The sequence below is a fragment of the Myripristis murdjan genome, chromosome 7 (genome assembly GCF_902150065.1).
Source record: "Myripristis murdjan chromosome 7, fMyrMur1.1, whole genome shotgun sequence".
NCBI classification, from domain to species: Eukaryota; Metazoa; Chordata; class Actinopteri; order Holocentriformes; family Holocentridae; genus Myripristis; species Myripristis murdjan.
The window spans coordinates 1,445,037-1,517,125 of NC_043986.1; the positions used below are offsets into that span (position 1 = coordinate 1,445,037).

A 72,089-nucleotide genomic window follows, 5' to 3' on the forward strand; every position below is an offset into this window, starting at 1 on the left:
ATCTGACAGGACACACTGACACTCCTGCCTCTGTCAGGACGGTTAGACACCTGACCCCAGTGAAGACACGGCCTCCATGACTTGGATTCAGTCCCACAGCCAGAATTCTTTAATCAAAGCTTGTTTGTGGACAAAGTCTGAAATATATATAATGTATATACATCATATACATATTGGTATGGAATACAGGCATTGACTGTGATAAGAGAACAGTGAACAGTGAGGTAATGGTGCCCTCTAGTGGCTAAACACACTCAGAGTCAATGCACCTGTTGAATCACCCAATACACAATCAGTAGGACTAACATGTAATATGCCCTGAACGGCTTCACGTGTTCAAGGTTTCACAGACAGAGCTTCAAGAAACACTGACCGTGTTTAAGCATTCAGAAAAAAATAACACTTTCTAACTTTTCTAACATGCACAAAAATAACTATAATATTACTGCTACTAATTCTTTTTTGTAATTCAGGTTATTACTTTTTCCTTTGGTGTATGACAGATCAGTGAATCACATTGTGAGGCAGCTCTTGTTGCTTATAACATGACAGCATTAGCGCATTGTTGTTTTCAGAACCAGTAATGTGTGTGTGTGTGTGTGTGTGTGTGTGTGTGTGTGTGTGTGTGTGTTGATGTATCCATCACAGACGTTCCTCTTCTTCCAGCAGGGCGTTGTCTTCATCAGGTGATGACAAAGTCTGTTTGGAGGTGAAACACAGACAGATGTAATCAGTCAGGTTCCTGTCAGGAGCTGCCAGCCCTGCAGACAGACCTGAGGACAGCTCTAATGCAGGACAGATGCAGGACAGATGCAGGACAAACACATGCAGGACTTCATATCACTGCATGCAGGCCAGTTACAACAGATTGTACCAACAGTGTTAGAGGAAGCAGCTGTTAGTGCATCCTGTTACTTTTCCTTCTGGATGAAGCTCACATTCTGGATTTTGGGACATAAAAAATTCAACATCAATGTCAAACCACTCTGTGTTTTGGTAAAGTAACCCATGTGTCATCACATGACCTGTGTGTCGTTTTAGTGAACAGGTGATCAGGAATGGATGCATGCACTTACCTGTAATCGAATTGACTCGTCTTCATTTGGCAGCTCCTGTACAAAATAAATATATTTATTTCAGAAAATAAGCATAACCAAAACTCAGATCTTATCTAAAATGTTTTATCTGCCTCTGTGAGCCCATTGGTCCCTCTAAACTCCCTCAACATAAGAAGAAGAATTCTGTCAGGACGCCTCCTCCTGCCTGCTGTGTGAGGAAGTCTGTTGTTATTCTCAGCCTTTTAGGATGATGATGAGATCAGAGCAGAGCGGCTCAGGGTTAGGGTGGCGAGGCTCGAGCTGCGGTGGCCAGTCCATGTGTGAAATCAATATTTCACAGTTTGAGCCTAATGAATCCTGTCATTGTTATCTTGGAATATGCCCGTGCCATCAGGGAAGAAAACATCCCTTGATGTTAAAACCTGCTCATTTATATATTCAGGTAGTCAGCTGACCTCGTTTTTGGGCACGTCATGTTGCTGAGGCTCAATCTGACCACATGAAGCAGCCCCAGACCATCACACTGCCCCCTACAGGCTGCTACGGTCAGCACCAGGCCTGATGGGAGCATCACTTCATCTGCCTCCTCTCACCATGATGCTCCATCAGTCTGGAACAGGGTCACTCTGGACTCTGGACTCATCAGACCACATGACTGTTTTCCATCGCTCCAGAACCAATCACTCACCTCTCTGATGTGGGGTTTTCTTTAGGCTCCACAGCTGTTTAGTCCCAGTCCCTTGACTTCTCTTTGTACTGTGTGTGTGGAAATGCAGTTAACTTTCACTATTCTACTACTACTACTAGTTCTACTGATGTTTTTTTTTTCGATATGATGCAAAAAACTCAGTGCAAAAAACATCCGGTGTGGGCACTTTTTTTTTTTTTTTTTTTTTTAAATCTGACCATTCAGGCGTTCTTCCCACACTCAAAAACTTTAATTAAGATTGCAAAATTAGTGATCACAACTTCATATAATAGACATAACATGTTAGAACTACAAAACCTATGGCGCAGGACACCTCTGTGTGTTGCAACTCCGCACAAATTGTAGTTCTGGTACGCCTCTTCCGGGTTAGGGTAAAACCTTTGAATTTAGGTTTAAAAGCCATACATACGGTAGTTTTTCAACAGCAAAAGTATAACCTTAACATGTAGCCTATGTTTATATCACGAGTAAAGATGTGCTATGAAAAATGAAAAAAATATATAAATCTATTTTTGATGTGTTTCCACGGTTTTTCCACCCGCTCTGTTTCGCTGACTGAAAGGGTTGTGTTCAATGGCGTAACATATCAGCATATTATCAACTTTCATGCACTTCATTGACTTTATTGATGAAAGTTGTCAAATCAGACACGTCGCTGATAAAACACTAGGATTATGGGTAATGTAGTGCTTCTCCGTGATATGATATCGCAAAAAAAAACATGTTTTCTTAAAATAAAGTTGATATTATACGGGACTTGTGGACACATGCCATCGTTACACAACCTCATAGCTCGTGGTAAGTCTGCCTTGGATGGTTATAACGTTATGGCTAATAATCAGATCTTTTTTTCGGAATATCGATTAAATTTGCACTTCCGGTATCTATAAACCACCACCCACACCGTGATGTCTTTGAAGCCGAGAATCCGTGTCCACCAGGACAGGTATCCTAATTGACTTTCAGTGAACACTGTTTTCGTGGTGACCGCACGGAATTAAAACAGGTTACATGCGAGGAGCACGCAATGCGTTATTAAGAGGCCGTGCTCATTTCATGGATTTCTGTGAGATCAGGTTGGAAATGAAGCCGGTACGGCCCGGTCAATGTCTCGGGCTGTCAAATGTCTACAAGACTACCTGAAAAACACCGGGCAAACAGCTGATTTCTCAGCTTTAAGGAAAGAAGAGCTAAACAAGATAAAATGTGTTTTCAGGTCAATGTGACTGAGTGGAGAAATGAGCAAGTCATAAATGGTAAAAACATTCTTATTTTGTGTACCACTGTTTTGTGATTGAATAAATGACATTTCTTGTAAGGCAATCTCACTTTTTCATTGCTTAATAATCATAACATTTACCCTTACCAGACACAGCTTGTCAAAACAATGCAATTTACCGCTTTTTACAAAGAAATAAAATTAATGTTATGCGGAATTGAGTTCAGGTTTCATGTGGCCCCCTGGGAAAAATGATTGCCCACCCCTGGTCTAGAAGATGTTTCACCCCCCTTAAAACCAAGATTTAACCAGGACATCCGAGCCAAGATCAGGGAACGGAACATGGTTTTTCAGTCAGGAAATGAACCACAGTACAGGCTGGCCCGATACGCCCTGCTCAGATCAGTCAGAATTGCAAAAAAGTCATACGCAGAAAAACTGGAGAACTGCTACACTGGAAATGACTCCTGCAGGATGTGGCAGGGAATTCAGGCTGTCACAAATTACAAGGGGAACAAGCACACAGCTAGCACCTCAGACACCACCCTGCTGGACAAACTCAATTCCTTCTATGCCCGGTTTGATACCCACCAGCAGAACACCATGCAAGCATTACCACCAGGCCTGGGGGAAAGCAGCCTCCAGGTAACACGGGCACAGGTTCTAACCCCCCTGAAAGCTTCTGCAGCAGAGGTGTACACCGACATCTTCAACACTTCATAATCATACCGGTCCCCATGAAGCCACACACAACCTGCATGAATGATTTCTGTCCAGTGGCACTCACTTCAGTTGCCAAGAAGTGTCTGAAGAAACTGGTGCTGAAGCCCATGGACTCCATTATACCCATAACAACTGACCCTCTTCAATTCGCATACAGGAAAAATAGATCAGTGGATGACACTGTAGCACTAGCCCTGCACTCAGCCCTGGAGCATTTTGACAGCCCCAATACATATGTCCCAATGCTCTTTCTGGACTACAGTTCAGCCTTTAACACTGTACTGCCCACTAAGCTAGTGGCTAAACTGGCAAGCCTTGGGGCTGCCCTCTTCCACCTGCAGCTGGATACTCAACTTCCTGACAGAAAGACCACAGGTGGTTCGAGTTGGGAACAGGGTATCCACAGCCCTAACCATCAGCACTGGGACCCCCCAGCCCAGCTGCCTCAGCCCACACTATATACCAATGACTGTTTATCCTCTCACAAACTTTGTCATATTTACAAATTTGCAGATGACACATCAATCCTGGGACTCATCAAGGGCAGTGATGAGACGCAGGCAGCTGGTGGACAGCACGCTCGCCTATGGAGAGGAGAAGTGCCCTGTCCTGAACACTGACAAGACCAAGGAGCTAATTCTGGACTTCTGGAAGAAAGCTCCCCCCCTACAACCCCTGCTAATCAAAGGTGCTGCGGTGCAGTGTGTTGACACGTTCAAGTTTCTGGGCCTGCACATCACCAACACCCTCAGCTGGTCCAAGAAGCTGGCCACTGTGAAGAAGGCTCAGCAGAGGCTTTACTTCATCAGGTCCTTGAAAAAAGCCGGCCTCAGCGGTCAACCGCTCACCCAGGCCTACAGAGGTCTGGTGGAGAGTGTCCTCACATGGGGCATTCCTGTGTGGTATGGCAACACAACAGTAAAGGAGAGGAAGCCCCTTCAGAGGATCATTAAAACAGCACAGATAACATTTTAAATTAAATAAATTGAAAAATACATAATAAATGGGGAAATAAATGAATAGGAATTTAATACAAAGTCAGATGAATTCAGAATCAAACTGATATGGTAACACTTCAGCGATATCACACGAGCGGCAGTGCTGCTGTCCTGCTGATATTCAGTTTAACAGCGCGACCTCCAGACTGATGTTCACATCAAATAACAGAAATAAGACACATCATGTTTTACTCATTTCATCGATTTTTTGGCTTCATCTATACAGAAATTTGATCTGATAAAACCCACATTCTCAGCACCTTAACTACCCCCCCCACCCACGTACACACATACACACACACACACACTGCACTACTGCACACACATAAAGACGGGAGGGAAGGGGAGATCCCATAAGGCAGGATCAAGTGTGACAGTTCCTGAGACCCAGTCCGGGAGTCAGGTTCTGCCACTTGGTCTCATGGGTTGACACTAACCCTGAACCTCCGGAGTGTGTTGTTCCCCAGGTTTTGGGTTTTTTTTTTCTTCTGTGGTTTAAATTGTTCACAGAGTATTTTTCTCATTCCTTGTTTACAGTGTTTATATTGCTCATTCTTTGTTTACAGTGTTTATATTGCTCATTCCTTGTTTACAGTGTTTATATTGCTCATTCTTTGTTTACAGTGTTTATATTGCTCATTCCTTGTTTACAGTGTTTATATTGCTTGTTTACAGTGTTTATATTGCTCTTTGGTAGTGTTATCTGTATATTCTGTTTATTGTGTAAATTGTGCTTCGTATCTTGCTATCCACTTTGCTGCTGTGATGCGGGAAATTTCCCCACCGTGGGACTAATAAAGGAATATCTTATCTTATCTTATCTTATCTTAAACCCTGTTATGACATATGTGTTCAGATGCGAAGTGAAGTCGTGTGAATAGAGCCCCGAATTTTTCGTCCAGGATGAAAATTTTGAACAATCAAGTCTGCAGAGAGGATTATCGGGACTAACCTCCCCTCCATTCAGGACCTGTACCAGTCCAGGGTCAGGAACAGGGCCGGTATAGGATCTCTGCTGACCCCTCTCACCCCTCTCATTAAGAGAGAGCAAAGTTTACTGGGGTCAAATTCCTTGTATATTAATTCATACTTATAGCTGATTCTGATCATTTTCTTAAAAAATAAAATAAAATCAAGTCAAATCAAATATTTTCAGGTTTCAAAGGGTTACAAAACGATAATATTAGAGAACAGAATAGTGCGTCCTCCTGTGATGTGTTTAATGACCAAACAGGGGATCGCCATCTACAGCGCTGCCTCCTCTTCTGTCTCTTTGTATCAGCTGTTTTATTACGACCTTCTCCACCGCTGCCATGTTTGTTGTCAGAGACATTGGACACTGTGCTGCCCTCTAGTGGATTTATAGCTTAACAATGTAAAGGATGCTTGGAAGCATGTGGGCAGAGACGGTTACGTCGTTTGACATGGATGCATTTAGTTTCCTGTGTAAAGGAGTATAAAATTGTATATAAAATTTTCAATTCACTAAATGTCAGCAATCATGAACAGGCACCAAATAATTTACAGCAGAGTTACCTTACCTCCTCCTTGACACTTGCCTGCCAGTTGCCAATGCTCAGTAAGGGCTTACTTGTTTGCATCTTGTTTATCACATCATTTACTTTCTTTTAAGAGTGCTCCCCAAATGTTCAAAACTGCAGTTTATTTGTATTTTTCTTACAAATTTGTCAGTTTTACTGTATCTTCATTATGTAAGTCAGTAAGAATTGCCTGTGTATAAAATGCACTGCATAAATACAACTCCCTTGTCTTGCTCCAATTGTGTCGTTTTCTCCCCAAAATGAGATGCGTGGACAAACTCCATCTGCGAATCAGCATTCATGAGGGGTGTTTGTTGACAAAATAGAGTGAATTGTGGGCGTTCATGAGGTGGAGGTGCACGTGTGTATCAAAGGGAATTTCATACAGGTGTGCATACACATGATTTTATGAATCTGATTTTTTTCTTTTTTTTTGGCATGTGTACTTTTCCTGTTTTGTGCATATATAAGCGTTTTACTGTGGAATCCATGCACAGCATTATTAGTGAGGCCCCTGGGCGTTTTAAATGGATAATATAAATATGATGTTATATACGTTTTGTGTAGAGTCAAATGATGTCAATCACCCCATTTTATTGGAACACGCACAGCGCCTGAACGCCCTTCGTGTTCACAAAGAAAGTTGACGACCACCATCATGGTACCAGCTATCTCTGATTGTGAGTTTAGGTTTGTCGACCCAGCTCACACAAAGACGGGGTATGTTGAACCTAGTACAGCCCTCTGACATGAACAACCCTGTACAGAACATGAATCATTATCAGCGTCTCCTCACCGCTGTCCTCTGCTCGGTCCACACCCTCAACTCTGTGAAACGTCTCAGCCCAAAAACTACAGAGCAGCAGCTCTCAGCAGGACAAAGAGCCACAGACATCCAAAAGTCAACAAGGAGCCAAGACATGCAGATCGGTTCTTACCCTGCTGTCTGCTGCTGATCTCTTTGCTGAGTCTGTCGTCTGGTCATTCAGCAAACGACTGTCGTTGACAGTCGTTTCATCAATGATGAAACGACTGCAGCATCCAGCATCAGCATCCAGCCTGTTGCTTTTTTCACATGGTCCACATGGTTTCACATGGTCCTTCAGTTGATTTTCACACTCTTCCAAAATCAGTTCCTCAATCTCATGCTGTGTGTCACAGCATTCACACAGGTTTTTACAGCACTTACTGCATGATTGCAGACAGGTATAAATGCCTCTACCAAGAGCACCCAAACAGCAGATAACTAAGAGGATATATAAGCCGAACACCTGAAAAAGAAGCATTAAAGAACATGTTGCATTAACACACAATTATTATGCACTTCCAATAACACACATGAATCTACTTCATCAGTCGCACTGATGAGTAAAGGCAAGGCAAGGCAAGTTTATTTGTATAGCACATTTCAGCAACAAGGCAATTCAAAGTGCTTTACATAGAGCATAAAGGCATTAAAACAATATAAAAGCAACACAAGAAAACATACATCAAAGAAGCTAAAAGGAGAATAAGATGATAAAGCAGGACATTGAAAGTTACAGTGCAGCGTAGAATATTAACCCTTAATGTGGTTTAATGGAAGGCAGCGGCAAACAGAAAAGTCTTCAGCTGTGATTTAAAAGAACTGAGAGTCGCAGCAGATCTACAGTTTTCTGGGAGTTTGTTCCAGATATGTGGAGCATAAAAACTAAACGCTGCTTCTCCATGTTTAGTTTTGACTCTGGGGACAGAAAGCAGACCTGCCCCAGACGACCTCAGAGGTCTGGATGGTTCATAATTTAGCAGCAGATCAGAGATGTATTTTGGCCCTAAACCATTTAGTGCTTTATAAACCAACAGCAATATCTTGAAGTCAATTCTTTGACACACAGGAAGCCAGTGTAAAGATCTGAGAACTGGAGTGATATGATCCACTTTCTTGGTCTTAGTGAGGACTCGAGCAGCAGCATTCTGAATCAGCTGCAGCTGTCTGATGGATTTTTTAGGGAGACCTGTGAAGACAGCATTACAGTAGTCAAGTCTACTGAAGATAAATGCATGGACAAGTTTTTCCAAATCCTGCTGAGACATAAGTCCTTTAATTCTTGATATATTCTTAAGGTGATAGTAGGCTGACTTTGTAACTGTCTTAATGTGGCTGTTGAAATTCAGGTCTGAGTCCATGACTACACCAAGATTTCTGGCTTGGTTTGTGGTTTTTAACATTATTGACTGAAGCTGAGTGCTAACTTTTAATCGTTCTTCCTTGGCTCCAAAAAATTATTTCAGTTTTGTCTTTGTTTAACTGAAGAAAATTCTGGCACATCCAATTGTTGATTTGTTCAATGCACTTACTCAGTGCTTGTACTGGACCATAGTCCCCTGCACTCTTAGAAATAAGGGTTCCAAAAGGGTTCTTCACGGGGGGCTCAGGTTCTACCCAGAACCATTTGCTTCTGAAGAACCCTTTTTTGAAGAAAGGGTTTTTCAAGGGTTCTTTGTAACACTAAAGGTTCTGGTAAGAACCATTTTGATCCAGAGAACCCTTTTTGGAGGAAAGAGTTCTTCAAGTATTGTTGAAAGCATGGGTATAAGATCCTCACCCTACATCCTACATTAATGTAATTAAACTTGCTCAGTAAAGAGGCAAATAAACAAATATAATCATCCCAGGGAGAATTTTGCTGTTGAAAAGACACTTAAACAGGGTACCAGCACTGAGTCTTGAACCCTGCTCTCCCATGTAAAAGATAACTGTGATACCACTCATCCACCACTGCTATGTAATTAAACAATACATGTTGAATAGACCTCTATCCTGTCTTGAACCCTCAATCTTCAAAATAGCACTGCTATGCTGTTACCTACTGAGCCACCATGCTATATTGTTATGCTATGCAACTACAACCTCTGGAGGGAGGAGCTCATGAGCCATCAAAAGAAAAATAAGAAAAAAGAAAATGGTATTTTCTTTTTGGAACGTGGGCAGTTAACCATCCTCATCTATTTTTCCTTGAGTATGGATAGTGCAGGCGCTGGTGGGATGATGATGTCAGGACTTGAACCCCGATCTCCCAGAGGAAAGGCTGAGGTTCAGTGTGTCAGGCCAGGGAGCTGGCTGCCCTGCCAATGGCCATGTGGGAGCTAATAGCTGGTTTTAATGTGGATTGCGTCACATGGTCTGCCCTTCTCAGCAAAACAGGTGTGACACATCAATAGTGATTACTGTGGTGAAGTGACAGAAGATCAAAAACTTCAGAGAATTAAGGTAAGCTAAATATGATTTCTTATTTCAGCAAGCTTGACTCTAGCTAAGGACTTTTTATGGTGAAAGGTGGACTATTTTAATGCATGCATTTGTTTCTTGTTTCTTGTTTTGATTTTTTTTTTTTTTTTTTTTTTTTTTTGTAGAATGAGTTGCACAGCTTGAACAACAACTGAAGTGTGCCACTGGCTTGAGCAAGAGGGTTATAACTTAATAACTTGTATTCTTTTTTGTTTTGAAGAGAATGATATTGATGGAGCAACCCTCGAAATTCTCTCTGAGAGGATGTCAGAGAGATTAATCCCATCAATAAAAAAACAAGCACAATTCCTCAAGTATCTCGAGCAGTTGAAGTCATCATCATCATCGCCATCATCATCATCATTGTCAACAACAACAAGAAATTGGAACAGGTAAAATGCTGTCAAGATACTGTAATTCTGGTCATTTGTGGGGGAAACTTTATTTCTCTACTAGTTCCAGTCTTTTCATTACTATTTCACACAGCTCAGTCTAACATATTCTTGCATTTTTCCATATTACAAAGACCTCATGATGAGCAAACAGCTGGACCAGAGGCCTGTATCACGAAGCAAGCTTAGTTTTCGCTGGATTAGCCAGACCTGTCCGGATACACTAATCGAGATCATGGTGATCAGGGATAAGCGGTATCACGACGCTGGTTATCAACTTGCTCATTCGATCCAGGTTTGCCTCATCAGGAGCCGTGAACACGCACGTATAAGGGGCGGAGTCTGAGGCAGCCGACCAATCACAAACATGAGCGACAAGGAAAAAAGCACAGCGTATGTCACGGCGGAGGTGAGGCATATTATAGCCTACTGGAAAAGTATGAGGAGGAAAAACAACATCTACACACTAAATCGAACGCCGCGGCTGCCGCGAAGAGAAGGCAGAATGCTTGGCAACGAGTTGCCGACTAAATGCGCAAATTACACATCAGTGGCTTAAGTCCACATCTGACGCTGAAACCTATGAACTCACTGCACTGCACAGATGTGCTGCGTGTATGAGAGATATTTAATTCCTCCAGGTGTAATCCCTCAAAAAATCCCCCAAAACACAAGAATATCATTGCATTTTGTAAGTTTGCCATTTTATTATAGGCTACATTTATTTACTGCCATTTATTATACAGGCTATAATAAAATGAAGCGGACGCCAAAAATTAATCACGTCAGTCAGTGCATCAGGTTGACAGCCTGAATAAAATCAGATACTGAGCTGCGTTTGAACAGGAACAAAAGGCAACTATAAATGCCTACTCGCCCTCTTGAATGAAGGGTAGGGGAGAGTGGGGTAAGTAGTGCCAATTTTTACTTAAAGTGCCTTTAAAGCGAGGGGATTACAGTAATGCCTCCAACTAAAATATGCACATATAGTTTAGGATGTTGTGCATCCCTGGGAACAATCACTTTGGATCTTATATAAACTGTTTGAGAAATATAGCTTTTGAAAAAAAAGTGGTTTTGTGGCACAACTTGCCCCCAGTGCGGGGTAAATTGTGCCAGTAGAGAGAATACACTGGGGTAAATTGTGCCATTGATAATTGAAGTAAAACAGATCATTTTAATCTCACAAATGATAATTCTATATAAAAGCAAAACAAATTCAATACAAAATTATTTATTTAACATCTGTTTATTATTTTAACAAGATCACAGGCCACTTTTCTATAACGAGGCCGAGCGCCTCATGAACACATACCCAGAACAAAATAAAACTTCCAAAATGAGCACCTGCAAATCATCTTCATCTGAATAGTTTTAGTGATCAAAGGTAAGAAAATAATGTACAATAACAATAAAATACAAGAAAGTAATATATAGTATGTAATCACAAGTTGTGCCACTGGCACAACTTACCCCAAGGCCCTTTGGCACAAATTACCCCAAGCCCACCATTTTGAAAAAAATGCATCCCCCAGCTGTTTTGAGCTAACATCATGCTAACTGTATAGACTCATGGTGTAGCTTACTAAAGTACTAAAACCTGTGTGAACTGTTTTCAAAGTTTTCTATAATTGTTCAAACACAGCAATCAAAAAACCTTGATCATGGAAATTTTACTTTGGAGGGCAAAAAAATGTTTTTTGAACTGAAATGTGCTTTCCTCTCAAGCCATGTGTCTCCCTTCTTTGCAGGGTGAGTGAAATGGATGCCTCTTCAAAAATATGTGGTCACATGACCAACTTCTTCTATGGTTTTCTAGATAACAGAGGTGGCACTACTTGCCCCTTGGCACAAATTACCCCACTCTCCCCTACAAATGATCCTTTTTCATATTTGCATCAGCGAGCTGTCAATCAGGCCTATTCTCTCACCCAGGAATAATTTGCCCCCCAAAAATATTTAGAGCAAATTAATTGAGCCATTTTAAATGTCCCTAAAATGTTGTGAAATGCCTCTAAAAATACTTTTAATTATCAAATTTAAAAAAACAAAAAAAAACAAAAAAACGATTTCTCATTTCTGTTTTCCTCTCCCACAGAGTGTCAGCTCTGTACAGCAGGCAGCTGGTAGCCAGGCTGAAGCTGCTTCACATTAATATTACAGCCTCTCTCTCATACAGAGGGTTGTCGGCAAAATGTTACGGATATGGCCGGTCAAGGAAAATCCTTTAATGTCGTAATGCTCTCCTTATTTGGACTCGCTGTTCAATGGGATCGTCAATGATTGGTCCGGCCACGGTTTGGCAAACAGCTGATTGGCCAGGGGGCGGTGCTTTATGTAGGATTCAATCCTATCCTGAAAGTTAGCCTGCCCTGGAGCAGGCTAGCGTTCAGGATAGGATTAGGACAGGTTTTCTATCCCGATCAGAGGTGAACCAGCTTTGTGATACAGAAAATCTGGAGTTGAGCCTGAAGTTATCTCGCTAACCCCTTAATCCTGCTTCGTGATACAGGCCTCTGCTTCACTGGGTCAGTTTGCTTTCCTCAAAGGATTAAAAGATACACTTGAGGCAAAGGACCCAGAACTTTTGTCCCCTCGGAGAAATGATCTGTCACTGTATGACATCCTCAGCAGCCAAACAATGTAGGTTACTTTTATCATTATTATGGAAAACTACTGCACACTGTAGTTTTAAATTGAGATTATACTCCATATAATGGCACTTTAAGACAACATGTTCAACTTATTCTATTATTTCTCTCCCCAACCAAGGTATCCCTCAGCCAAACAATATACAGAGATTTTAAGCCTGTTCATACGCAGATGTCCCTTCATGCGGGAGAAAATTGGTTCAGGACATGTGAGTAAGCACAAAATGAGTCTGTTAATGTATGTTTGCATACCTTAATTGTATAGATATAGCTACTGTACATACTGTATCTCAATATATAATAAACAGAAAATGCATTCACCTAATGTTCACATTTGCCAAAAATGAGTATGTCTATCTTTTACTGTATAGGTGTATTTTACAAAATGGCTTGATGTTGACAAATCTGGACAATACTGAGGTCAACAATCATCTCATTTTCGACTGCACTATCCCCTTAAGTAAACAATTCCTCTCTTGGTTGTAGGATGATTTACATGAGTCTCTAACAAGTTCAAAAAGGAAAGGCGACCCCTTATTGGTGACTCAATGGTGCAACAAATGTGTCCAAACTTTTCTGTGGCAGGATCTGGAAAGAAGCGCCATACTCTGGGTCAACCAACCAGCTTTTCTACATAACCAGGCCCGCTGTAAGTCTTTGGAAACAACATATAACTTAAGCATACTTTTTAAAAAATTATCATGTACACCTCATCTTAGTGGTTACCTCTTACCATATTGTTGTGTCATTTTTCATGCATCATAGGCTCAGGAAGATGGAGACTTTGGAGAGGATGAAAGGACCATTCAAGCTCATATCCAAAATATGTCTACAGAGATGCTTAAAGTACACCCAGATGAGAAATCATTAAAGGAGGGAATGAGACGAACACGTGCTTACCGAAAAACCTTCATGGCAAATGCCAAGGCTGAGGAAATCATTGAAAAGTTTCCAGCACTGGGGCTTCCTAAAATAGTTGAATTGATCATATTTAATTTCATGTCTATTACTGCATTTATGATAATCAAGTATTTAGAGCTAATATATTTTTGTCCCTCCTTTCAGCTTCTGTGGAAGATGAAGGCACAATTCCTTGTTGAGGCTGATCACAAAATGGTCACACACCATTGCTGGAGATTACATGATGTGATTATGATGCATAATTACAGTATGATGCGTCTGGCCTGAGTCCTATCATCATGTTGCTGATTCCACAGGACCTATGCTCACTTTTGACTTGTTTTCCCCTCGGACCTACAAAGCCTCTCCTCTTCTGTTGGACTGTCCTCAGAGAGTCTACCCTCCTTATCCAACATTGTTCCAAGTTTTTTAAATAAAAGAAAATTTCTCATTAAAATTGTTTGAATGTGTCCTCAATCTCAACATTATAAACAACCACAATATAGTATAAGTAATGAAATAATTGTTTTGCCTGATCTGTAGAATACAGTATGGTTCTTCATAGAACCCTCAGAAAATGGTTATTGGTGAAACCCTTGAAATATGAAAGGGTTCTTGGTGAAACTCCCTGGATGGGTTCTAGATGAAACCTTATGAAGGTGGAATGGTTCTGGATGGAACCTCCACTAAGGGTTCTTTGTAGAACCTCTCATGTGGGGTTCTGGGTGGAACCTTTCACAGACGGTTCTAGGTATAACCCTCCAAAAGGGTTCCAGATGTAACCTTTATAAAAGGTTCTACCTGGCACCAAAAAGGGTTCTCCTATGGGGACAAGCCGAAGAACCTTATATGGTTCTAGTTAGCACCTTTATTTCTAAGAGTGTAGCGCTGTGCGCCATTGGTTGATATTCTCAAAGCTACAATCAGATTGGTTCATCAGCTTCAGTTGTCCTGCAACTTGCCTAAGCAGAGCGACAAACAAAAGTCAAGTTTGTCAAAATATATGATCAAACCAGAGCTGCCAACAAATTTTCCTAGACTCTATATAATTGTATCGTATCAACGGGGATCGATCAACAACACGAAAAATGCGTTCGGCCCACCGTCTACCTCCTGTTTCTTGAGAGCCTTGGTGGTGCTCATTAGCCGTGTATTAGCATTAGCATGCTTATGTCCGCTACTTTGAGTCCATGGCAGGGTGGTGTCGTTCCCACATAGTCCATTCACTTCCACATTCACCTCTAGCCGGTGAATTTTGTTTTCCAGCACTGTAATGTTCTGTAAAAGTTTGTGGTAATCATCTGTAGAGAAGGGAGGCATCTTGCTGCTAGTAGCTTTAGCTGCACCACAGGCTTGTGCTGCTAGTAGGCCTCACTCACGTCGCACTGAGGAGCTTATAAAAATGTTGAGATATGTTGAGATTTTTTTAGTATTTAAAGTATTCAGGAGCTGCTGCCCATATTTTATCTTGGAAAAAACCAAGAATATCAGCAGAAAAATGTAAGCAGAGGCGAGAGCACTCAGAAAAGCGTCTGCACTGTAAGAAAGCAGGAAGCGAAGGAAGGGATAAGACTTACCACTATGAATTCAGAAAACATGACAAACACTCACCTGTGACTGGCCTTTGAGCTCATTGATAATTTCTTCCTCGTCATATGTGTGGTTGTCCGTGTCCTTGTTTATCTTCTCATCTGACCGATCGTTCTTACAGCACACAAACCATTTTCCATCAATCAATACACAGATCACCCACAGAAGACCGATACAAGCCGCCTTGACTGTGTTCTTCAGTAAAACACAACCAAACTTGCTCCAAGACCGTCTACATGTATATGTCAGCGCTCTCTGACATGCTGCGTCCTTCCAGATTGTCACAAAAAATATTATAAAAAATGGCAGAGCCATGTAGACATCACACCGACCCTTCACTGAATTACAACTCTCATCACTGTGCTGTGGTGAGAACCACAGCACAGCAAAGGAAGAAACAATCACAACGATGGCGATGATGGTTGTTTTAGAAATGTAATCAGTAAACTTAAATAGAGCTCGTGAGTTCCCCATGTTGAGGCTCCTGTGTTCGCTCTCAGCTGCAGCTTCACACTCAACAGGAACTCAGAGCAGAGCAGCTGGGCTCATATGAAACCACACCCCTCTTGTTTTTGCAGGAAAGCATTTGCATGCTGATGTTGCACGATGTGGAGCTTTAGCCAAAGTTCAGTCAAGAGGACTGTCTTTAATAACTCATGCATAAGATCATAGCTATATGTCTCATTTTTATGCCATTTTCTTCCCTTATGCATACTCATTTATAACTTTCTCCTGTTTTTAAAGAAATGCATAAAGAAAATAATTAATAAATAATAAAATTAAATTCCAACTGCCGGCAAAAACATTAAGTATATAAACAGACAATAAATAAATAATTAAATGAATGAGTAAATTAATGAATTAATAAGAAAGTAAATAAATAAATAAATGGATAAATAAACTAAACTAGATAAGGGAAATGGCCCATGAGTGGAGACTGAGCAAGTACCAGGAACTCATGGAGGAATGCAGAAGCTGGAGCCGGTGAGCTCACTGCAATGCTGTTGAAGTGGCTGGAGCAGAACAGAGCGGAGCCATACATCCCATCATGGAAGCCACAGAAAAAGCCACATGGTGGCTTAGGATCAAGAGGGGAGACCCATGCCTTGTTGCTGCTGGGATGCAGGCCAGAACAGGATCAACCATAGCTGGGTCACCTGGGTGAGAGGGTCTGATGAAAGACACAAAAACCTGATGACTCCAGGAACATCACTGAAAACATGTCCCACCCCCATCATACAGATGTATCATGAAACCTCAGTTGTTTCCTGTCATTCGGGCCTGCACCCATGCTGAGGGGAAGCTTGTCACCATCTGCACAGAAAACTGCTAAGTACTTGGTGTTGTGCATGGCTCTGGCCCTGTTATGTTATGTTATGTTATGTGGGAACAGCACGGGTTACAGGAAACCCACTCACACATTCTAAACTGTCACTGCACTTTTGAACACTGTTTTGCTTCCTGTGTCTGTGGCTGTATATGTATGTGCTGCCCACACAGGAGCCCCCAACACTGTTTCTATTCACATCTTTCATGTTGCCCGGCGTGAATCTGCATCTTTTTTCATCTTTACGTTGACTTTGTATGTGATTATGTTTCCGTGATTGTTCTGAGCACGTCATTAGCCTGTCAGCTAATAACTGCATTGCTTTCATTTGCTTAGCAGATTGGACACAGCAACGTTAATGTACATCAACCTTTTTTAACATGAGGTGATGATTAATGCATCATTAACATCAATACACCATGTAAGTGATTAATTGTGATTAATTGTGTGTAAACCTATCACAAATATGTAGGTCATCTGCAAATAATTACTTAATTATGACATATTATCAATAAATAATTGGTAAATGTTTACCTAATTAGTTGTTGAGATATATTTTGAATGAGGTCTATTCCTCATCTGTTCTAAGGGATTCAGTAATACATTTTCACCTCATTTATAACATGTTTTTTTTTTGTTTTTGCACCCTCTGATTATATAGCTGATCATACATCAGAACAGCTGCCTGTTTGTAACTGAAACGATTAACGAGGAACTTTCTGCTGATTTAATTAGAGGAAAATGTTGCTATGAACCTTCCTCTCTGTGGTTCATGGGCTCTTCTGGGAAACAGAAAGTTGAGTTTCGTTTCACTTTCACTGTTCAGCCTGGTTTGGCAGTCTGACAGAGATCAGACTGATCAGACTGTGTGTGTGTGTGTGTGTGTGTGTGTGTGTGTGTGTGTGTGCAGGGCAGATGTTGCTCTTTTTACTCTTGAGATGATGAATCACTGGATTTCTGGATGTTGTTCATCCAGATCTTGTTCAGGAGAATCTGTTTGGAAAAAGATAGATAGATAGTGTATTGTGTGTTTGTGTGTGTGTGTGTGTGTGTGTGTGTGTGTGTGTGTGTGTGTGTGTGTGTGTGTGTGTGTGAGAGAGAGAGAGAGAGAGAGAGAGAGAGAGAGAGAGAGAGAGAGTTTCTGCACTCTTCTTGAAACCAGTTTCTGTGTCAGGGACGCGGTGTGTGAACTGTCCCCGGCGTCCCACAGCGAGACACTCCTGCCTCTGTCAGGACGGTTAGACACCTGACCCCAGTGAAGACAAGGCCTCCATGACTTGGATTCAGTCCCACAGCCAGAATTCTTTAATCAAAGCTTGTTTGTGGACAAAGTCTGAAATATATATAATGTATATACATCATATACATATTGGTATGGAATACAGGCATTGGCTGTGAAAGAGAACAGTGCACAGTGAGGTAATGGTGCCCTCTAGTGGTTAAACACACTCAGAGTCAATGCACCTGTTGAATCACACAATACACAATCAGTAGGACTAACTTGTAATATGCCCTGAACGGCTTCACGTGTTCAAGGTTTCACAGACAGAGCTTCAAGAAACACTGACAGTGTTTAAGCATTCAGAAAAAAATAACTCTTTTCTAACACGCACAAAAATAACTATTCTATTACTGCTACTAATTCTTATTCTTTTTTTGTAATTCACGTTTTTATTACTTTTTTCTTTGGTGTATGACAGACAAACATACAAAACAATATCAATAATATGATGGACATGTCAATAACAATAACATAACTAGAAAAAGCATCAGAGTGATATATGATAATGTTGAATACAAATCAAAGACATTGATCATAGTGCAGTTTAAGTGACATAAGTCCAATAAAGATCCCAATGTGGAGGTTTGTTTTTGTTTTGGTTGTTTACCTTGTTAAGCATAACCTCATATGAAGCTGTTATTATCATGACGTTTCTTTCAGCTCTGGAGATTTGGCTGTTTTCCTTTATCTTAGTATTGTGCCAGCAGCCACAGTTATTGCTGATTATCATTCTCATTCTTAAAATTTCATGAATAGAAATCAGTGAACTGGCTCAAGTTCATTAAACTGAGAGGATGAGTTCTATCTTGTGACCATAAATCAGTAAATCATGCCCTTTAAATAGTTTCTTTCATCTGTTTCCTCTCTCTTTTTTTTTTTTTTTTTTTTTGCACATTTTGGGCTGACTACTAAGTGTGTATTTCAAAGCTGAAGGCTGAGAACAGAAAGTAAAAAAATAAACATTTTTCCCTCTGATGTGCTGAGACTGTAGTTTCTTTAATGCCACTGGTACAGCATGGCAAGCCTGTGACTGTGCATTGTTGTTTTCAGCTTTTTAGGAGGAGTCATATTTCTGTAGTGTTTTGTTTCTGTCTGTCTCTGTGTGTTTGCCTCCTCCCTGCCTGCCCTGCAGCAGCAGCCAGTGCCTGCTGGCTGGTTTTGCCTCCACACAGTTTGTTGGGGGCTTTTCACACCTGAGAGTCCAAACCATCGACATTGAATGGGTAAAACCAGTGTGAGCCTTTGGTTCACAGGAAATCACAGCTGCTGCCACACACACACACACACATACACCCACCCTTCTCTAGATGCCTCACCCGGCACATCTTCATCACCTGCACACATGGTTTGTGTAAATTATCTAGAAATCTAATGCAAGTCTATTTTCTGGACATAAAGCCAGTGACAGCTCTTGTGTGATCATTAGACTTCATATCCTCATCATTAGGCCTGATCATAATGCAGCCCAAGATCAACAGAGCAAAACTGACATAAATAAATCATTTGTGTTACTGTATTTTTTAATTTCAGTAAAAATGTCAGTGGAGTGTTTTTAGTCTGTGGGACTACTATTTTTTTTTCTTCATCAGATGATTTGAGAAGTTTTCCCACCACAGAAGATTTCCCAGCACAGTCACAATAGAGAAATACGTTTCCTTGCATGGTATGAAGTTTATTTGCACGACAACAAAACATAGGAAGTGTGATTAAAACTGATCAACACATTTTCATAATAAAATATACAGACAAGAAAAATTAAATTTGAGCAAACTAAAAATCAGGAGGTGTGACAACATTTTCCTCTAGACAGGATCTCCTGCCACACCGACTTTACATGCTGATCAAAAGCTATTTTTTTTTTTTTTTTTAAGTTATTCTACTTATGATTATATTGACATTACAGCACATGTGAAAGTTGCGGCTGATTTATTTGTACAGCACTTCATCAGAAGCCTGAGCCCACCTGGATCCAACTAATCAACCAATCACAGAACAGAACAATCCAACACAAACAGCAGGCAGCAAAACACAGAGCAAGAACCAGCAGAACCAGCAGTTCCAGCAGAACCAGCAGAACCAGCAGAACCAGCAGCCTGACTCCCTCACAGCAAACAGGTCAAACTGTGCTCATTAAAGTACCACAATGATTTTCTTATGATTTAAATGTCATCAGTAGAAAAATGAATCAAACTTTACAGTTTTGATGAAGGCTGTTTCTCCTGCCACATCTTCACATTCACTGATCATACTGATCAATACCCAATCTGTTTTGGTGAACCAGTAATGTGTGTGTTTGTGTGTGTGTGTGTGTGTGTGTGTGTGTGTGTTGATGTATCCATCACAGACGTTCCTCTTCTTCCAGCAGGGCGTTGTCTTCATCAGGTGATGGCGGAGTCTGTTTGGAGGTGAAACACAGTGAGTTGTAATCAGTAAGATTCCTGTGAGGAGCTGCCAGCCCTGCAGACAGACCTGAGTACAGCTCTAATGCAGGACAGATGCAGGACACACACATGCAGGACTTCATATCACTGCATGCAGGCCAGTAACAACAGATTGTACCAACAGTGTTAGAGGAAGCAGCTGTTAGTGCATCCTGTTACTTTTCCTTCTGGATGAAGCTCACATTCTGGATTTTGGTACATAAAAAATTCAACATCAATGTCAAACCACACTGTGTTTTGGTAAAGTAACCCATGTGTCATCACATGACCTGTGTGTCGTTTTAGTGAACAGGTGATCAGGAATGGACGGATGACTTACCAGTAACGGACGTGACTCGTCTTCATTTTGCAGCTTCTGTACAAAATAAATATATTTATTTCAGAAAATAAGCATAACCAAAACTCAGATCTTATCTAAAATGTTTTATCTGCCTCTGTGAGCCCATTGGTCCCTCTAAACTCCCTCAACATAAGAAGAAGAATTCTGTCAGGACGCCTCCTCCTGCCTGCTGTGTGAGGAAGTCTGTTGTTATTCTCAGCCTTTTAGGATGATGATGAGATCAGAGCAGAGCGGCTCAGGGTTAGGGTGGTGAGGCTCGAGCTGCGGTGGCCAGTCCATGTGTGAAATCAATATTTCACAGTTTGAGCCTAATGAATCCTGTCATTGTTGTGTTGGAATATGCCCCGTGCCATCAGGGAAGAAAACATCCCTTGATGTTAAAACCTGCTCATTTATATATTCAGGTAGTCAGCTGACCTCGTTTTTGGGCACGTCATGTTGCTGAGGCTCGACCTGACCACATGAAGCAGCCCCAGACCATCACACTGCCCCCTACAGGCTGCTACGGTCGGCACCAGGCCTGATGGAAGCATCACTTCATCTGCCTCTTTGCCACTCTGGACTCATCAGACCACATGACTGTTTTCCATCGCTCCAGAACCAACCTTTAGCCTCACTGATGTGTGGTTTTCTTTAGGCTCCACACCTGTTTAGTCCCAGTCCCTTGACCTCTCTTTGTACTGTGTGTGTGGAAATGCTGTTAACTTTCATTATTACACTCACTGTATTGTAAGTGGATACACACATGGGCGCACGCGCGCGCGCGCACACACACACACACACACACACACACAGCTTTGCAGGCTCATACTATCTGCTCTGGTGACTGATCATTCTCACATCACACAAACCAGTCTTCATCAATGTACACAGATGCCACCCATGGAAGACCCATACAAACTGCCTTGAATGTGTTCTTCACTAAAACAAAATGAAACACACTCAAATGTTGTCTACATGTATATCTCAGCGCTCTGTAACATGTTTTATGCGACTAGAATATCACTAAAAATATTATAAAAAATAGCACAATCATGTAGAGGTCACACCATCTCCTCCCTGGTTTACAAGTGCACGGTAAGTCCAGATGCAGCACAACATGGTAAGAAAAATCAGAATGATGGAGACGTAGTATGAAATATATTAGTTAATGGAAACAAACTGGGGGGGGGAAGCATTGGGAAATTAAAACATAAATAAATACATTTTTAAAATACATTATTTTAAAAAATACATGAATAAAATGGGATAATTAAATCAGAAAGTAAATGAATAAATTAGGGAATTAATAAAAATAAAATTTATATAGTTGTTAAATGACCATGGCATTTGTGAAAGAGTGTGAAATGGTGTCCATGGGTTTGAGGAACAATAATGTCACTTTGAATTATATTTAGTGAGCCCACAATAAAATGACACAATTTACAACACAGTTAAAGTTGATCAACAACACAGAGTATTTACAATGGTTTATGTAGCTAGGCTACTAGGTTTTACATTAACATTAGCTAACTTAAGCTGGATGTAAACTAGCAACACCAGTTTTTATGTTGGTCAGTTGTTCATTTTAGGCAATAACTAAGAGATAAAATTGATGTATGTTTAAATTTATAGTCATCTAAACTTTAGACAGCAAAAGGATTTAGTTACCATGCCAGAAAGTAACTTTGATATCTCAAAATCGTTATATTTTCTTGCAACGCTCCTGCTACTTCTCCTTCTCCGCATCGTACTGAGCATGTACATAGCAGGTGTCATTACTGTCGTGTTTTGTAAATAAGTGGGTTTATAGTAGGTTTATCTTGAGTGGGTTTATCTCGAATTAAATGTTTAGAATCCATTTGACACTCAAAACCCATAGCTTAAATATGGCAGATCAATATTTCATGGTTAAGGAGTCATTTTACTCAAACCTAATATATTCAGCACCCTTAAAACCCCTAGTTAGACATCTCTGGGGTCCCTCTGGTCACCCCAACTTTGACTGGCTCTCCAGATGTTTCCCCGAGGATATGGCTGTGGATAAATTAGGAGGTGTTACTAGACACCTATAGGAACACGTGGTAAAAAAAAAAAAAAAGCGATTGGTAAGAAATTTTTTGGTAGATTGGCAAAAAAAATACCTAACTTTCCCTCGGCACATGGAGGCCATGTATGTTTTTTTTTAATTCCTTAAAACTTCTTTTCTTGTATTTGTTTTTTTTTTTTTACATTTTTGATGTAATACTTTTAAGGTGACTCTCTTGTAATTTTGTCCTTTTTATTTAATTATTTATTTAGGTTATTTTTTACAAGTTTGTCAGTAATGTTTTGGAAATTTATTTTAACAATTTTTGCAGGGTAATGTTGTGATCATTTTATTAAAGAAAATGATCAAAGAAATCAATAAATCAAGTCAAATCAAATATTTTCAACGGGTCACAAAGCAATATTAAAGCTGCAAGCAGCGTTGGACGGGCCCTCGCACCCGTGCCCCGCGTTCCCCTCGTGCCCGTCGAGAACGGTCCATTCACGGTGCCATTCACTCAATCACACTCACACACACACACACACACACACACACAGAGACTCACGCACACACACACACACACACACACAGTTCTGGCCCAGTTGCTAGCGGCGCTCCTCCAGCAGATGTCGCCCTAAGCTTGCGTTTGAGTTTGAGAGTTGTTTCTAAGGCCTGTCAGTCTTGACCATGGGGCTGAGTGGGGGGAGGGGCAGTGGAAGCAGAGAGAAGAGCAGAGAAAAAAACCCCAGAATCCAAACCTGTTAAACTAGTCTTCACCGCGGCCACAAACTTTTTCCAATCCACAGCAAGACCTCCTATTTTTGTAGGAGAATTAGTCCTCTTTCCATCTGCATAGGTTTGGAAGCTGTCAGACTTTTACTTTGGACTTCTGGGGCCTAATTAGTGCCCATGGTGACGGCAAGTGCATGTTAATTCACAGCAGGCACACCAGGGTCCATGGGAAAAAGTGGAGGCGCTGGTTGTGAACACTCTGACTTTGAGGGCTTCTGAAATCCAAACGGTTTGAAATACCAAGCCCATTTTTGCACTGGGGGGTTCCGATTTTTGATTTTATCGAATTTTTTGCCAGACCTGATGTGCGTGCCGAATTTGGTGAGTTTTTGAGCATGTTTAGGGGGTCAAATTAGGCGTCAAAGTGGCGTAATAATAATAATAAGAAAAAACGAAGCAAAAACAATAGGGCTTCGCACTGGGACAGTGCTCGGGCCCTAAATATTAGAGAACAGAATAGTGCGTCCTCCTGTGGTGATGTGTTTAATGACAAACAGGCCATTGCCATCTACGACCTCCTTCACTGCCGCCATGTTTGTTGTCAGAGACTTTGGACTCTGCACTGCCCTCTAGTGGATTTACTGCTGAGTATCCATGCCAACGTTTAGAAGCGTGTTGGCAGAGACGGTTACATCGTCAAATGATGTCAATCACCCCATTTTATTGGAACACGCACAGCATCTGAACGCCCTTCGTGTCAACAAAGAAAGCTGACAACAATCATCATGGTACCAGCTACACTATATTACCAAAAGTATTCGCTCACCCATTCAAATGATCAGAATCAGGTGTCCTAATCACTTGGCCTGGCCACAGGTGTATAAAATCAAGCACTCAGGCATGCAGACTGTGAAACAAGACATTTGTGAAAGAATGGGCCGCTCTCAGGAGCTCAGTGAATTCCAGCGTGGAACTGTCATAGGATGCCACCTGTGCAACAAATCCAGTCGTGAAATTTCCTCGCTCCTAAATATTCCACAGTCAACTGTCAGCTCTATTATAACAAAATGGAAGCGTTTGGGAACAACAGCAACTCAGCCACGAAGTGGTAGGCCACGTAAAGTGACGGAGAGGGGTCAGCGGATGCTGAAGCGCATAGTGCAAAGAGGTCGCCGACTTTCTGCACAGTCAATTGCTACAGAGCTACAAACTTCATGTGACCTTCAGATTAGCCCAAGTACAGTACGCAGAGAGCTTCATGGAATGGGTTTCCATGGCCGAGCAGCTGCAGCCAAGCCACACATCACCAAGTGCAATGCAAAGCGTCGGATGCAATGGTGTAAAGCACGCCGCCACTGGCCTCTAGAGCAGTGGAGACGCGTTCTCTGGAGTGATGAATCACGCTTTTCCATCTGGCAATCTGATGGATGAGTCTGGGTTTGGAGGTTGCCAGGAGAACGGTACATTTCAGACTGCATTGTGCCGACTGTGAAATTTGGTGGAGGAGGAATTATGGTGTGGGGTTGTTTTTCAGGAGCTGGGCTTGGCCCCTTAGTTCCAGTGAAAGGAACTTTGAATGCTTCAGGATACCAAAACATTTTGGACAATTCCATGCTCCCAACCTTGTGGGAACAGTTTGGAGCGGGCCCCTTCCTCTTCCAACATGACTGTGCACCAGTGCACAAAGCAAGGTCCATAAAGACATGGATGACAGAGTCTGGTGTGGATGAACTTGACTGGCCTGCACAGAGTCCTGACCTGAACCCGATAGAACACCTTTGGGATGAATTAGAGCGGAGACTGAGAGCCAGGCCTTCTCGACCAACATCAGTGTGTGACCTCACCAATGCGCTTTTGGAAGAATGGTCAAAAATTCCTATAAACACTCTCCTCAACCTTGTGGACAGTCTTCCCAGAAGAGTTGAAGCTGTAATAGCTGCAAAAGGTGGACCGACATCATATTGAACTCTATGGGTTAGGAATGGGATGGCACTTCAGTTCATAGTATGAGTAAAGGCAGGTGAGCGAATACTTTTGGTAATATAGTGTATCTCTGATTGTGAGTTTAGGTTTGTCGACCCAGCTCACACAAAGACGGGGTATGTTGAACCTAGTACAGCCCTCTGACATGAACAACCCTGTACAGAACATGAATCATTATCAGTGTCTCCTCACCGCTGTCCTCTGCTCGGTCCACACCCTCAACTCTGTGAAACGTCTCAGCCCAAAAACTACAGAGCAGCAGCTCTCAGCAGGACAACGAGCCACAGACATCCAAAAGTCAATAAGGAGCCAAGACATGCAGATCGGTTCTTACCCCGCTGTCTGCTGCTGGTTCATCATCTGAACTTTGCCCACCTGGTCCAGGCTGTGGTGGTGGTGGTGGAGTTTGCTTATCATCTTGTTTTGGTGGTGGTGGAGTTTGCTCATCATCTTGTTGTTGTTGTTGTTGTTGTTGTATTTGCCCATCTTGTTGTGGTTCAGGGAAAATCAGTAGTTTTGGATCTCTGATAATTTCATCAACATAGTCAACACATGTTACCCCATTTGTTCCCCAGTCTGTTTCGAGTTTGCTGGTCAGCGTCCTGCCTGTTGCTTCTTTCACACAGTCCCTCAGGTGATTTTCCCACTCTTCCAGAATCAGTTCATTAAGTTCATGCTGTGTGTTACAGCATCCACTACAGCAGTTCTTCAGTTTTTGAAAACATCCACAGCATGATGATAGACAGGAGTAAATGCCGCTACTAAACGCAGCCAAAATGCAGATACCTAAGAGTACATATAAGCCCAGCTCCTGAAAAAGAAGCATTAAAGAACATGTTGCATTAACACTGTTATGCATTATTGTGCACTTCCAATAACACATTGTTGTTTGCACTGTTGAGTAAAGGGAAAACAACACTATGACTTCAGAAAACATGAGAAACACTCACCAGTGATGTGTTTTTTATGTCAGTGATAATTTCCTTTTCCTCAGGTGTGAGGTTGCTCTTGTTCTTGGCTTTGCAGGGTAGTACTATCTGCTCTGCTGTCTGATTGCTCTTACAGCACAAAAACCAGTCTCCATCCATGTACACAGATGAAACCCACAGAAGACCGATACAAGCTGCCTTGAGGATGTTCTTCACTAAAACACAACAAAATGTGCCTGAACATGTTTTACATGTATATCTCAGTGCTCTCTGACATGCTGTGTTTGTCCAGAGTATCACCAAAAATAATATAAAACATGGTATGACCATGTAGACATCACACTGGCTCCCTCCTGGTTTACAGGTACACTGAAAGTCAAACTTCAGCACAACATGGTAACAAAAAATCACAATGATGGAGACGTAGATGTTGGCTGTGTTAGAAATATGATCAATAAACTTTTCCAGTGCAGTTTTTAAGCTCTCCATGTTCAGCTCAAGTCCCTGTGTCTGTCCACTCCTGCAGCTTCACACTGAACATGCACTGACAGGTAAGTATATTTTCTGTTTTACACACGAGCGGTCTACTGATCTATCTGATTACAGGCTCTTGTCAGCTTTTGCATATGAAACCACACCCCTCTTGTTTTTGGAGGAAAGGATCTGGACGCCTGTTATTGCACGATATGGAGCTTTAGCCAAACTACCATCAAGAGAACTATATTAAATCATGCATGGGACCATAGCTATATTTATAATTTCTGATTTTTATGCCATTTAGTTCCCTCATGTGTGCTCATGCGTAACTTTCTCTTGTTGTAAAAGAAATGCATAAAGAAAATAATGCAGAAATAAATATTTAAGGGAAATACATGGGGGGAAATGCATTGGGAAATTAAAGCATAAACATTAAGAAAAAACATATAAAATGGGTAAATTAAATAGGAAGGAAAATAAGTAGGGAAATTAATACAAAGGAAATTTTTATTTCTGGTAAGTTCTCAGAGCACATCACCCATACCACCCTCTGCCTCAACATGGTCATCTTCTCAGACCCCACCAAACATGTGATCATGTGGGAACTCACAGTACCTTGGGAAGAACATATGGAGGAGGCCCATGAGTGGAGACTGAGCAAGTACCAGGAACTCATGGAGGAATGCAGAAGCTGGAGCCAGTGAGCTCACTGCAATGCTGTTGAAGTGGCTGGAGCAGAACAGAGCGGAGCCATACATCCCATCACAGAAGCCACAGAAAAAGCCACATGGTGGCTTATCATCAAGAGGGGAGACCCATGCCTTGTTGCTGCTGGGATGCAGGCCAGAACAGGATCAACCATGGCTGGGTCACCTGGGTGAGAGGGTCTGATGAAAGACACGAAGCCCCCGATGACTACAGGAACATCACTGAAAACATGTCCCACCCCCATCATACAGATGTATCATGAAACCTCAGTTGTTTACCGTCATTCGGGCCTGCACCCATGCTGAGGGGAAGCTTGTCACCATCTGCACAGAAAACTGCTAAGTACTTGGTGTTGTGCATGGCTCTGACCCTGTGGGAACAGCACGGGCTACAGGACTACACGGGCTGCAGGAAAACCACTCACATATTCTAAATTGCCACTGCACCTTTGAAAACTGTGTTGCTTCCTGTGTCTGTGGCTGTATATGTATGTGCTGCCCACACAGGAGCCACCGAAACTGTCTCTCAGGGTAATGCCAGCACTGATGCTGCTGAAGCTGCAGCAACTTCTACATCCCCTGTGACCGATTCTACACTTTTGGTGACACTCTCTCTCCTCTCACCATCCAGGATGCTGCTGTCCTGCAACAATCTGCCTCCACAGCTGAGGCTTAACTATGGATACGTAAAGGCACATTTGACACCTCCTCCTGCCTGTTTGTTGCTGAACTTGGAACAGCATCCACCAACTTGGATGGTGGATGCTGTAAATAAGATGTGTTTTGCACCAGGATTTCCTCTGTATGATGAACTTTTTCGTAAAAAATGTTATTTGCAGTTTGGAGCTTTAGCCAAAGTTCAGTCAAGAGGACTATCTTTAATAACACATGCATAAGATCACAGCTGTATATTTCTAATTTCAAATTTTTATGCCATGTAGCCCCTTTTACATGCTCATTCTGAACTTAATCTTATTGTCAAAGAAATGCATAAGGAAAGTAATGCAGGAATAAATTAGTTAAAGAAAATAAATTTGGAGAAAATGCATTGGGAGATCAATACAGAAAAAATAAATACATTTTAAGTTAAATAAATTGAAAAATACACAAATAAACGTGGAAATTAAATAGGAAAATAAATAAATAGGTTTAATACAATGTCAGATAAATTCAGAATCAAACTGATATGGTAACACTTCAGCGATATCACACGAGCGGCAGTGCTGCTGTCCTGCTGATATTCAGTGTAACAGCACGACCTCCAGACTCATGTTCACATCAAATAACAGAAATAAGACACATCATGTTTTACTCATTTCATCGATTTTTTGGCTTCATCTGTACAGAAATTTGATCTGATAAAACCCTTAAACCCTGTTATGGTGTTTTCAGAGGCAAAGTGAAGTCGTGTGAATACAGCCCCGAATTTTTCACCCAGGTTGAAAAACCTGAGCTCACACAAATATGCGAATAATGTGGATTTCATGTTTTCACAACATTCACATCTTTCACGTTGCCTGGCGTGAATTAGTATCATTTTGCACCTTTATGTTGACTTTTTGTGTGATTATGTTGCTGTGATTGTTCGGAACATGTCATTAGCCTCACTCTCTGGGGGCGATTTGTCAGGAAGACTCATCTCTTTTCCTTGGCCTTCCCTTCATGATGTGCATGTTTTTATCCCAACAGGATTTTTGTTCCCCATGTTTTATCTTTTTATCTTTTTTTTTTATTTTTTATCTTTTATCTTTTGTATCTTGATTTTTATTTTTGACTTGAAATGATTCTGTTCTTAGTATATTTTATTTTAGCATATTTTACTAATTCTGTACTCTGTGAAGCACTTTGGTCAACCTTTGTTGTTTTTAAATTTGCTATATAAATAAGGCTTCACTTGACTTGACTTGAATTTAATCAGAGGAAAATGTTGCTGTGAACCTTCTTCTTTGTGCCTCATGGGCTCTTCTGGGAAACAGAAAGTTGAGTTTCGTTTCACTTTCAACTTCTGTTCAGCCTGTTTGACCGTCTGACAAAGATCTTTTCATACCTGCACTGGATAATTTCCATAGCAGTAGACAATGAAGTATTGACTTCTTATAGTGTTTTCACTCCTGTGTGTGTGTGTGTGTGTGTGTGTGTGTGTGAGAGAGAGAGAGAGAGAGAGAGAGAGAGAGAGGGAGAGAGATTTGATTTTTAAAATAACATTTATTTGTCTGTACTGTCCAAAAACATAATACACTGCAAACAAATTCCAAAAACATTACATCAGCACATGTGTAAAGACTAGCTGCCCCTGTGCTACAGAGCAGAGCGCCTCCCCATAACCCCACATCTGCTGGAAGCTGCCCACATCACCAGCAGCTCTGTAGAAGCTGAACTCCACCAGCAGTCTGGACTTCACCATTTTCACAAAAACAGGAACTACATCAACATTCAGTCCCTCCTCCACCTTTTTCCTCCTGCTCACATACACCGCCATCTTTGCCTGACCCAAAATAAAGTTTAGCAACTGGCATTTGTGCCTCTGCTGGCGAGTGTATTTAAAGCCACAAATAAAAACCTCTTTGGAAAAAACCTGTCCACATTTGCTGAAAATAATTTTCAAGACAACAAAAAGAGCAGTGAGACGGGTGCACTCTGAAAAACAGTGAAATACAGTCTCTCTCTGTCCACAAAAGGGACATTTATCCTCCACAGCAGAGTTAATAACAGAAACAAAAGAATTCACAGCTACAATACCATGTAGGATTCTCCACTGCAGGTCTGCATGTTTCTTTGTTAAAGGAGGTTTGTACAAAGACCTCCACGCTGGTTTGACATCAGTGTTCCAGTTCAGATATGTCCTCCATGGGGTGTCACTGCGTCCGTTCAGTTTGCTCTGATTCAGAGTCTTTACCATTAGTTTGTACAGGGTTTTCCCTGAGGCTCCCTCCAGAGGAACACCTGCAGGGCTGGCAGGCTGCAACAGAGGACCACAACAGTTTTTAAAATCAGGAAACAGGCTGATGGTCGGACACAGGTCCGAACAGACTGGCAACAGTGCACCATCACAATAGTCAATTTAAAGTGAACATTCATGTCCTGACAGTTTGTGTCTCCAGTGTTTCAACAGCTGGTTTATGACTCGGGTGAATCTTACTCCCAGCCGAGCAACCAGTCTGACAGGATCCTCCAGCCGAGGTCCAGCCAGCTCCACCACCTGGCCGAGAGTAGAAACACCTGCAGTGTGAAACCGTCCAGACAGACTGGGTCCAGCCCAGCTGGGCCAGTCCAAACGGCCTCCAAAGAGCACGGGCTCCTGGAGGAGCCAGTGCAGAGAGTCAGTCCGGTCCTGCCTCTGCTTCCTCAGCAAAGTCCACACAGAAAACACACTCCTGTAAAACCCTGGCAGAGATGAGGTGCTCAACTTCTTAGAGTCCATTAAAAACAAAGACATGTCCAGTCCCAGACCACCAAGCCGCTTCAGGATGCTGCAAGATAAAAGTTCTCCACACCAGGGGCCTCATTTATCAACCATGCATACGCACAGATGTGTGCGTAATGGGTGCGTAAGAACATTCCCACGCAAAGTATGGGATTTATCAACTTGTACTTTTGCGTAGGAACATGTGTAAATTTAAGTACAACTCTTACCATGCGTACACACAAAACCTAGTGGTAGAACGGTGAAACCACAAATAGAACGCACGAAGAGAGTCACAGTGTTCAGCAACTTCACACGTTCCCTGTTTCCTCTAATTCATACAAAAAATCTCAATTAGTATTTTAGCAGACAATTTCAGTAATTGAGTTAACAAGTTATAAAAGACAGCTGTGGCAGGACAACCTGAAAAGAAAACTTGAAATGCAAGTGCCATGGCTTATCTTGCACTATTGGAGGATTTGGAGAACTGTTTTCAAAGAGCGTGCTGACAGTGAGAGCACAGAGTGGCATCTCAGCAGGTACCGCTTCCCCAAAAACATACTGATGAATTCATGCCGTGATTTACAACCAATTTTGAAGTGAGAGACAAAACGCACCAAAGCCATCCCAGTGCGCATCCAGCTCCTGTCCACCCTGGGATTTTTGGCCACCGGAACATTTCAGCTAGAGTTTGGAGACATATGCGGCATTTCGCAGCCGACACTAAGCAGAATCATGCCGGCAGTGTTGGATGCAATAATTTCTCTGGCCCCAACTTATATTCAGTTCTCATACAGACATCACCAACAAGCCGAAATTCAACGAGGATTTCACGCCGTCGCCGGATTCCCAAACATAATTGGAGCAATAGATTGCACCCACATCGCAATAAAAACACCACCACACAATCCAGTTTCATTCAATCAATGCACAAATAATCTGCGATGCAAATATGTCTCTGTTAAACGTTGTTGCCCAGTAGCTTGGAGGAACGCACGACTCATTCATTCTGCAGAACAGCTCTGTGGGTGTGCGCCTCCAAGCAGGAGCTGTTGAGGATGGCTGGCTTATTAGTGAGTGTTACAACGTTTTGAAATTAATTTCTGGGCTTCGTATGGTTTATTATAACGGCTCTATAGGTAATCGGGGATAACCACTGAAGCCATGGTTAATGACCCCCGGAGCCAACCCGAGGACCCCGCAGGAGCAGCGCTACAACCGGGCTCATGCTCGTTCAAGAACCATCATTGAGCGCGCAATAGGCCTGCTAAAAAGCTGAGGAAAAAAAATCCATTCATGCGCTCTTAAAGGGATTGTTGCTACCATATATGGTCAATTGGAGGCGTTTCTGAATGCAAATGAGCCTAACCATGCACGAGCATGGCAGTTTAGCTTACTGCTTACTGGTGTGCGTACGACCGCTGTCCGCACATTTGATAAATATGGATTTTTTTGTACTTACACACATTCTAAGTTTCACTCCTACATTTCATTCCTACAAAAGAATTTAGAACCTTTTCTACGCACAGGTTGATAAATGAGGCCCCAGGGGCTGCTACCATATATGGTAGCAACAATCCCTTTAAGAGCGCATGAATGGATTTTTTTTCCTCGGCTTTTTAGCAGGCCTATCGCGCGCTCAATGATGGTTCTTGAACGAGCATGAGCCCGGTTGTAGCGCTGCTCCTGCGGGGTCCTCGGGTTGGCTCCGGGGGTCATTAACCATGGCTTCAGTGGTTATCCCCGATTACCTATAGAGCCGTTATAATAAACCATACGAAGCCCAGAAAATAATTTCAAAACGTTGTAACACTCACTAATAAGCCAGCCATCCTCAACAGCTCCTGCTTGGAGGCGCACACCCACAGAGCTGTTCTGCAGAATGAATGAGTCGTGCGTTCCTCCAAGCTACCGGGCAACAACGTTTAACATAGACATATTTGCATCGCAGATTATTTGTGCATTGATTGAATGAAACTGGATTGTGTGGTGGTGTTTTTATTGCGATGTGGGTGCAATCTATTGCTCCAATTATGTTTGGGAATCCGGCGACGGCGTGAAATCCTCGTTTAATTTCGGCTTGTTGGTGATGTCTGTATGAGAACTGAATATAAGTTGGGGCCAGAGAAATTATTGCATCCAACACTGCCGGCATGATTCTGCTTAGTGTCGGCTGCGAAATGCCGCATATGTCTCCAAACTCTAGCTGAAATGTTCCGGTGGCCAAAAGTCCCAGGGTGGACAGGAGCTGGATGCGCACTGGGATGGCTTTGGTGCGTTTTGTCTCTCACTTCAAAATTGGTTGTAAATCACGGCATAAATCCATCAGTATGTTTTTGAGGAAGCGGTACCTGCTGAGATGTCACTCTGTGCTCTCACTGTCAGCACGCTCTTTGAAAACAGTTCTCCAAATCCTCCAATAGTGCAAGATAAGCCATGGCACTTGCATTTCAAGTTTTCTTTTCAGGTTGTCCTGCCACAGCTGTCTTTTATAACTTGTTACATCAATTACTGAAATTGTCTGCTAAAATACTAATTGAGATTTTTTTTATGAATTAGAGGAAACAGGGAACGTGTGAAGTTGCTGAACACTGTGACTCTCTTCGTGCGTTCTATTTGTGGTTTCACCGTTCTACCACTAGGTTTTGTGTGTACGCATGGTAAGAGTTGTACTTAAATTTACACATGTTCCTACGCAAAAGTACAAGTTGATAAATCCCATACTTTGCGTGGGAATGTTCTTACACACCCATTACGCACACATCTGTGCGTATGCACGGTTGATAAATGAGGCCCCAGGTCTCTGGGCCCAGAGAGCAGTCTCTGCACAAACTGAAGGCGGAACGTGGCGCCCCTACTGGCCAGATGGACCAAACCCTGTCCGCCCTCCTCCTTTGGAAGAAACAGGACACTCTGTGAAACCCAATGCAACCTGTCCCAAAAGAAATCAATTAAAACCCTTTGGATCTGAGACAGAAGAGAAGTTGGGCGATCAACACAGGCCAACCGGTGCCACAGAGCAGATGACACCAAATTATTAATAACAAGGACACGGCCTCTGTAAGACATTTTAGGTAAAAGCCATTTCCACTTCATTAGCCTACCTTTAACTTTATCCAAAACACCATCCCAATTTTTCTGAACAAACATTTCATTTCCAAGAAAAACTCCCAAATATTGAAGTCCTCCTTTTTTCCAGAGCAAACCTCCAGGTAATTTGAGCTGATCTCCCAGTCTGTCTCCCACAATTATAGCCTCACTCTTCCTCCAGTTAACTCTTGCAGAGGATATACAACCAAACAAATTTACAGTTTTTACTAGAACATCAATATCTCTCTGCGTATTTACAAGAACAATGACATCATCAGCATACGCCGACAGTTTAAAATGGACATCACTGCCAGGAAAACAAACACCACTCAGATCAGTTCTTAATTTATGGAGTAGAGGCTCGATGGCCAGAGAGCAGAGCATGCCTGAGACGGGGCAGCCCTGTCTGACCCCCCTCTGAACACTGAAAGGAGCACTCAGACCTCCGTTAATTTTCAGAACACTCGCAATGTCACTGTGCAGAACCCGGATCTTGGCTACGAAGCCTGGGCTGAACCCAAAAGCAGCTGGAGTTTGCCATAGATACTGGTGTTCAACCCGGTCGAAAGCCTTTTCCTGGTCTATAGAAATCAGACCAGTGTCTACAGCCAATGAGCTAGAGACCTCCAAAGCATCCCGAATCAGAGTGACGTGGTCTCTTATCAGCCTGCTGGGCACACAGTAAGTCTGGTCAGTGTGGATGACAGACTCCATCACCTCTCTGAGTCTGGTGGCCAGGACCTTGGACAGGATCTTATAGTCCGTGCAGAGCAGAGAAACTGGCCTCCAGTTCTTCAGTTCCTGCAGGTCTCCCTTCTTGGGCAGCAGAGTGATGACGGCCCTCCTGCAGCTCAGAGGAAGCCGACCTGTATCCAAACTGTCTGAGATGACCTCCAACAGGTCCCCACCCAACACAGACCAGAAGGCATTGGCCTCAGCATCCACCTGAGGAAGACCAGTGAGAAAGCTGCTGCTCACATCTGGGATTTCTGTCCACTCATTTTTAAACAGTTCACTGTAGAAACACACTGCAAGTTTCCTAATCTCAGAGGAATCTGAGATTGTCGAGCCGCTGGTAGACCGCAGAGAGTGAACAATTTTCCTCTGACCATTTTTGCTCTCCAGACCAAAGAGGAACTGAGAGGGGGCATCCATCTGCGTGATGTCAATAAAACGCAACCTGACCAGAGCTCCCTGTGCTGTAACGCCCAGCAGGTTGGCTAAAGCCGACTTTTTAGCTTTGAGGGAATCTAAAAGCCCTCGATCTCCTGTAGATTCTGCTAAACTCTGCAGCTCTACCACCCGAATCTCCAGGTCCCTCATAGATCGAGTTATGTCTCTAGTGACATTGCGAGTGAACTGTTGACACAGTTGTTTTATTTGCGATTTACCAAAATCCCACCACTGTTGGATACAGGCAAAATTAAATTTACACTGTCTATGGGCCAGCCAAAAACATTCAAAAGCAGCTCTAAAGTTTTTGTCTGAGAGCAGTACAGTGTTAAAATGCCAATATGCACTCTGTAAACGGACATTTCTAATAAAAACAGAACAAGAAACAAGACAATGATCAGAAAAGCCCACTGGAGTAATGTGACAGCTCTTAAAAATGTTCACATGATGTTTAAAGGTGTACATGCGGTCCAGCCTAGCCAAAGATAACATATTGTCTTTACAGTGACTCCAGGTGTATTGTTTATGATGTTTGTGTAGACTTCTCCACACATCTACCAGCTCATGTGCTTCAGTTAACTGCCTGAACCTGCGTGATGAAGCAGGATGAGGCTCCAGGTGATTTCTGTCCAACAGTGGGTTTTCAGTACAGTTAAAATCACCTCCTAACAACAAATACTCATCACTGCTGCAGTTCCTGATGGTGTCACATAAAACATTCAACACTAATATTCTATCCACCCCATTTGTGGGAGCATACATATTAAGAAAAACTATATTTACATTTTCATACTTAGCTCTAACCTTCAATAAACAGCCTTTAATTATTTCCTCTACCTCATAGGAAACAGGCAAGAAACTCCTGGAGAACACAATGCCCACTCCACCACTACAGCTGGACTTATGGCTCAAAATCACATCACCATTAAATCCCTTCCTCCAGTCACTTTCATTTTCTGTATTACTGTGTGTTTCCTGGATTAACATTACATCAATTTTTTTCAGCTCTATCAGTTTAAAAAAAGCAGCTCTTTTGTTTTCATCTCTGGCCCCATTTAAGTTCAAAGTGCCTGTTTTAAAGTCACACATGGAGAGAGAGGAGCTCAAGAACAAGAGGACAGCAAGACAGGAACAAAGAAACAGCAAGAAAAAGGAACCCAAGCTCCTTGGTTTAAACATTATCATCATCATCACCATCAGCTCTTATTTGTGCTTTTACTTTTGGTATCAGTTTCTTCAGACGATAAACTTCTTTATCTGTCAGCACATCATCCCCAGAGTTAACTGAACTTTTTGTCAGGCGCCTCGCTGAATCAACAAACCTTTTTAAACCAGAGAAGTAATCCTCTACCTTCACAAGCCTGGCTCCCTTAGTTCCCTGCAGAAACCTCTTGATTTCAGCAGGAGAGTACAGGTTCTGCTGGTCTTCCTGGCTCAGAGACAGATCACTCTCACACTCTGCCTGCACTTCTCCTGCTTTTGTCACTTTAGTGACTTTAAAGGCCTTTGCACCGCTTTGCACTGGTTCTGAACTTTTTCTTTTCTGTGACATTGTAAACCAATCATCATCAGACATATCTTCATCTTCCAAAAAATCCGCACCGCCTGACAAATTATCATTTGTTTCTACTTTTTCATGAGTTTCAGTCACAGCTTTCTGCAGGTTTATTCTGTTCAACGTTGTTGTTTTTTGACTCTTTCTCATTTATTTCATCAGTTCGTTTGTTGACTGTTTTCTGTCTCTGATCCTTGCTTTTTCCTGGTATTTCTCTAACATCATTCTTCAGGGGAGCGCTGCCCGGGAGAGCGCTGCCCGTGGGAGAGCCGCTGTCGGCGGTCACATCACCCGCGGCTGCGTCCTCTCCGCGGCTGGTCGCGGGGTCGGTCGGCTCCAATCCTGGAGCCGGCCGGAGCGTCCGGAGCGAATCAAGTGCCCCTCCACACCACATCCAAAACATTTCATTGTGTCTGATGAAGCAAAAACCATGTAATTAAACCCATCAATTTAGGACAGATTGAGTTCGTCCGTGCTGTCTTTCAGGACCATGAAAACCTGTCTACGGTGACACACCACATGTTTAAGCAAAGGGGATTTGCAGCCCAGAGAAACCATTTTTATCGGGGAGACGAGCTGTCCGAACCGGGACAGTTCCTTGGCCAGGACTTCATTTTTAATGAACGGGGGAGCATTAGAAATGGTGATTTTACGGGCCGGATTAACAAGCGGGAGAACAGGAGTGAAAGTATCCTGAATGACAACACCTGATTCAACCATATCACTGACTTTGTCCGTGCTGTCCAAAAAAAATGACAATCGCCCCATTCATGCGGGAGGCAGACTTCACGCTGCCGTAACCCACCACCTCTCCCACCGCCAGGCCGGCCTCCTCCACCGAGCAGTTCACTGCCGGCACCAGTTTGACGGCATGACGGCGAGTCAGCCTCTCAAACTCCGCACCGGCCTCCACCACGGGCATACTGCCCAACCGAGCCGGCAGCCCCGCTACCAAACCAAACTACACCTGCACCTACACACACCTGTCAGTGACCCAAATACAGAGAAATAAAGAAAATACACGCATAGAACAGCAAAAAGAGAAAAAAAACTCACTCACGCTGAAGCCACGCTACCACTCCACACTCCACTCACTCCGCCATTCACTCAGAGAGAGAGAGAGAGAGAGAGAGAGAGAGAGAGAGAGAGAGAGAGAGAGAGAGAGCTTAGTCATTTTTAATTTTGCTCTTTTAGTTTGCACTCTTCTTGAAACCAGTTTCTGTGTCGGGGACGGACTGACTGGGGAGCATACACATTAAGGTGTGTGAACTGTCCCCGGCGTCCCACAGCGAGACACTCCTGCCTCTGTCAGGACGGTTAGACACCTGACCCCAGTGAAGACACGGCCTCCACGACTTGGATTCAGTCCCACAGCAAGAATTCTTTAATCAAAGCTTGTTTGTGGACAAAGTCTGAAATATATATAATGTATATACATCATATACATATTGGTATTGAATACAGGCATTGACTGTGATAAGAGAACAGTGCACAGTGAGGTAATGGTGCCCTCTAGTGGCTAAACACACTCAGAGTCAATGCATCTGTTGAATCACCCAATACACAATCAGTAGGACTAACTTGTAATATGCCCTGAACGGCTTCACGTGTTCAAGGTTTCACAGACAGAGCTTCAAGAAACACTGACAGTGTTTAAGCATTCTAACACGCACAAAAATAACTATTCTATTACTACTACTAATTCTTTTTTTGTAATTCAGGTTATTACTTTTTTCTTTGATGTATGACAGATCAGTGAATCACATTGTGAGGGAGTTCTTGTTGCTTATAGCATGACAACATTAGCATAAGAAAAATAATCATACAAAACAATATCAATAATATGATGGACATGTCAATAACAATAACATAACTAGAAAAAGCATCAGAGTGATATATGATAATGTTGAATACAAATCAAAGACACTGGTCATAGTGCAGTTTAAGTGACATAAGTCCAATAGAGATCCCAATGTGGAGGTTTTGTTTTGTTTTGGTTGTTTACCTTGTTAAGCATAACCTCATATGAAGCTGTTTTTATCATGACGTTTCTTTCAGCTCTGGAGATTTGTCTGTTTTCCTTTATCTTAGTGTTGTGCTAGCAGCCACAGTTATCGCTAATTATCATTCTTATTCTCATTCTTTAAATTTCATGAAGAGAAATCAGTGAACTGGCTCTGAATAATGAGAACAAGTTCATTAAACTGAGAGGACGAGTTCTATCTCGTGGCCACAAATCAGTAAATCATGGCCTCTAAATAAATTTCTTTCCTGTCTGTTTTTTTTTTTTTTTTTTTTTTTTTTCTGACGGCTAAGTGAAGGCTCAGTCCAGGTGACTCGGTCTCGCTAGCGCCCCCTACATTCACTTTGGCTGCATGTCTTGGGCTCCAAACATGGAGTTCTTCTGTCCACATGTCATCCAGGTCCCCTCATCCACTGAGGGCTCCATTGCCCCCTTGTGGCACCAACCTGTCAGTCACCAGCATCTACAGAACAGCTGAGCCTGTGCTGATGCCTTCTGCCGACCCCAGCCAGCCTGCCTCCTCAAACCCTGTGCTGTTTGTTTGTTAAATGTCACACTGCTGAAAAATACGTCAAGATTGATGACGTCTAACGAGACTGACTTTCTCTCTGATCGCTGAGTCACGGCTGAGGCCAGGTGACTTGGTCCCTGAGTCGACTGATTTGAAACAGCCGAGTTGTGCTTCTCTGGTCTGACGTTTATTTGCGTGATACAACATCATGTGATGCAAACTTGTGATACAAAAGAGAAAAAATACATTTGAAAATTTACATTTACACAAAAACTGCAATCTGATGAAAGTAAAAAATGAAAATCATTTCTATATCATATAATCATATCAGACTACTAAGCGTGTATTTCAAAGCTGAAGGCTGAGAACAGAAAGTAAAAGAATAAACATTTTTCCCACTGATGTGCTGAGACTGTAATTTCTTTAATGCCACTGGTAAAGCATGGTAAGCCTGTGTGTGTGTGTGTGTGTGTGTGTGTGTGTGTGTGTGTGTGTGGTGTAGGGCAGACGTTCCTCTTTTTACTCTTGAGATGATGAATCACTGGATGTTTGGATGTTGTTCATCCAGATCTTGTTCAGGAAAATCTGTTTGGAAAAACATAGATAGATAGATAGATAGATAGATAGATAGATAGATAGATAGATAGATAGATAGATAGATAGATATTAATCAGACAAATGTCTTGTTCTTGTATCTGTGCTATACATATTGAAAATGTTGTGATAAGGCTTTGAGTTTTAACTTGTATTGTTCGGGCTTTATCCTGATGAATAATCTTATGTCATCATAATCTGCTTTTTAAAAAACATGATTGATACCAGTTGATACCAATAAATACCAAAATTACATCTCCAGTTGCTCAGTGTCTGTAAACACCAGCATTCCCAGATTAAAATAAAATAAATCTAAAATAAAAGTCTCTGCCCGAACCCAACTGGTCCCAACCTCGGGCTTGGACAGAGCGACTTTTTTTTTTTTTTTTAATTATATTTATTCATTCATTCATTCATTTGTCCATTTTCTAAACTGCTTATCCTTGCAGGGGTCACACAGTACAGGGGTAGCGTGTGGTGTCCTGATGTGTGAGTGCTCTCTTTAATGATTGACTTTAAAGATCAGAGCGGCTGCTGTCAGTAACTGTAATCATCTCCATGTGCACAGTGAGGTCACTGCAGCAGATATGGTGGGACATTAAAGCGGCGAAACTAAAAACTGGCATTATGAACTTGACAGGACAGAGGAAACTCTCCAGGAGAAGCAGAGTTCAGCGTTAAGCTTCTGAAAGAGTTTTTACACAGCTGTGATGGAGCTCAGGATTTATCAGGAGGACAGCTGCTTTACTCCAAAATACACACAGCCTATCTGTCAGTGGGGAGATGCACTTATTGTTTCTCCTGCAGAGGATCGCTGCAACTATTTAGTGTCTTTACACCAAACCACTATTCATCAAAATCAAACTTTTATGACCTGGCTCACCTAATCCGTGGAGTATCCTTGGTGCTCGTGGATAAAACTCTCACTCTCACACAGTGTGAGCCACTACTACTACTAACACACACACACACAATTACTTTTACACTGTAGGCCTATTGGGCTGTATGTGCAATGTAGGTTACTATAGCTTTTAATAAACCTTTTCATATTTTTGGGCTTAGGCTTTAATTTTGGGCCTGATCAAAACTCTAGTTTCTATGAAGGATTTTACACATTATTTTACTTTACACATTATTTAATTTGTTGTTTGTGGTGGTGGTGGTAGTTGAATTTTCTCACCTTCCTGTGGTTGTCGTTCTTGTTGTTGTGGTGGTTGAGTTTGTTCATCATCCTCTTCTTGTCGTTGTGGTGGTGTTGGCGGTTGTTGTTGTTGTTGTGGTCGTGATTGTTGTTGTTGTTCTGGTGGTGGTGGTAGTTGAATTTTCTCACCTTCCTGTTGTTGTGGTGATGGTGGTAGTGGTAGTTTTTCTTGTTGTTGTGGTCGTTGAATTTGCTCACCATCTTGTTGTTGTTGTGGTTGTTGTTCTTGTTGTGGTGGTTGAGTTTGCTTATCATCCTCGTCTTGTCGTTGTTGTAGTGGTGGCTGTTGTTGTTGTTGTTGTTGTGGTTGTTGTTGTTGTTGTTGTTGTTGTCGTGGTTGTTGTTGCTGTTGTGGTTGTTGTTCTTGTTGTCGTGGTGGTTGTTGTTGCTGTTGTGGTTGTTGTTCTTGTTGTTGTGGTGGTTCAGTTTGCTCATCATCTTCTTTGTTTTTGTTTGTTCGTTGTGGTTCAGTAAAAAGCAGCAGTTTTGAATCCTTGATGGTTTCATCAACATAGTCAAAACATTTCCTCCCTTCTTCTTCCCAGACCTCTGTGAGTCTGCTGGTCAGCGTCCTGTCTGTTGCTTCTTTCACACGGTCCCTCAGTGTGAAAATCAGTAGTTTTGGATCTCTGATAATTTCATCAACATAGTCAACACATGTTACCCCATTTGTTCCCCAATCTGTTTCGAGTTTGCTGGTCAGCGTCCTGCCTGTTGCTTCTTTCACACGGTCCCTCAGGTGATTTTCCCACTCTTCCAGAATCAGCTCATTAACCTCATGATGTGTGTGACAGCATCCACTGCAGCAGTTCTTCAGTTTTTGAGAACATTCACTGCATGATGACAGACAGGAGTAAATGCCTCTACCAAAAGCCCCCAAACCGCAGATAACTAAGATGACAGATACACCCCACACCTGAAAAAGAAGCATTAAAGAACATGTTGCATTAACACAGTATTATTGTGCACTTCCAATAACACACATGAATCTACTTCATCAGTCGCACTGTTGAGTAAAGGGATAACACTTACACTATGACTTCAGAAAACATGACAAACACTCACCAGTGATTTGCCTTTGAGCTCAGTGATAATATCTTGGTCATGAGATGTGATGTTGTCCTTGGCTTTGCAGGCTAGTTCTATCTGCTCTGTTGTCTGATTGTTCTTGCAGCACACAAACCAGTCTCCATCAATTAACACAGATGAAACCCACAGAAGACCTACACAAGCTGCCATAATTATATTCTTAATGACAACACAAATAAACTCACACCGAAACCATCTGCATGTATATCTCAGCGCTCTCTGACATGCTGCGTTTGTCCAGATTATCATGAAAACATGACAAAAAAAGGCAAAACCATGTAGGCATCACACTGACTCCCTCCTGGTTTACAAGTGCACCGCATGTCAAACTGAAACACAGCATGGTAGCAAAAAATCACAATGATGGAGACGTAGATGCTGGCTGTTTTAAAAATATGCTCACTAAACTTGGTAAATATGATTTTTAAGCTCTCCATATTTAGCTGAGGTTCCTCTGTCTGTTCTCTGCTGCAGCTTCACACTGAATATATACTGAGATGAAACCACCCTTTTCCTTTTTTTTCCCAAGAAATTATTTTCAGTTTTGTCTGCGGGAGGAAGGCAGCACCCCACCCCACACAGTGTAGACAAAAACATGAAACAAGACATAAAACACTCACACACCACTAAAGGGAACACAACATTATCATATACATTACATGAGAAAAAAATGAAGAACTGCTCTGACCTTGTGATGCATACTGTGTGCCATGCACTGCCAATTCAGCAGCCTCATCGAATGTGAAACGAAGGAATTTGTCTATGTGGTCGGGCAGCTGCTCAGAATTTAGCAGGTGCCCATGGTGGCTGAAACCAGATTTCCAGAGTTTCTCAAGGAGCAAATAAAGAAGAACAGAGATTCAACCACAGAACAAAATATACTTTACATAATGCAAATGTCTGGTTTCATTAGACACCACTGTCAGATAGATTGGAGAGTTATGAGGTGTTGCAGGTGTGCAGGAAAGGCAGTGATATTACAAGCACTGTGAACATATTATGACAATGAGGGTTTGTTTGTTTGTTTGTTTGTTTGTTTTGTTTATTCCGAATATGCAAATAGTACAAATAATACAAGGCTTCCTGGTTGCTACTAAACAAATTCTTTGCACAACGTAATATAGAAATGAAAATTGAGGAAGCAAAATACTAATAAAAGAAAATACAGAAAATAAATGACATATTCGAAAAGGAGTGGCTGTGTTCGTTAACCGGGCCAACAAGAAAAGCATACTTAGCCTATTAAACGAGTTAGGATGGATGGAATTTCTGTGATTTGCTCAGCGGTTCCGCCAGAGAGGAATTCAGGATCTAACGGAAAATGTGGAAGAGGACACCGTGAAGGAAGCAGGATGGAGATTACTGGCTGACCTTGTATTGAAATTATGGATCTGGTAAATGAACTGATATTAATTTTGAAAACAGACCGGGAGTAAGTTGTGAATAGATTAAAAAAGAAAAAAGCAGATCTGACAAAGGTCTAAATCAAAGACGGAGGGGATACATAGAGATTGGAACAAAGGAGTGGAACTGGTAAACCTGTTGGAGAACGTTCTTCTGATAAAATGTTTCTGCAAAGTGAAAATACTGTTGAACCAGCCTTTAAATGTGCCTGCCCATTCATTTCAATGTGAAATGTAAGGACTGATTACTGTACACGTTGAGGGGGATTTTCTAGACATCAGATGTCACATTTTTCTTATGGCTCCAATATTTCGCTGTCTTGTCAGAAACACTGTTTTTTCTAATATTTTTCTAAGTGAGGTTTTCATCTATAAGAATTCCAAGAAACTTAGTGACTGTAACCTGTAAGTAATTTGCTTATAGGAACTTTATTTTTGAGGTGCTTTTGCAAAACACTGATCCTAGAAGAGAACGCGTGGTATATCTCTGATCACATAAACAAGAAGGGTGACAGCAGCAGACCAGACACAGGGTGTAATAAACTTTTTTTTTTAATAACAATGTTGTCTTCCTGATTTCACCATGAAATACACAGGGCTGCGTATTTAACTAAGCATCGCAAAGCTGCATTACAGTGGCCCTCGTTAATCGCGGGAGTTACTTTCTAAAAATAACCCGCAATAGGCGAAATCCGCGAAGTAGTCGGCTTTATTTATTTATTTATTTATTACAATTATTCTAGATGTTTTAAGGCTGTAAAACCCCTCACTACACACTTTATACACTTTTCTCAGACAGGCATTAACATTTTCTCACTTTTCTCTCTTGTTTAAACTCTCAAAGTTCAAACCTTCGTAGAAAAATAAGTCCAATATTATAGAATGAAACCAATCAAAACCTGTTTTCAGGCCCAAACATTTGTTTGAGAAATAAAAATATAAACGTTTTCCTATAAATAATTATGATGGCTTTTAGAACTAACGAATTTAATTTTAACGATCAACCTACGAAGTTGGACACATAAGAAATTATTAATAGTGACTCACGAGTATTTCACAGTTCCTAATTAAATAAAAATCCGCGAAACTGCGAGGCCGCGAAAGGTGAACCGCGTTATAGCGAGGGACAGCTGCACTGTAAACAATTGTCATGTAGATTAACAGTAAAATACTGGCAGCAGGGTTGCCAGTATTTTACTGTTAATTTAACAGTTCTGCTACTGTAATCAACTCAACAGTATGTTACTGTAATAATACCACACACTGAATTACAGTACATTGCTGTATTTTCCTGATTTACAGTAAACTACTGGCAGCAAGGTTGCCAGTAAATTACCATTTTTGCTAGTTTGCTTACTGTAAACTTATTTACAGTTTATTACTGTTATAGTGTCATGTACTAAAACACAGTATAGCGCTGATTTTTGTTGAATTTACAGTATACTTGTGGCAGGGTCTACAGTATTGTTTTTTGTTTTTTTCAAATTAGCAATGGAATTTCACCATAATACCAAATACAGTGCTATGTAGTCATTTTTCTAAAAAGAGCATATTACTGGCAGTATTGATGACAGACAATCACTATGAAGTAAGCACTGTCTTTACAGTAACCTTGATTAGCAATTTCAATGTGATATGTGCAATATATAATGAATGACTTAGTTAACTAAAAAAAAAAGACCTATTCAAAAGAAGAGACTTACAAAATATGACTAACGATGTAACCCATGATTTATTTAAAAAGGCAGCAGGGTGAAATGCAATTATCCACCAGAAACCAATGGTAATGAAGAACTGTTGAGCATTCATTATCTTGGTTAAAACGGACTGTCAGTGTCAATCCACAGTGGGCAAACATCAAACACAACAATCAAACAACAATCGCAGCTCACCATCATAAAGGAATACACTAGCTCATTGAAATGTGAAACATCAGTAGGGTTTGTGACAAGCCAACTTTGCATGCTCTGATTGGAAAAATACAAGAGGAGACAGGGAAAAGGTAAATACAGGGCCAAAGGTGAAAAGAGGACAAAATATGGATACGAGGAGATTGTATGAGGAGTGGCAGCAAAAGATAAAACAAGAGACACTGAATTAAAAAAAAGGAAAGTATTACCCTGACAAAAGAACAACAAAAATATTTTTTCCAATTCCAAAAATCTGACCCTATCAGTCTTTTAGACTCAAGAAGGTGGCAAAACAGGGCCCAGGTTGAAAAATACTGGGATTATCATTTAAGTATGCCTTTATTAACTAATCTTCTCATTTCCCGCATCTGAAACTGAAGAGCGAGATGAAGGTCTCTGTGTTGTCACGGGGCAGATTTGGGACCACCATCACCTCTGTTGCAGATATAAATGGAGACAGTCTCCGAGATGTAGCCGTCGGTGCACCACTGTAGGATAATAAAAAGGGGGCTGTGTGCATTTACCTTGGTGACAAACACGCAGGGATACGCAACACTTACAGCCAAGTGAGACAGTGTTCAGGAAGATGCAGGCCCTATTTCTATCAGTGAGGCTTTTTACGTCTGTCTCAAGGAGAGCCGCAGAGTAGCTGGCTGGTTACATCTGCAGGGGAAGCACTCTGTAAAATCTGCACTAAAACCCGCCTCACCCTTCCACCAGGAGCTCCTTCCTCCTTGCTGCAAAATAATGGAACTGGAAGGGGCTTCAGTAGCGTTTTGGTCTTAAATATGCCAAATAGTAGTTCTACAGCATAAATACACAAATTTTTGAAGTGAAATATAGCAAATTTAGCAGACAGGCAAACAAGAACACATAACTTAAGACAAACAGTGTGAAAAAATCGTGGCTGCGTTGATGTAGAGAGATTTCACTGACCTATATGAAATTCCACTCAAAGTCTATATAAGCCTTTAAAAGTGTCTCAGGTGCAAGGTTCAAAGGGCATTCCTGAGGAGCAGGAACTGCGCACTGGTCTCACACTGAGATATGTTACTCCATAGGTCAAGACCTTTCAAACGATGTCTTCATTGTTGTTCTGTGACAAAGTTTGATTTTCATCATGCTCCAAGCCAAGGCTATCTCAGGTGTACATCTGCAGACCTCTTTTAGGGCCAAGCTTGATAAAATCAGTCAAACTTCTTTAAGGGGGTATTTAATGGCCAAATTTATTTATAATATTGATGTTAGTCTTAAACACAGTCATACTTTTCAATTTGGACCATTTCAAAGCTTATTTTCCCCTTAAAATACTCAGTGTTTCATATTTCATATTTTCCCATTGACTTAATATGGCCACTTGAGACACTTTTAAAGGCTTACAGTGCAGCAACAAAAAATGGCACAGACATGGGGTCAACATTTTTGGAAAGCTCTTGACCTCTACTATCATGCCCGATGGCAAACCAATAGGGGGCGCCACTGACTAGTGTCAAAACATGGAAAAAACATGATTTCACTATCTTAAGAAAAAAATAAAGAAAATCTGACCAAACAGGCGTTCTTCCCACACCCAAAAACTATAATGAAGATTGCAAAATTAGTGATCACAACATCACATAATAGACATAACATATTAGAACTACAAAACCTATGGCACAGGACACCTCTGTGTGTTGCAACTCCGCGCAGATTGTAGTTCTGGTACGCCTCTTCCGGGTTAGGGGAAAAGTTTTGAAATTAGGTTTAAAAAACATACATACGGTAGTTTTTCAACACCAAAACTATAACCTTAACATGTAGCCTATGTTTATATCACGAATAAAGATGTGTTATGAAAAATAAAAAGTATATATATAAATCGTTAGTGCTATTTTGACGTGTTTCCGCGGTTTTTCCACCCGCTCTGTTTCGCTGACTGAAAGGGTTGTGTTCAATGGCGTAACATATCAGCATATTATCAACTTTCATGCACTTTATTACACTTTATTGACTTTATTGATGAAAGTAAAATCAGACACGTCGCTGACAAACACTAGGATTATGGGTAATGTAGTGCTTCTCCGTGATATGACATCGCAAATAAAACGTGTTTTCTTAAAATAAAGTTGATATTATACGGGACTTGTGGACTCGGCTGAAGCACATGCCATCGTTACACATCCTCATAGCTCGTGGTAAGTCTGCCTTGGATGGTTACAACGTTATGGCTAATAATCAGACCTTTTTCCGGAATATCGATTAAATTTGCACTTCCGGGATCTATGAACTACCACCCACAGCGTGACGTCACGGAATCTCGCCGACTTCCAGTGAACACTTTGTGTGGTGACCACACGGAATTAAAACCATAGAAATCGATTAAAACAGGTTACATGCGAGGAGCACGCAATGCGTTATTAGGAGGTCATGCTCATTTCACGGATTTCTGTGAGAGCAGGTTAACCCCACGCCTCCCTCCCCAGATTTCCACGGTGACAGTGAGGACAATACTTCCGAGCGGAAGCTACATCAGCGACAGTGGTAGCAGCGTCCATAGCAACAGCCATAGCAACGATAGAAACCTGAAAGAATCTTCGTAATAACTAACAAAGTAAACATTATATATACTAACTGAACGAAGATTTTGGAAATAAAATGCACATTTCCCGCTAGAAATGTTATCAAAACGCATTTGAATGCATAAGCTCTCTTAAAATACTGCATTTTCCACTGAGAATAAAAGGAATGTCCGCCATTTTTCTTAAGGCTCTAGCTTCGGGGCTCGCGCAGGCGCGCTGATCGCTCGTGCTGCTGGAAATTCGTAGGAATATGCACGAAAATTTGTGCATTATTTTTCGTACGATATCATACGAACCGTTTCATGAGAATACGTTGCACATCTCATGATTTTTTGTTTGCTCAAATTTTATTTTTCTTGTCTGTATATTTTATAATGAAATTGTATTGATCAGTTTTAATGATACTTACTCTGTTTTGTTGTCATGCAAATAAACTTCATACCATGAGAGGAAACGTATTTCTGTGTTGTGACTGTTCTGGGAAATCTTCTGTGGTGGGAAAACTTCTCAAATCATCTGATGAAGAAAAAATAGCAGTGCCACAGAGTAACAATACTCCATTGACATCTTTGCTGAAATTAAAATATACAGTAAATGGCAGTAAAATGCACTTCAGTGAGAAAAGTAAAGGCAGATGTCACTGGTTTACCAGAATAGATCGGGCATCGATCAGTAAATGTGTGTGTCGATCAGCAGCTGTGTGGCAGGAGAAACAGCATGCATCTAAACTGTAAAATTGTGATGTCATTTAAACTGAATAAATAATTTTCTTTGTGCATGTGCAAAGGTTTTTATTGTCTGTGCTGAGTCACTCCCTCGCCTGTGATACTGCTTAAATATGAATAAATAAATATGGCTGTGAGATGTAAACTTTATGATATTAGTACTTAACTTTTACACTCTTGCCTTGTGCATTTATGTCACTCGCTCTGGACTTCAAATGAGAGAAAACAGGGAGCTCTTAGTCACAATGCTGCCATCTAGTGGCGGATCAGAGAAGAACGCGGCTCGTCAGGCTGCAGAGAAGCAGCAGCGTCTGCCAGGCCTCTGAGCTGCAGCCGCTCTCTCTCCGCCTGAAACACCAAACCACAGAGACTGTCAGCCCGGCTCAGCGCTCTGCAGACAGGTTGTTGTTTCATGACACATTTCAGCTTAGAAACTCTGCTTTTCCACTTTCACACACGAGAGAAAACTTTCACATAAATAAAGAGTTGAGATCCGAGCTGGAGCTGCTGGGGAATATGTGGTTTGGACAGAGAGGAAGAGGAGAGCGAGGAGAGGAGGAAGAGGAAGACGAGCTGAGGAAAAAAGAAATCTTTTAGCCAAACTAACAAAGAAGGAGGGATTTTGCCAATTGTTTTTTTTTTTTTTTTTGTTTGTTTTTTTTTTCTGGCACAAATGTCTTTGATTTCTTCAAAACAAAACTTTTTCCTTATATTTGCACTGAGAGTGTGTTATGTTCAGAATATGAGGTATGGCCTCATATTCTGAATTTATACAATACAATACACTTCCAGTGATGTATAAGAAAGAATAATGGAAATGATTTTTAACCTTTATCAGATAGTGATGCCAGTGCAGCAATTCAATTCAATTCAATTTTATTCATTTATATAGCCCAGGATCACAAATTACAAATTTGTCTCAAAGGGCTTTACAGACAATACAACAACCTCTGTCCTTCGACCCTCACATCGGATGAGGAACAACTCCCTAAAAAAAAAAAAAAAAACCTTTCACAGGGAGAAAAATAGGAAGAAACCTCAGGGGAGCAACAGAGGAGGGATCCCTCCCCAGGACGGACAGACGTGCAGTAGATGTAAACACAGAACACAAACAATAAAAGATATATATGTCTAAGTGTAGCGACAATTGGCAGATGAGGGACGAGGACTAGAGTTCTCATCGGGCCTGAAAATTAAGACCCGACCCGACCCGGTCCCGACTGGGCCAGCCCGAGGCCCGACCCGACCCGACTAATTAGCCGAACTTTAGGCCCGACAGCCCGATAAAGCCCGAAAAAAAAAAAAAAAAAAAAAAAAAAAAAATCGCCAAATTCACCATTATTTAGCAGAGCCGGTCGGCCGCGGCACCGGGGCACCATCAGTCGGTGTCAGGCGGGCCGGCCGCGGCACCGGCCAGCATCAGGCAGCTCACCTGTCAGATCCAGCAGACCTGACGGGTGGGCGCGGTATCGGACGGTGCCGCGGTCGGCCCGCCTGAAGCCGTGTTCACACCGGACGCGATGAACGCGATGAAATCGCGCTTAACGCCCGAAACGCGTCGCGTGACCATGGAATCATTTATTTCCTCAATCGCGTCTATCGCGCGATGGACGCGTTGATGCGAACCCGCCCTCCTCTCTCCCTCCTTCCTCTCCCTGATGTAGGTGTCCCGCAGACTTTTCCATCTGTGGCGACACACATCCACTGACAAGACGCACACACGTAGCGAGACAGATATGCCGGGTTAACGTTACCGCTAGCATGGTTAATAGTAAATTACATCCAATAGCTGCATTAGCAACGGACACATATTCGCAAAATTTACCGGCACACGGCAGCCCGGCAGCCGGCACAGGGCAGCCCGGTAGCCCGGCAGCCGGCACAGGGCAGCCCGGCAGCCGGCACAGGGCAGCCCGGTAGCCCGGCAGCCGGCACAGGGCAGCCCGGCAGCCGGCACAGGGCAGCCCGGTAGCCGGCACACGGCAGCCTGGCAGCACGGTAGCCCGCACACGGCAACAATAATATTGTCCTCCATTTTTCGATTTCCTTTGGCAGTTCTTGACATAGGTGACGTAGGGAGAATATCAACACTGATTGGCTATCGCGTCAAAGCACCACGCGATGTCGCGTCAAAAGTTGAAATTTTTCAACTTGCGCGATGAGGCGTTTGATGCGATAAAGCGTCCAATGCGACGCGATGAAGCGTCAACACGACGCGATGAAGCGTCATCGTGTCGCGTGTATCGCGCGAAACGCGCCGCCCGACCCAAAATCACGCGTCATCGCGTCTTTGCATTGACTTTTAATGTAAACTTGACGCGCGAATTTGCGTTATCGCGTCCGGTGTGAACACACCTTGATGCCGACTGATGGTGCCGCGGCATGTGCGGGTCAATACGGTAGTCTAAAAAACTGGAGATTTTTTTTTTTCTCGTGCGCCCCCAAGTAGATTGCGCCCTGGGCAGTTGCACTGCCCATAGCAAAAACCGTCCCTGCTGCCGAGTCTGCCAGCACAGCGGGATACTGCTGCAACTCTCTCTCACTTGTTTGCGCTGCGCTCGCACAGCTGGTTGTCTGTCTGTCACTGAAAGTTTAGCCTCCAAATCCAATCCAGTCTCTCACTCTCTCCACCAGTCACATAAAAATGAAACGTCATAATCAATAACACAACACATAATTCTATTTTTTTATTTAAAAAAAAAAAAAAAAAATCCCCCACAGAACCCGAAGCCCGACCCGACCCGCCCAATTCACGTAAATTTTAGGCCCGACTCGACCCGAAAATGTCGGGTCGGGTCGGGTCGGGTTCGGGCAGAATATGAGAACTCTAGCTACTACAGCGGCTGTACACTTAATAAAGAACATGGCAAGGCAGATCATGAAGAAAGCAACATACGAAAATGCGGTCAACAAAAAATTACTTCTACCCAGACTCACCTCTCTCCCCCGTGCAGGTGAAGCATACTAATATAACCTACCTGCCAGCAATCAACCACAGTGCTCACGTGACACAAAGCCATGGCAACAAGACAAAACTAATTGAACACAAAATAATCAATCAATAAAGCAATATATGGCTCCTACACAATCTTTATTTATATAGCGTCAAATCACAACAGAAGTTATCTCATGACGCTTTACAGGTAGAGCAGGTAAAGTAAAGACCACACACACAAATTACAGTGGAAAAAAAAAAAAAAAAAAAAAAAACAAGAAACCCAACAGATTCCCTCCTGAGCATGCTCTTGGCGACAGTGGCAAGGTAAAACTCCCCTTTAACGGGAAAAACCCTCAGGTAGAACCAGCTGTTTAGTCCCAGTCCCTTGACTTCTCTTTGTACTGTGTGTGTGGAAATGCTGTTAACTTTCGCTATTAAACACAGACGTGAGTTCTACTGATGGTTTTTTGGATATGATATCACCAAATCAATGCAAAAAACATATTTTCTTATTTCAGAGATGTTTACATTGTTTGACATGGATGCATTTAGTTTCCTGTGTGAAGGAGTATAAAATTGTATATAAAATATTTAATTCACTAAATGTCAGCAATCATGAACAGGCACCAAATAATTTACAGTAGAGTTACTTTATTCTGTCAAGACCCCTCCCCCCTGACACCTGCCTGTATGTGTGTGTGTGTGTGTGTGTGTGTGTGTTGTTTTCAGCTTTTTAGGAGTCATATTTCTGTTGTGTGTTGTTTGTCTGTCTCTGTGTGTTTGCCCTCCTCACCTGCCTGCCCTGCAGCAGCAGCCAGTGCCTGCCGGCTGCTTTTCACACCTGAGAGTCCAAAACATTGATAGAACCAGTGTGAGCCTTTGGTTCACAGCAAATAAGAGAGTTTCCAGGTGGAGACACTGCCACACTGCCACACACACACACACACACACACACACACACCCTTCTCTAGATGTCTCACCCGGCACATCTTCATCACCTGCACATATGGTTTGTGTAAATTAGCTGGAAATCTAATGTAAGTCTATTTTCTGGAAATAAAGCCAGTGACAGCTCTTGTGATCAATTGACTTCGGGCCCTATCTTGCGCCAGACTCCCTAAACCCGTTATTTGCGGATTTAGGATTTAGGAAGAGGCGTTCCCCCGTAAAAATTGCTATCTTGTGCACCTCCCCCTATCCGCAAAACACCTGCGCTACCTGCTATATTATGAATAGGCGTGTTTTGGGCGTTACGCCAGTTAAACCAATCAGTGTGCCAGGTGCCATTGCCTTTAAGGGCAGGCTGCACTATCCTAAATCCTAAATCCTAAACCCGCGATGGAGAGAGGGAGGTAGATTTTCTCAGGGGTTCTACTGAGGCTAAAGCAAGTTGGCTTTATATATATATACGTATTATATATTATATTATAGGCGAGTTAATTCAGGAGGTGGAGCCACATGTGTCCAAGTGGACGTGTCACAAGGTTGTACTGATTGAGTAAAATCCCCGGGTCACACCACACACACACAAGAGGCAGAGGTGGAACTATGTGTAAACTAATTTATTGACAAGGTAGATTGGGCAAATAAAATATTAAAAAAATATATATAGCACAGCTGCTGGCTTATGATAAAACAATAAAACGTGCTGGCGTAAGTGTCCAATTAAAACAGTCTTTCCTCTAAACAGTCTATATGAGTAATATACTCAGTCCATTCCGGCGGCGTCCCGGTATCAGTCCGACCGTGTGCGTGGTGAGGCTCCGTCGGGGCGCGCATTGAAGCCGCCTGGGCGCACTCTCCTAACAGCCCAATCTTGCTATCTTGTGTGCGCAAGATAGCAATTTTAAGGATAGCGCATGAAACACGCCCACGGACACACCTCCAGGCGCAAATGACGGAGTCGGCATAAGGGATAGCGGGTGGCGCAAGATACCGTTTAGGGATAGCGGAGGTTCCTAAATCCACAATTTGCGGGTAGTGGCAGCGGGTAGCGGGTGGCACAAGATAGGGCCCTTCATATCTTCATCATTAGGCCTGATCATAATGCAACCCAAGATCAACAGAGCAAAACTGACATAAATAAATCATTTATGTTCACTTCCATTTTTAAATGATGACTCAGAGTGGGGGAGACCACTGTGTAGCACTGCCACATAAGGCAGGAAAGAGTTTATTTGTTTTATTTATTTTTCTCGTGTAAATAAATAAATAAAAAAAGAACTCCTGTTAGAAAAATGTAATTATATAATCCCATCCGGTATAATAATGACCCAATGAACCTGCTGTGGAGTGTCTGTCAAGGTGATTTGTTTTTTTGTCGGTCAGCTGATTTGGCAAATTGGTTACAGATGATTTAAGAGGCACGGAAGTGTCGGGCGCGAGGCGCGCACTTTAACAAAGGAGCCTGGAAGTCTACGAGAGACCAGGTGGATGGCGGAATAAAAGTGTTGAATTATTTCACGTGAAATCTACTTGCAGTCGTCGGAGTATCGGATATTGTGCTGGTGAGCGAACGAGGCCGACCGACCGGTGAGGATGTTCCAATTTATTTACTTTTTCTTTTTTCTAACGGAGACGTCCGTTCAAAGACTGTGTTTTGGGACATTTAATGTTTTTTCTTTACCGGACTCATTTTTGCAGAGTGGAATCAGGCAGCAGTTGGTGCTTTGTGTTTTTTGTTTGGACGTGATTTTCTTGCGGTGTGATGATACCCGGGAATGGACAATGAAACGCGGCTGGCGTTTCACATATGGACTTTGAGCTATGCTTGTTATATGTCTTGCTGGTTATGTGTGAGAGTTTATGTTTTGGATTTTTCTTTCTTTTCCTGAAAAAATATATATGCAATATGAACATAGTTCTGTTTATGTCCTTTATCTCATAGTACAGTACAGTAGGGGAGCGCGGGATAGGACCTAACGTGCGGTTAGTTTTTAACACGGACTTTTTAGGTAGTTGCACAAGGTCAACCAGCAAGTGCTTCTGGTTATTTCATCACATAATCATTTGGCATGTGTACTTTTCCTGTTTTGTGCATACATAACCTTTTTAGTATGGAATCCATGCACAGCATTATTAATGAGGCCTCTGAGAATTTTAGATGGATAATATAAATATAATGTTATATACGTTTTGTGTAGAGTCAAATCATGTCAAACACCCCATTTTATTGGAACACGCCAGCACCTGAACACCCTTTGTGTTCACAAAGAAAGCTGACGACCACCATCATGGTACCAGCTATCTCTGATTGTGAGTTTAGGTTTGTCGACCCAGCTCACACAAAGACGGGGTATGTTGAACCTAGTACAGCCCTCTGACATGAACAACCCTGTACAGAACACGAATCATTATCAGCGTCTCCTCACCGCTGTCCTCTGCTCGGTCCACACCCTCAACTCTGTGAAACGTCTCAGCCCAAAAACTACAGAGCAGCAGCACTCAGCAGGACAAAGAGCCACAAACATCCAAAAGTCAACAAGGAGCCAAGACATGCAGATCGGTTCTTACCCTGTTGTCTGTTGATGATCCCTCTGTTGGGTTTGACTGTGTCTTCTTTATCTTTTCCTTCAACGTAACATAGGATAAGGTCATAAGGTCTTTGACAGTTTCATCAGCAATTTCATCAACCATGGCAGCAAAACACTTCGATTCCTTTTCCGATTCCTTCTCCACTTGTTTGCTGGTCAGCACCCAGCCTGTTGCTTCTATCACTTTGTTCTTCAGTTGATTTTCACACTCTACCAAAATCAGTTCCTCAATCTCATGCTGTGCACACCATTCACACAGCTTTTGACAGCGCTTACTGCATGATGGCAGACAGGAGTAAATGCCTTTACCAAAAATACCCAAACCGCAGATAACTAAGATGATAGATAAGCCCCACACCTGAAAAAGAAGCATTAGATAACATGTTGCATTAACACAGTATTATTTTGCACTTCTAATAACACACATAAGATAACATAAGATAAGATATTCCTTTATTAGTCCTACGGTGGGGAAATTTCACGCATCACAGCAGCAAAGTGGATAGTAAGATACGAAGCACAATTTACACTATAAACAGTATTTATTTACTTTTTCTTTTTTCTAACGGAGACGTCCGTTCAAAGACTGTGTTTTGGGACATTTAATGTTTTTTCTTTACCGGACTCATTTTTGCAGAGTGGAATCAGGCAGCAGTTGGTGCTTTGTGTTTTTTGTTTGGACGTGATTTTCTTGCGGTGTGATGATACCCGGGAATGGACAATGAAATGCGGCTGGCATTTCACATACGGACTTTGAGCTGTGCTTGTTATATGTCTTGCTGGTTATGTGTGAGAGTTTATGTTTTGGATTTTTCTTTCTTTTCCTGAAAAAATATATATGCAATATGAACATAGTTCTGTTTATGTCCTTTATCTCATAGTACAGTACAGTAGGGGAGCGCGGGATAGGACCTAACGCGCGGTCAGTACTGTCTGCTCTGGTGACTGATCATTCTTACAGCACACAAACCAGTCTCCATCAATTAATACAGATGCCACCCACAGAAAACCGATACAAGCCGCCTTGAGTGTGTTCTTCAGTACAACACAACAAAATGTGGCCGAACATGTTTTACATGTATATCTCAGCGCTCTGTAACATGCTGTGTTTGTCCACATTATCACCAAAAATAATATGAAAAATCCCATAGCCATGTAGAAATTACAATGTCTCCTTCCTGGATTACAAGGGCATGGTAAGTCCAGATGCAGCACTGCATGGTAACAAAAAATCAGAATGATGGAGATGTAGATGCTGGCTGTTTTAAAAATATGATCAATAAATTTAGTAAGTGTAATCTTTAAGCTGTCCATGTTCAGCTGAAGTCCCTGTGTCTGTCCACTCCTGCAGCTTCACACTGGACATATACTGACAGGAATCCACACCCTTCCTGTTTTTGTATAAAAGAATGTGCCTGCCTGATGTTGCACAATATGGAGCTTTAGCCAAAGTCCACTCAAGAGGACTGTCTTTAATAACTCATGCAAAAGATCATAGTTGTATTTTTAATGTTCATGCAATGTAGTTCCTTCATGCATGCTCATTCATATCTTTCTGTTGTTGTCAAAGACATGTATGAAGAAAGTGACACAGAAATATAGTAGTTAATGGAAACAACCCGGGGGGGGGGGGGGGGTGTCACATGGGTAAGTTGTCACATTGCAATTATCTTCTCCATCAGAGGGTGCAACAAAAAAGTGGAATACTAGTTTTCTTCCTTTACGTGGTCAGGTGTCATGTCCTGTCTGAGAAGAGAATAGCACATTGTGCAACCATTTTGCACAATCCAAAATAAAAAATATCAAGTTGATATATTTCAAAATAAGCTTCTTTCAGGTACAAATCCTAATAGTGATAAATGTGGACTTATTAGAGGAGAGATTAAGGCAGGGGTGTCAAACTGGTGCCATGGAGGGCCGAGAGGCTGCAGGTTTTCATTCCAGCCGAGAACTCCACCAGGTGATTTCACTGATTAGTTCATTCTCTCTGCTTGGAGGTGGGGTGATCAGTGAAATCACCTGGTGGAGTTTTGGGTTGGAATGAAAACCTGCAGCCTCTCGGCCCTCCATGGCACCAGTTTGACACCCCTGGATTAAGGCATCCTGTCATACCTCAGTCATTGTCTGGGGTTAGTTGTCACATGTGACAAGTTTCAAAAGGATTTACATTAACACAGAGAGTCTGCTTATCGGCAGTTGTCATAATTAAATTTTATTTTACTTTATTTTTAAAGAAAAAATAGTGGTTTAAAGGACAGGAGAAATCAAGAAGGCATGGTCAGGAATTACAAAAGAAAAACAGAACATGGCAGTGCAGCACCTGACGTGATGCCGAGGGCAGTCAGGCAGGTGACCCTAGCTAATAAATCAGTCAGGAGTACAGCAAAGGACTTTAATGTGAGCTACCGTACCTTGGCTCGGTACTGCAAGACATTCACTCCAGCCGAAATACAGAGTCAGACAGCTGTCCCAACTACAGTGGCTGGGTACAAATCACCACTGCAGGTTTTTAGTGCACAGTTGGAACTGCAGGTTGAGAAATATATTAAAAGATCAGCTGACATCTATTTTGGTTTGTCTCCAACTGAGGTGAGAAAGCTGGCATACGAATTTGCAGTGGCACAGGACCTTGGAGGCCATTTGGAAACAGACGCCCAGGAGAAACCTGGGTGCAGTGCATAACATGCAAAGGATGAGTCTGACTAGTGACTAGTTTAAGAAAGGTAAAACAGGCATTTGAGGCAGTCTGGACTTAAATCCAGTGCATGTTGCATATTATTTTGTGTTAACATTTGTTCAATGGCCATGTTCAATGACTTCTTCAAACTCAATGATAAACATTGTCTTTGCCTGACTTCAATTTTGACTTTCAAGTAAAAAAAAACAGAACAACAATAATTTTGTCCTTGTTTTATTAGTTGCAAAATCCAGTGTGACATCTTACCCCATACAGTGAGGCAACTTACGCCATGGTGGGGCAAGATGTCACATGTTCACACTCTCCATTTGATCGCCAACAACTCTGCACTGACAAAAGATATGAAAATGACATGAATACAAAATATATACCTGAGACTTTGGTCTTTCATCTGGGACACATTTTTATTTTATGACGTATTGATTCCAAGAAATATGTAAGAGTGCAAAAAGTGTGACAACAAGCCCCGGTCTCCCCTACAAGATTAAATCTTCTGGCCAACAAAGAAAGATTTTTTACTTTTTTGTGGCATAAATGTTTTTCTTTTATTCCACTGTGACTTTGTTGCTTGAGGAACATTCTGATTTTGTAAGTTGTACTTTCTGAGGAGGCTGCGGTCTTTCAACATCTGCAGTTAACTCCTTCGCATGTTTTATCAGTCTGTGGTCGCCAGTGTCCTCTTTTATGCTGTGATATGCTGGGGAGGAAACGTGTCAAAGAAAAACTCCAACAGGCTGGACAAATTGATCAGGCGAGCCGGCTCTGTGGTCAGCAGGAAGCTGGACTCCCTGGTGACAGTTGCAGAGAGGAGATCCTTGAACAAACTGCTGGCTATCATGGATGATGCCAACCATCCCCTGCATACTGTCCAGAGTTTCCTCTAGGATTTTTTTGAAACTGTGGGGGAGGGCTTCAGCATCGTTGACCCCACCCCCAGACATACGTCCATATTCCACACAAAAACAGCATTTCATTCAAATTATGTCAAATTCGGTGATATTCCGGGTTAAAAAATAGATTGCGTCTTATTTGGCAAATTTCGTGATTGCGGAAATTATGGGCCCTACAATGTTAACATTAACGATAACATTAGGGTCGTTCCAAAGTTCCAATCACTCTCTTATTCAACTTACCAGTCAAAACAGCGCCTCCCTGAGTGCCGCCGAGGTAATTACTCTTCAGGTGTGCGAGAACTTCAGTGTACTTTGTTGTAACAATTAAATGTGCTTTTTTAATAAACTCAGTGGAATGAAAACCAAGAATGTTGTGTCATGCTATTAACCTCATGTCTCAGCTGTCTCTTGAATTCTGATCTTATTTTCCTGTAGAGGAACTACATGTAAATAGACATGTAGCGTCGACACACACATCTCCTCATGCACATGAACAGAATAGAGGAAATACGTGCTTGTAAGTGAACCTCAACAACTTCATATTCAGCAGGGCTTTACTCTCTTCCCATATCAGCTTGCAGTACATCATGTAGACACTGACTGATCAGCAAATATACCGATTTCAGCGACACTGCGGAAAAGGAAGCACCTACAGTACATATAGTTCTGTCCCACCGAAGGATCTGGTGGTTGTGTATTACTGATGGCTGCAATGAAGAGCAGCAGGAATATCCATGGATTTTAAATATGTGACACATTCTCTGCCTGCACTGATATGAAACGAAAAACGAACGAGTTCATTTCAGTTCAGTTGATACTTCATTAAATCCCAGAGGGCAACTGATTTGTAGTCTAAGAGGCAACATAACAACAAACAGAACAGGGAATATACGAGGTTAAAAAAAAAAAAGATTAAAACACAGCCCAGACATAAACATATGCACAGCATCGTAATGGATCTTAGTCCACAGTAAAGTGCCTGTGCTTTTCACATTAGTAGGAGCAGGAGCTTCCTGTATTGCTCTCACCTTATCTTTTGAAGGGTGAATACCCTGCTCATCCAAAATGTGGCCTAGGTACTCTACTTGAGTTTTGTTAAACTCACACTTTGAGCGCTTCACTCTTAGGCCGTTTTCCTGAAGGCGTTGCAGGACCTTCTGCAGGTTGTCAAGGTGCTCCTTCTCTGAGCGCCCCATGATGAGCAGGTCATCCAGGAAAACCACCACTGGTAGGTCCTTCATGAGGTTTTCCATGATACGCTGAAAGATAGAGGGTGCAGAGTAGAGTTCTCATATTCTGCCCGAACCCGACCCGACCCGACCCGACATTTTCGGGTCGGGTCGGGCCTAAAATTTACGTGAATTGGGCGGGTCGGGTCGGGCTTCGGGTTCTGTGGGGGATTTTTTTTTTTTTTTTTTTTTTTAATTTATTTAAATAAAAAATACAGAATTATGTGTTCTGTTATTGATTATGACGTTTCATTTTTATGTGACTGGTGGAGAGTGAGAGACTGGATTGGATTTGGAGGCTAAACTTTCAGTGACAGACAGACAACCAGCTGTGCGAGCGCAGCGCAAACAAGTGAGAGAGAGTTGCAGCAGTATCCCGCTGTGCTGGCAGACTCGGCAGCAGGGACGGTTTCTGCTATGGGCAGTGCAACTGCCCAGGGCGCAATCTACTTGGGGGCGCACGAGAAAAAAAAAAAAAATCTCCAGTTTTCTAGACTACTGTATTGACCCGCACATGCCGCGGCACCATCAGTCGGCATCAGGCGGGCCGGACGCGGCACCGTCCGATACCGCGCCCACCCGTCAGGTCTGCCGGATCTGACAGGTGAGCTGCCTCATGCTGGCCGGTGCCGCGGCCGGCTCGCCTGATACCGACTGATGGTGCCCCGGTGCCGCGGCCGACCGGCTCTGTTAAATAATGGCGAATTTGGCGAATTTTTTTCGGGCTTTATCGGGCTGTCGGGCCTAAAGTTCGGCTAATTAGTCGGGTCGGGTCGGGCCTCGGGCTGGCCCAGTCAGGCCCGGGTCGGGTCGGGTCTTAATTTTCAGGCCCGATGAGAACTCTAGTGCAGAGCTAACCCCAAAAGGAAGTCTATTATACACAAACAGCCCCCTATGGGTGTTGATGGTAGTGTATTTTTTAGAGTCATCATCCAGTAACACTTGCTGGTAAGCTGCTGCCAGATCTATCTTTGAGAAGATTTTTCCTCCGCTGAGGGTAGCTAACAGCTCCTCTAACCGTGGCAAGGGGTAGTTGTCTGTTTCCAGTGCCTGATTCACTGATACCTTATAATCACCACATAGGCGAAGTGACTTGTCTCTTTTCTCTACTGGCACTATCGGTGCTGCCCATTCACTGTGCTTAACAGGTGATATTATGTTTGCTTCTTCTAGCCTCTTGAGCTCTTTTTCCACTCTGTCCTTCATAGCAAATGGGAGGGGTCTGTGTTTGCAAAACTTGGGGAGCACCTCAGGCTTGACAATGATAGAGGCTTTAATGTCTTTAAGAGTCCCCAGTTCTTCACTGAACACTTCAGCATACTTATCTAACACTTCCTTAAATGAACTGCATTTTGTCTCATTCAGATACTTGATCTGCTGCCAGTTAAGATGGAGCACTTTAAGCCAATTTCTGCCACACAGTGACGATCCATGTCCCTTTACGACTAAAAGTGGCAAGTATGCAGTTTGCCCCTCATAGACCACGCTGACTGTGATCTGTCCCCACACAGGGATGCGGCCTCCATTATAAGCTTTAAGCTTAACCTTAGCTCTTCCCAGTGGCAGGTGCGAGAATTTCCTTTTGTATGTTGCCTCTGATATGACACTTCTTGCCGCCCCAGTATCAATTTCCATTTCCAAATTAACATCAGCTACAGAGAATGTTGCTTTATACAGATCCTCATCCTCACTTGTAACAGTTAAAATGGCAAACACCTCTAATTCTGTGTCCTCTTCAGCTTCCATGTACTTTGTGTGTTTATGTTGCTGCCCTCTGCCTGGTGTTGCCTTTGCACTTTCAGCCTGTGTCTTTGATCGGCATGCCTTTTTAATGTGTCCAGTTTTACCACAGTTATGACATTTAGTCTCTTTGAAATGGCACTCATTTGCACTGTGATTTTTTCCTTTGCATCTGTAGCAGTTTTTTGTTTTCTGTGGCCTCACCTTATGAACACTTGCAGTCCCCACATGTTCACTTTCCATGCCTCTCAGCTGCCGAGCGTCTCTGTCGGCTGTCTCCATGTTAACTGCAATCTCAAAAGCTTTGGCGAAAGTGAGATCATTTTCAGAGAGTAGTCTCCTCTGGCATGCTTCATTTTTTATCCCACTGACGAACCCAGAGGCGGTCCTGGCTAGTTTTGCGCCCTGGGCGAACCATCCCCCACCCCCGCCACATCAGGCCTATCATTTGTTAACATCCTATTAACTAAGAATAACACACTAGAAATTACTCATAAAGCTATATCACATATAGCTTACAAAATGTCATGTCAGTGTATAGGAAGTTATTTAGGTTACCATAGACCCACGTATAGCAAAAAAAATTAAAAATTCCACAGTCAGGATGTATTGTTTACCAAATCCACAGACTAACAGGCCAATGTGAACTTGCACTTGTTGTGTTGCAAACACAAACTAGCCTATGGGTGAAATTAATTCCATGACATGATGCCTAAAATTCTAATAGTTGCTAGTTCAGCAAAACTAAAAACCAAAAAAAAAAAAAAAACTTCTGTGGCTAAGTGGCAACATATTAGCAAGAGGCTAATAAATAGGGTATAGGCTACTGTTTCATTACATGCACAATTAACGTCACGCATAGAGACTTGCATACCTTTATCTTTTGAACGTTTCTCCTCTTCTTCTCTCCTTCTCTTTCTGAACTGGGCACCTGATGTTTTTTTTGGCCTTTTGTCCATGATACTCCATTGACTTTTTGTTGTTGTTGTTGTTGTTTGGCATTTTCACATAACCCAATAAATTACATGTAGCTATAAGGGGTCTATATTAATTTTATGAATGAAATACAATTTATTTGGAAGCAGCAGTTTGTGTTGGTTGGCCTGGGATCTTTCATATCAGAGGTTAGTCTATCCCCCGCCCCCCGCCCCCCTCCCCTTTGCTTTTCCTGAGACTCACAACCTGCGCACAGCCTCTGCAGTCGCAAGTTGATCCCCCGCCCCCCTCCCCCTTGCCTTTTCTTCTGACACACACGACCTGTATACATGACTCTCAGCAGCAAGTTGACGTGATAGTAGGGGCGCCTTAGCACCCACTGCACCAACTTGACATGGAAATGAGCGATATTAGTCTAGAAACGATTTTTTTTTTTTTTTTTTTTTTTTTTTTTTTTTTTTGCGGACGCACTTTTTTTTTTTTTTTTTTTGGACGGCGCTTGTGCGCCCCCAAGTAGATTGCGCCCTGGGCGGTTGCCCACATTGCCCATAGCAAAAACCGTCCCTGGACAAACCGATCTCGTAGGGATGAATCCAGGTTGGCGCCAAACTCACAATTAGCCGCGCAGTGCTTCAACTCGGCTACATACTGTGCAACAGTCTGATTTTGTTTCTGGTTGCACCGGTTAAAACGAAACCTTTCAGCCACTAATAAGGGCTTAGGCTCAAAATGTGCCTTGAGAATTGCCACGATCTCATCAAACGTTTTGTCTTTTGGCTTACTGGGCTGCACTAAGTTTCTCAAAAGTCCATATGTGGTTGCGCCCATTACACTTAGTAACGTTGCTACATACTTTTCTCCGGCTATGTAGTTAGCTTCAAAAAACTGTTCTAGCCGTTTGATATACGCCGTCCATTGCTCATTTTCTGGCTTGAATTCGTCAATTCTTCCAAACAGGGCCATTGTACTCACTAGTACCGACACCAAGTGTCTCTTTTCCCCCGCAAAGTATCCTCGTCGCCAGTGTCTGTTATGTACTGATGAGGCCAAGACATGTGCGTTCACTGCACTTTACTTTTTCATGACAACAACAACACAAGTCAATGCGCAAGCGCGGTTTACAGCCTTGAACTGACAGTATTCACAGAGGTCCAAAAAGCATATGTAACATGACATAAATGTTGTCAATATACCACAGTTACCTCAGGAAAAAGTGGGGGGGATGAAATCATGTTTCTGTGAAAGTGCGGGTGTCACAACACCCGCATCCCCCGCGGCTGCGACGCCCATGCATCCGTTGCCATGGTGCCATGGTATGACACAAACAGCTTACTGTCCCATAAAAGCCCTTTATTTTCTTGCTTTCCAAGCCGTTTTTATTCCAAAGACAACATATGTTGACGTTTATATTATAAATCTGATTACTTTTAATTTGGATATCTTGCAAACTTGAAGCGTTAATATAACTGTCCATGGAACCCACCAACGCGAATAGGCTGCTTGATAAAATATCCAAAATAAATCAACATTGTTTGAATGTTTTTTTCCCTCCCAAACAAAACCAACTAAAGGCAGGGTAATTTATGTTTCGGCTGCGGGAAATGGTTAATATATTTGTTTCAATATTCATTTTTACGACCATTTAAAACCCGGAAGTAAACCAAGCCTGCCCACCTCCCCCAGCCAAGAAGCTTAGCCTATAGGCTACTAAAAAAAAAAAAAAAAAAAACACGAAATTAACCAACAGCTTAACTTTTTCTTAACATTGGTCATCTAGATGGAGTGTAATTAGCAGTTTGGCTGCAGTAAATAGTTTATTATATTCCACCCCCCAGCTCTCGTATGCACTTGTTTACAGCTTATAAAGTTGGTTTCCTGTGCGGGTGGCTGTGATGAGGTAGATCACTGTTTAGACTGTTGCACACTCTTTGCTTAATGTTGTACACTTGACGTTGTTTAAGCCCTCGATTTTATTAATTCTATGTAAAGTCTCATTTACACAAACCCGGGTGAAGATTGATCGTCTAAACAGCCTACTTCAGTAATTTACTAGTTTCTAGATAAATTATTTTAGCCGACCGTCACCTCAGAATCCAGCGCATTCGTTGCCATGACGACGCTGGCAGCTGCCATATTACGTCATTCCGACTAACCTGACATGACACATTTGACAGCGACACAGCCGGAGCCGACAGCCCACAAGACACAGAGCTCATTGATTTCAACGAGGCGCCTTTACTTGACACCATTCATATTAAGGTATTGTTACAGTTATTGGCAGTTATCCATATTGCACGTCCAAAGGATAACGCAGGCAAACTTGTAGCCTCCAAAGTTCCAGTCACTCTCTTATTCAACTTACCAGTCAAAACAGCGCCTCCCCGAGTGCCGCCGAGGTAATTACTCTTCAGGTGTGCGAGAACTTCAGTGTACTTTGTTGTAACAATTAAATGTGCTTTTTTAATAAACTGAGTGGAATGAAAACCAAGAATGTTGTGTCATGCTATTAACCTCATGTCTCAGCTGTCTCTTGAATTCTGATCTTATTTTCCTGTAGAGGAACTACATGTAAATAGACATGTAGCGTCGACACACACATCTCCTCATGCACATGAACAGAATAGAGGAAATACATGCTTGTAAGTGAACCTCAACAACTTCATATTCAGCAGGGCTTTACTCTCTTCCCATATCAGGTTGCAGTACATCATGTAGACACTGACTGATCAGCAAATATACCGATTTCAGCGACACTGCGGAAAAGGAAGCACCTACAGTACATATAGTTCTGTCCCACCGAAGGATCTGGTGGTTGTGTATTACTGATGGCTGCAATGAAGAGCAGCAGGAATATCCATGGATTTTAAATATGTGACACATTCTCTGCCTGCACTGATATGAAACGAAAAACGAACGAGTTCATTTCAGTTCAGTTGATACTTCATTAAATCCCAGAGGGCAACTGATTTGTAGTCTAAGAGGCAACATAACAACAAACAGAACAGGGAATATACGAGGTTAAAAAAAAAAGATTAAAACAAAGCCCAGACATAAACATATGCACAGTATCGTAATGGATCCTAGTCCACAGTAAAGTGCCTGTGCCTGTTTATTTCATTTAAGAAGGGACGGTGCACATTAATAAGTATTTAGATGCAAATGTCCCAGATTTAACCATACAATCAGGTTGATGGTTTACGAAAACATCAACATAAACAGCCAAATGCAAACATATGTGAGAAGGCATGTAAAAACAAAGCAATCCAACACCCAGTTATCCAACATGCACAGGGTAGAGAAAAATCATGCAGCGTGGCAACACATCGTACAGACCTGCCGAAAGGGTTAACATCATTAACAGCTCAGTGGGACAGTCAGCTGCCTCTCAGCTCTGAGGTTAGGGTCAGATAGGCAATGATATCTGCTTTTGATCAGTGGCCTCCTCTGATGTCATTATTAGACTGTCTTCATTCAGTACATTTTACATACACACAGCAATTTCCCACTATTAGTCACAATATGACAGTATCACTGATCTGATACGGGTTATGTAAACAGCCAACCCAGTCTCCATGGGGAAATGTCACCCTTTTATGTTTCTGCAAACTAGGGAAACGTTATCATATCAACGTTTCCAAGCTCAAATTCGTTACGTATCAACATTCAATTGTTATAGTGGTCCCTGCGCCCGGGTCACGTGACTTCCAAGTTTCTGACTGCAAAAGGAAGCAAGATGGCGGACATTTCGTTCATTCTCAGTGGAAAATGTAATATTTTAAGGTAGTTTCTGTATTTAAATGTGTTTTGATGACATTTCTAGCGAGAAATATACACTTTGTTATCATAATCTGTGTTCAGTGAATGTATACGTTCTCTAGTTAGTAATCACAATCATTTCGCCCGGACTTGCCAGCAAAACGTTGGAATCCAACATTGTTGACATCCGTATAGTGCCAAAGCAGCCTAGAAATGCAATATTTTGAGGTCGTTTCTATATTTAAATGTGTTTTGATGATATTTCCAGCGAAAAATATGCACTTCTTGCATAATGTGGGTTCAGTGAATGTATACAGTCTTTAATTTGTTAGTTATCACGAAGATTTCGCCCGGTCTCGCCAGCAAATGTTGGAATCCAACATTGTTGATCCAAAATTGTTGACATCCGTTGCCATGGTGCCATGGTATGACACAAACAGCTTACTGTCCCATAAAAGCCCTTTATTTTCTTGCTTTCCAAGCCGTTTTTATTCCAAAGACAACATATGTTGACGTTTATATTATAAATCTGATTACTTTTAATTTGGATATCTTGCAAACTTGAAGCGTTAATATAACTGTCCATGGAACCCACCAACGCGAATAGGCTGCTTGATAAAATATCCGAAATAAATCAACATTGTTTGAGTGTTTTTTTCCCTCCCAAACAAAACCAACTAAAGGCAGGGTAATTTATGTTTCGGCTGCGGGAAATGGTTAATATATTTGTTTCAATATTCATTTTTACGACCATTTAAAACCCGGAAGTAAACCAAGCCTGCCCGCCTCCCCCAGCCAAGAAGCTTAGCCTATAGGCTACTAAAAAAAAAAAAAAAAAAAAAACGAAATTAACCAACAGCTTAACTTTTTCTTAACATTGGTCATCTAGATGGAGTGTAATTAGCAGTTCGGCTGCAGTAAATAGTTTATTATATTCCACCCCCCAACTCTCGTATGCACTTGTTTACAGCTTATAAAGTTGGTTTCCTGTGCGGGTGGCTGTGATGAGGTAGATCACTGTTTAGACTGTTGCACACTCTTTGCTTAATGTTGTACAGTTGACGTTGTTTAAGCCCTCGATTTTATTAATTCTATGTAAAGTCTCATTTACACAAACCCGGGTGAAGATTGATCGTCTAAACAGCCTACTTCAGTAATGTACTAGTTTCTAGATAAATTATTTTAGCCGACCGTCACCTCAGAATCCAGCGCATTCGTTGCCATGACGACGCTGGCAGCTGCCATATTACGTCATTCCGACTAACCTGACATGACACATTTGACAGCGACACAGCCGGAGCCGACAGCCCACAAGACACAGAGCTCATTGATTTCAACGAGGCGCCTTTACTTGACACCATTCATATTAAGGTATTGTTACAGTTATTCCCTGTTAGAAAAACCAGCATAGACCAGCAAGGCTGGTCACCAGCAAAACCAGCATGGGGTATGCTGGTTATACCAGCAAAACCAGCATATGTTGTGTTTTGGTGCTGGTGACCAGCATCCCATGCTGGTTATGCTGGTGACCAGCATCCCATGCTGGTTATGCTGGTGACCAGCATCCCATTGCTGGTTATGCTGGTCCAGCATCCCATGCTGGTGACCAGCATCCCATGCTGGTTATGCTGGTCCAGCATCCCATGCTGGTGACCAGCATCCCATGCTGGTTATGCTGGTCCAGCATCCCATGCTGGTGACCAGCATAAACAGCATGGGATGCTGGCCCAGCAAACAGGCCTGCAATGGCCCTTTACAAGCCCACTTAGGGCCGCCTTAAGGTCCCCCAGTGGGCTGCCCGCGCAGGTCCCCTGAGAATTTGCTCATTGGCAAAATGTTGGCCCCTCAGTGCTGGTCCCCCATGGGCAGCCCTCATTAACCCCTAAGGAAGCCTGCACTGGCCCTGTATGGGCCCACTTAGGGCTGGCTAGAGGGCGCACAGCAGGCAGGCTTTACCTAGCCTTCAGGAAGCCCTCACTGCCCTCGCTAGGCCCACACTGATTTTGCAGTTAAATCCCCCTATTAATCTAAAACAATAAATCAGTTCCACACATAAATGTATTTCAGCTAGTAGTGTAGTTTCCTTTGGGAGTTCCATACATCTGAAGTGGATGTAGTCATTGATGTATGCATTGTCAAAAATGTACAATAGTCAAAAGGATTCCAATCAATTCATTTATTAAATACAAAAACATTACACTGAAAGAAAAATGTTCTACTCTGCACATTACAGCCTTATTCATTTAAGACAGGGTTGTCAAACTGGTGCCATGGAGGGCCAAGAGGCTGCAGGTTTTCATTCCAACCGAAACCTCCACCAGGTGATTTCACTGATTGGTTCCTCCTTTCTGATACAAGGTGAGGTAATCAGTGAAATCACCTGGTGATCTATTGATATCTATTGTTCGTGACCCCCTAGCTCTTCCTACTAAACATGGTCAACGGAACATGAGAGGAACTGCAGTCAAAATTCAAATATGAATGATTCAAATTCAGTTACTAGTGGCACATTTTTCAGCCCATACTTCAAACAAAGAAAAAGCAAAAACTGCAAAAACTCTGACCTCTGATGCTGAAAATATATTTTTGTGTGCTGCTAACATGTCCATACTTCAATTGAGGTGATGTATTGATTGGCAAAGCTCACTCTTCCCCCAAAGTCTCTTGCTAGCGCTCCATTCGTCCACCCGCTGTCTGTTGAATTCCGTAGCTACACCTTAATCTCATCCTCAACTTCAGACTCCTGAGGACTTGGCTGGAGGGAGCATTTTCTTACAGCCTCTGAAACATAAAAGTAAAGGGGCCTATATAAAATACTGTGTGTAGTGAGCAGTATCTATATGCTATTTCTAATACCAGTGTTACCAAACAGTCATTTATTTTTGGCGGGCCGCCACTATATCAACACTGTCCTCCACATATTAATTTTCTATTTCCAGAGTTGCGCACCATGTTCAATCAATTAGACAGCGTAGCAGTGAATAATATCATGTTAAATATGCCGACAGAGTGGATGTATTCCTTCTTTGTGTGTGTGTGTGTGCTTGAGTGAGAGAGAGAGATACCTTAATCTCTCTACTTTGTGTCACGAACCAGGAAGTCAAGATCAACTCCTCTTCTGTCTGTACTTCTTGGTTTTCTGTCTCTGTTCTGGAAGAGAGAGTAGGGTGGGAACAAAGAGGGAGAGAAACAGAGGGATGGAGTGAGAGAGAAGGAGAGTAGAGAAAGAAGGCCAAGATTCTAGAATTCACATTGTTTGTTTGAAGATAACATTTGACATTATGAGCATATTTGGGTGTGTCATTTGTTGTACAGGGCTCCAGACTGCGACCAAATGGTCGCTTTTTGCAGCGACCCTTGAGACAGCGCAAGCATATTTGGCAGCCACTTGCACGTGTGCAACTTGTAAATTTGCCGACATTTTTTTTATGTCTAAAAATGTCCAGGAACTAGCGGTTATGAAGGGAAGGAGTTTTAGGGAGGTGTCGTTCAGACCTGATCACATCTGGATCAGCTGTCAGTCAGTTCAATAGCTGTTTGTGTCTGAGCACATCAGTGCTGTAATATTAGGCTCACAGCCATATGAGTTTCTCTCTCTGTACTGTTACCTGATCAACAAACATCTGCACTGAATAAAAACCAGCATGCAGTATTTAAACTGTGCACTGTGTCAGGCAGAGGCACACAAATAAGTTTTACTGAAAAGAAACATTCATATTTTTGATTATTAGTATTGTCTGTTTTCACTGATGTCCTGATTTTAAAGTCACGGTTTAATAACCCAGAATTTTATAAAAGTGTCTTTTCTTCATCACACTTTATTGAGGCTAAATGCTTCAGGAAAAATTTTCTTTTATCACTTTTATCAGCGCTCAATGGTCAGCCTGAGAAGTGTTTTTTTTTTTCCCTAGCAAACAGACTCATCTACTCTCTCTGACTTAAGTCCATAAAAATAATCCAAATCCATAACAGTTCACATGGGAAGTAGCTACTGATGAAAAGAAAACTATTTCTGATTAATGCAGTCATTTAAAAACTGACTGGTAGTTCTGGAATAAAAACAGCTGCTTGGTAATATTATCTCTGCTAATACTGACCACCATGCTGCCCATTACAAGTCACTTACACGCATCAGACACCGGCCTCCAAGTACCACTTCATTTTTAGCCAGAAAAATACTGTGTACGTTAAGCCCTGACTGCTAATAGTCTATTTTAACGTACAGTAGCCTTTAAAACTTGGTACACAATACATTTCTCTAGCTGTGTTTCTCCACTGTGCTTGCCTCCTCACTCTTACACGTACTGAACTCCGTTTTACACTGTGGACCCTCCACGACTAGCATAAGTAAACCGTGAAGTGCCGTGAGGATGCGCAAACCGGCGCAAACAAAGTGGACTTGAGTAAGTAGAGGGTGTAAGGCCATGTTTAACAAATGCCCCCTCTGTCTCCTGTCCGCAAAAACATAGTACATACAGAGAGACTGCGACGTTAGCTGAAAAAGGCACAGAGCCACACCGAGGAGTGTAGGTGGTGTGACCCACGCAGCTGGACCCTCATCCTTCCTCACGCACACACTCAGACAGGTGAACTCTCTCCCCCCTCAACATGGATTATTAAAGTTATAGCAAAAGAAAAACGTCAGCAAATTCGACGCACAACGACGCGCAAGCTTTGCGAGAGAAGCTGTGAAAATATTGGCGCTGCCTCAAAAACGGCAAAATGCCACGATCTGGTCTCAGTTTGGAGTCCAGACTGTTGTCAGAAAATTAAATACTCTCGCAGGCCACTGTGGTAATCGGACATGAGGAATATGAGAAACAGGATGATAGGGACCACTAGCCCAACCTTATATTTATTTTTCGCTGAGTGAAGTTTAAGCTAAGCCAACCGTCAACGTCACGGTTTGCTAGCTGACAAAGATAGCTAACATTCGTCAACGTTCGAAAAAATGGCTAATGGTCTGAATTAACTAAAACCATACTCAAATACAATCCCAGGAGAACACACACTATGACAATATTTGCTGTAACATTAAACTTTAAGATGAAACATTACAATTAAAACTCACCTCGGGAAAATACCACCTTCAGCCAGAAGAAGTAACGGTCGCGCTCTGTTCCGGTGGGGATGTGAAGAGGCTCAAGTGCGTAGTGATATATGGCACCTCTTCAGCAGAAAATAGTTCCAAGCACGGACGTAATTTTGGAGGGCAGGGAGGACATGTCCCCTCCACTTTTTCAAAAGGCAGTTTTGGTCCCCTGCAGTTTTACAGTCCAAAAACAATGTTACGCTATATTAAATGGAGACAGGTCAAGCACAGGGACCCAGCGGAAAACGGCCGCTCAAGGTGAAGCCTATTTCCTTTGAGACCGCCCACAAGCTCTTCGATTGGCTCTGCCGTTTCTTGCTTATGTGTGATTGGCCGTGCCCGCTGTCACTCACTGGTTGTAAACAGCGCCTGGACTTGCTCTCCGGTGAAAAAAGGGGAAAAAAGATCACCGGTGTTTAGCTCGTTAGCCAGGAGTCCGTCTTCATCTGCCACTCTAAGTCCAATGATCGACGACACTATGTGTTTGGAAGCTTTGGCTAAGTTGATTATGTTAAATGTTAATAGTTAACTATTCTGTGGTCTTTGAGTCAAACTGACCCGTGTTCACTTTTCTTTTATATTTAAAATTATATTTTCTTCCATATAACTGCCTGAAAATGGCAGATGGTTCTCTGTTACACTCACTTCAAATAAAATTGATGATCACTACTTGCATTGAATTATGGCTATATATATATAATATATATATATATATATATATATATATATATATTATTATTATTATTATTATTATTATTATTATT

At 42.2% G+C, this 72,089-nt stretch overlaps 2 protein-coding genes across 2 annotated transcripts; both read right to left on the bottom strand.

The window, feature by feature from the left end:
* Positions 1–505: 505 nt before the first annotated feature.
* Positions 506–15,549, bottom strand: LOC115361790 (uncharacterized). The gene is made up of 4 exons (XM_030055421.1): positions 15,071–15,549; positions 7,187–7,519; positions 1,077–1,112; positions 506–699 (listed from the first exon to the last, which is right to left on the bottom strand). The coding sequence occupies exons 1-4, from the start codon at positions 15,521–15,523 to the stop codon at positions 643–645; spliced, it is 879 nt and encodes a 292-aa protein (XP_029911281.1). The 5' UTR covers positions 15,524–15,549; the 3' UTR covers positions 506–642.
* A 4,024-nt stretch (positions 15,550–19,573) lies between these two features.
* LOC115361786 (uncharacterized) lies at positions 19,574–26,586 on the bottom strand. Its single transcript, XM_030055417.1, has 4 exons — positions 26,113–26,586; positions 25,497–25,973; positions 20,419–20,454; positions 19,574–20,053 (listed from the first exon to the last, which is right to left on the bottom strand). The coding sequence occupies exons 1-4, from the start codon at positions 26,578–26,580 to the stop codon at positions 19,997–19,999; spliced, it is 1,038 nt and encodes a 345-aa protein (XP_029911277.1). The 5' UTR covers positions 26,581–26,586; the 3' UTR covers positions 19,574–19,996.
* Positions 26,587–72,089: the final 45,503 nt, after the last annotated feature.

What these genes read in the sequence shown, in the direction of transcription:
- LOC115361786 (XM_030055417.1), bottom strand. Translation starts at nt 26,580, where the DNA reads ATGGAGAGCTTAAAAACTGCACTGGAAAAGTTTATTGATCATATTTCT. An exon ending in AACCAGCAGCAGACAGCGGG is followed by an intron (nt 20,455 to 25,496) that starts GTAAGAACCGAT and finishes TATTTTGTACAG; the next exon opens with AAGCTGCAAAATGAAGACGA. An exon ending in ACGAGTCACGTCCGTTACTG is followed by an intron (nt 20,054 to 20,418) that starts GTAAGTCATCCG and finishes ACCTCCAAACAG; the next exon opens with ACTCCGCCATCACCTGATGA.
- LOC115361790 (XM_030055421.1), bottom strand. Translation starts at nt 15,523, where the DNA reads ATGGGGAACTCACGAGCTCTATTTAAGTTTACTGATTACATTTCTAAA. An exon ending in AGCTCAAAGGCCAGTCACAG is followed by an intron (nt 7,520 to 15,070) that starts GTGAGTGTTTGT and finishes CTTCTTTTTCAG; the next exon opens with GTGTTCGGCTTATATATCCT. An exon ending in GATCAGCAGCAGACAGCAGG is followed by an intron (nt 1,113 to 7,186) that starts GTAAGAACCGAT and finishes TATTTTGTACAG; the next exon opens with GAGCTGCCAAATGAAGACGA.